This window comes from Lagenorhynchus albirostris, chromosome 11 (genome assembly GCF_949774975.1).
Source record: "Lagenorhynchus albirostris chromosome 11, mLagAlb1.1, whole genome shotgun sequence".
NCBI lineage: Eukaryota > Metazoa > Chordata > Mammalia > Artiodactyla > Delphinidae > Lagenorhynchus > Lagenorhynchus albirostris.
Window position 1 is genome coordinate 52,280,506 of NC_083105.1, and position 72,089 is coordinate 52,352,594.

Here is a 72,089-nt window from a genome sequence, read left to right on the forward strand (position 1 = left end):
CTATAAGGAAGGTCAGTTCCTCATTTATCATGGGGAAAGAAGCTTGGATTTTCTTCAACAGCACTGAATGCATTCTGCCACTGTTTCAGGCACCTGGGGGCTAATGTGAACAGTGTTGTACAGTTTCTATGAAAGAGAAACTGTCTATTAGCAGTTAAGGCTCTTCCAGTTGTTTAAAAAATGTCTTCACTATATCTTATGGTAATAAGCTAATTTAATCCAACAAAAACCTTAACTTTGGCATCCCTGTGGAGCTACTGAATTTGGGCTTTTAAGAACTTAGGAACTGGGTCCTCCATTCAACTTACAACTTAAGGGAGGATCAGAGAAAAATCCACCACCAAAGAAAGAGCTCCCAAGCCAGAACTGCCTGTGCTGTTCAGTGGAGAGAGAATTAAACTCACTCAGGACATCTTATTTCTGGTTCTGGCTAAGCCACTAATCTGCTGTTTGACCTGGAAAAAGTCAGGTCTCCTTTTGGGGCCTCCTCTGCTATGTGGAAGGGTAAGGCTAGATGTTCTCCAAGTTCTCTTCCAACTCTAACATTCTCTGCCTGTGATGAGACACTTCTTAACACTCTGTAATGGGGTAGTGTATTCCTGTGCACCCTGGCTCAGTGGATGATTTCACATTGATTTCAACAATCCTGCTTTCTTTGGACTAAACATTTCCCTTCTGGCTGTCATCAGCATTGCTCTAGAAAGTGTCCAAGGCTTCTGCACTGTTACCCATCCAGGACTATAAGTCTTCTACTTTCTAATCTGGGGACAGAAAGGGGAGCAAAATGGTGTTTATGAGTGTCCTGGGCTGTTAGACGAGGGATTATTCCCAAGGGATGGTTAATCAGAAGAAGATTCTCAAGACAAAGGCAAGCAGCACTTGAAACTGGACAAACGATGGACAGTGGCCTGACTACTGGTGAATGTGGAGCCTGCAGAATGACGAGAGGACCAACTCAGCTCTGCCTCAGCTTCTAGGCAGTGCCCTGGCTCTGAGCAAGTAGCAGTGAGGCTCTGGAGAGAATTTGGGGTCTCTTTCCCATGGGCCTTCTTGTCCACGTTGCTTCTCCTCTCCCACTGTTCCCTTCACTCTGAAAGCATACTTTATCTCATCTCTGGGAGCAAAAACTCTATCCGAATGTACCTCAATCTTTCCATGTAGGGCTTAGTCAGTAGCTTTTTTGAAAGCTAATGGTTGAATATTTGTTGTCTTGATTTTCTTGTGACACATGGCTAATCATTTACACAGTCTGGGAGAAGAGGGAAAACCCAGAAATTAATACTTTGAAGGGGTATCCTATCACAATTCTTTCCTACTATGTGTTTTTTGCATTATTGCCAAAGCCAAGAAAATTACTAAATAATCCATCTCTATTAGTGATCAGACACATTTGATTGACTAAATATTGATTTAGACCACAAAATAATTATTTTTCAGGGAAACTAATTGTAGAAAAACTTTGAATATGAAAATCACATATGTAACTTTTTTTTTTTTTTTTTTTTTTTTTGCGGTACGCGGGCCTCTCACTGTTGTGGCCTCTCCTGTTGCGGAGCACAGGCTCCGGACGTGCAGGCCCAGCGGCCATGGCTCACGGGCCCAGACGCTCCGCGGCATGTGGGATCTTCCCGGACCGGGGCATGAAACCGTGTCTCCTGCCTTGGCAGGCGGACTCTCAACCACTGTGCCACCAGGGAAGCCCACATATGTAACTTCTGAAGAATAAAAAGGATCACCAAAAGGACCACCACACACAGCCAGTTCTCAGGTTGGGTTCAAGATTCTGGACTCTCTGGCCACCTTTATAACACAAGAATTGCCATTGAGCACTCCCACTAAGAGTGAAGTCATAGTAATTAGCTCTACCATTATATATACAGGGGTTTTGAGGTCAAAGAGCTGAGTTTAAATCCCAACTCTGCACTCCTGGACCTTGGGGAGTTACTTAACATCTTTAAGTTTTGGTCAAAACAAGGGTATAACCTATCTCATAGGGTTGTTAGATTTAAATGAAAAGATGTTGATAAAGCACATAGCATGGCATGTGGAAGTAGTAAGGATGCAGTACTTATTATTATTAAAATACTAGCAAAGCTGGCTGAGAACTTAGAGATTTATAAGTACTACCCTTATTTTTTGGACCAATTTGGGGAATAGCTACTATACTCAGCCCCTAATCCATACATTACTGAAGAACAGATTCATTTCACTATTAAACTGAAAATTCAATTTTATATTAGCAGGAGTGTGATTTAATTAAGTGACTATTTCTACTGCTTACCACCAAGGACCACTGACTCTAACTGACATTCTCAATGCAAGAGCTATGTGGGAAATATTCTTCCCACGAGTGGACAGAAATCTTTTCAGTCCTGTAAACTTTTTTTTCACCTTAGATTTAAATAGTTAATTACTAACTAATCAAACAGACATAGCCATTCTGTCCTTATAGAGTTCCTAATTGATTCACAGGTACTGTTAGAATAAATATATGAAGAGTTTCTTCATTTTACTGAAATATAGATAACCTAGAAACTATGTAAAGAGGGAAAAGCTTGAAGTCCCTATAATTGCTAACATATTTTACTTATTTCCATACTGACTCTCCCTCACTGGTAGTACCACTTTTCATACTGTACAGAGATGCTTGAGAGTATGGTATTAAATGTGCTATAAGGCAGTTGATAAAAGTGGTCACAGCTTGTTGACTGGTAATATGCTCCAGCTAGCGGCATTATATTTTTTCTGAGGTTAGAAGCACTTGTTTTATATTTAATGTTTTTGTATAGTAGAGACATTAGGTGATAAATGTGGAAGAGAAGCTGGAAATTTCTTGAAGAAATGAATTTGATGGGAATTTTTGAGCAACCTTTAATAGTGTTAACTCACTGTCTGATTTCTCTTTGTTCATTGTATTTACTTCTAAAATGCAATACTGACTTGTAAGGTCCACTTGGATTTGGCTCTCTGTAGGAGGGCGACAGTCAGCAATTTTTCATCCCATCAGACCAAGCACTCTGTGTCTGTATATCTGTCTTTTGGATCTGAAGCTTTTCACATTTAGGGGAAGGCAGCATGCCTCTGGCTGAAAATCTGGGTGGTGTAACTTTGTGACCAAAAGAGTCCAGACGCTAAGTCAGAAAGACCTTGTTTTGATTCTTACCTGCCTACTTACTTGTCATCAGACTTTTGGCAGGTTATGTTAACTCAGAACTTCCATTTTATCAATCATATGTTAATGAAAGCCTATCTTAAGGGTTTTGTGAATATTCATTCACTTATATATAAATAAATAGTTCTATGGCCAGTAAATACAGAGACAAACCATATGGCATTGCCATTTTCAAGTTCAAAATTGTCAATATCTGTAATTTCATATGGTTCAAACAAATAAAATCCCCTCAATAAATGGTAGCAATTATCCTAACAGAAACACTAACTTGCTTTAAGAACTTATACTTTAAATACACATCATTAATTCTAATTTCCCAGATAGCATGGCACTTTGTCATAATGTGGCTTATTCTTGCACAGATTTGGGTGAACCTTAAATCATATAGTTCAATTACAAATTATTGAGTGGGCATAATATAATTAAACATTCTCAAATGTAATTTAAAATTTTCTTCCTTGCCTTCCCCCAAAATAAAGAAATCTGTTCTTCCACCAGTCTCCTCCTCCTCAGTGAATTGTACTTCATTCACGCTACTACTCAAAAGAGACAGTTGGGAGACCTCTGTGTTTTCTCCATTCTCTTCATTCTCCAAACGCAATCCGTCAACAGTGCTTATTGGAAATTCCTTCAAAATATATGAGTAATCTACTGACTTCCCATAGTTATTACTACTCATGTCCAAACCTCCATCACCTACTACAATAAACTATTTAGTCACCCTGCTTTCACCCTTGACCCCTACAATCGTTTCTCAAAAAGGAGAGTGGACTATTCTTTTGAACAAGGAAATCAATACAACTGATGACTTAAAACCTTCCCTTTTCTTCCCATTACCCAAGATGAAATCCAAAGTCCTTACCATGGCTTTCAGGGACCTTCATGACCTGGCCTCTGACTACCTCTGTGACCTAATCCAATCACTCTTCTCACTCGCTGCTCCCTAAACAAACCGGCTTTTGTGGTTTTCCTTCAAATCTCCAAGTTGTTCAAGCCCTGGACATTTGACTAGCAAATGCTTTTCCCCCACAACTTCAAATGTCACTTCAGGGCTTCCCTGGTGGCGCAGTGGTTGAGAGTCCGCCTGCCGATGCAGGGGACACGGGCGCATGCCGCAGAGCGGCTGGGCCTGTGAGCCATGGCCGCTGAGCCCGCGCTTCCGGAGCCTGTCCTCCGCAACGGGAGAGGTCACAACAGTGAGAGGTCCACATACCGCAAAAAAAAAAAAAAAGAAAAATCACTTCAAAGAGGGCTTCTCTGATCACTCCCAAGTAGCATCCCACCCACCTACATCACCTTATAGTGTATTTGTTACGTATTCTTTGCAATGTAACAATTTAAGAATGTAAGCTCTATGAGGGTCTGGCCCTCATTTGTCTTATTGAGTACTCTATCCCAACGCCTGGAATAGTGCCTGGCGCAAAGTGCCTCTTCTGTGTTGGGTGAAGGATGTGCTAAAGAAACATGCAGAAGGAGCCCACAGACAGGAGCACCAGCTCCAGTCGCCACATCACAGCAGACTCATGAAAGACCCCAAGTGAGACCTGTAGAAGAACTGCCCAGCCAATCCATAGAATTGTGAGATACAGTAAAGGGTTGGATTTTTTTCAGCATCACCGAGGTATAATTGACAAATAAAATTGTAAGATATTTAAAGTATACAATGTGATGATTTGGGGCTTCCCTGGTGGCGCAGTGGTTGAGAGTCTGCCCGCCGATGCAGGGGACTGGGGTTCGTGCCCCGGTACGGGAAGATCCCACATGCCGCGGAGCGGCTGGGCCCGTGAGCCATGGCCTCTGAGCCTGCGCGTCCGGAGCCTGTGCTCTGCAACGGGAGAGGCCACAACAGTGAGAGGCCCGCGTACCGCAAAACAAACAAACAAACAAAAACAATGTGATGATTTGATATTCTTATACTCTGTTAAAGGATTCCCCCCCTCAAGTAAATCCATCCCTCACATCACATATTTATCTTTTTTTTTGGGGGGGGGACCATTTAAGTTCAACTCTCTGAGCAAATTTCAATTATATAATACAGTGTTATCAACTATGGTCACCATGTTATACATTAGATCCTCAGACCTTATTCACCTTATAATTGAAAGTCTGTACCCTTCAAAGTTTGGAGAAGTACCAACCTCTTCCTATTTCCCCTACCCCACAGCCCCTGGCAACTACTTTCTATTCTCTGTTTCTATGAGCTTGACTTTTTAAGAAATAAAGTGTTGTTTTAAGCCTCTAAGTTTTGGAGTGGTTTATTATGTAGCAACAGATAAAACAAGAACACTTTCATTTATTTTAAATAAAATTTTACAACATTATATCAATGTTAAGGTAATTCCAAATTAAATAATTCACCACAATCAGGCACTTGAACCAGCATAAGTATTTTACTTGTCTATATGTTCTTCTAGCTTTTTTCTACATTGTTAAAATCATATAAATTTTCCCTTTTGTCACTTTAAATGGATTCGATAGCATCTACAGAGTTCTCCCAGTCTCTTTAAAATGGGATTTATATCTGTATAGACACAACAGGGTCCACACTGTCACTGTCCCTTACTGGGAAGGGGCCTTTGGAATCACACAGCGCAAATAACGGCTGAGCACTTAAGTGCTGATAGTGTATGATGAACACCAAGCAGACTCAGCTTGCTTCTGCCCTCAACCCTTCCGCTTTCAGTCGGTCCCTAGTTACAAAGGGAAAGTTACAAAGATCGGAAGAGATAAGGCTTTGAAGGTGTATTCATTACATATCTGAGAAAGTTCTGGGTTTGGAGAAACCATGGGGCAAAGGGTTTTCTTCCATTATTTTTCTGGTCTTCTTTTCTTTCTTGTTGTCTTCTACTTGGAAGGTGACTTTGACCCTGAAGAACTAAGAGGGGCTACAGATGGGACAAAAGAAAAGGAAGCAAGATTAATATTTGCCCCAAGATTCTGAGAGGCAAAGAAACCTTTAAGTTTCCTTCTAGGTGGTCCACTCCTTTGAAGATCCCAGGAGGGGTGTAGGATTTCAGGGCGTAAGTTGTCGCCTATAAATAAAGATGATGGATTTGATCAAGGCACTAACCCCCTCCTCTTTCTACTTTTGGTGGTGATGGGGACAGAGTAGTTAGTGGTGGTGGCAGTGATGATAGATATGGTGATTTGTATGTTTTGCCAGCAAGGAGGTCAGTGGAGGAGGGTAGAGGGTGTAGATAAAGTGGCATAGGGCCACTGTGGGTTTTTGTGGGCTATCCTGCAATAGTGGCCATTATTTATAACACTGTTGCTACAGGGAAATTATTCTGTCTTCTGCACAGCTGACTGACAAATGAATTTGGAAAGGACACATTTATAAAGGAAGTATTCTACTTCTAGTAGCAACTATAACCACCAGGGGGCATAATTGGACTAGGAAGACGGAAAGAAAAGCAAAACTTTGCTCTAGGAGTATTGATTCTTAAACTTCTAAAATTCCTGCTGACCTTCAAAATTAAATTAATTCTTGTTGTCAGGTGTCTTTAATATGTACTAACATAAATCTAGGTGTGAGAAAGCTCCATATGCTCTTAAAAGATCAACACAAATATATAATTTAAAAGTTTACAAAATTAAATGCAAATTAATATCATTAACATAATGCGTGATATTTTGCTCAAACTCTATCTCCTCTGCCAAATGAAGACAGTAGAATGTACCACACAGGCTCTTGAGTTCAGTATGCTGCTATCACATTTCACTCTTCTCTTTCAGAACTACTACACATCTTTATGTACAGGCCATGCTGACATCTGACTGTCCCTTAGCTTGTACATTTCACTATGTATGAAGTCTGTTTCTGTTCTCTTTTTTGGCCAAGGACAATTAAAGTTCTCCCACTCAGGGACAAACAATGGATCAACATAGACAACGCAAACATGGGCATTTTGTTGAAATGAAAACAAAACTTTAGGTTTCCTAAGAAACCCCACAGACTTTCAAGCTGAAATCTAGACCCCAATTTGAGAGGCTCTGCTACAGAGGATAAGGGGCTCAAAATGTTGTCAGTATGATGACTTGTCCTCACGATTTCCCTGGGTGGTTTATGCCTTTATATCCCCAGCACCCTCTGCTTTATTTTCAATAGTGTCCTCATTTGGATGATAAAGTAATAAGGTTATATCTGCTTAGAAACCAGTCCCAGCATGGAGTTTTAAGATCAGGAAAGACCTGTGCCTTAGCAGTGGGAGTTAGGAAACAAAAGTTAAAGCCACTTACAGAAGCTTCTTAGGTTTCTTTGAGAAGCATATCTAGTCCAATATGAGTCAAGCTTTGGGGGTTAAACCCAAACTTTTGACATGTTCTGATCTTCTTTTTTGAAGAAGAGGCCTCAGGGATTCCCCTGACTCCCCATATTCCCAAAACACCACCTCAAAACACAGGCTATATAAGAAAGGAAATACATAAAGTGAAAGATTTCATCACAATGAGGATGCTCTGATATTTGAGAGCATATAAGGTCATTTTAGGTTAAGAGAAGCGAAACTTCTGAAAGGGCCACATTTACTCAGAAAAGCTGGAAGACAGGACAGCAGTTTTGTAACTGTATGACATAATTTGGCTAATATCATGCTTTGGGCTTGCTACACAACAAAATGATTCCTTGCTGCCAAGTCTCAAGACCAAATTCAGTTGCCAATGTGACTTCAGATGGTTCAGTGTTAATAATAATGAAAAGATGCCATAAAATATGGTTTTTAAGGAGACTGAGAAATATTTCTCTAAGAATGTCCCCAAAACAGATATTTGCTGAGATTGGTCTGTTGAAGTGATACTAATGAGAGCATTCTAGCAACTTTGAGTCCTCTTTCCTTCAGATGATGAATATTATTAGCATTATTTCATATTTACCAAGTCCCAACCGGGGCAACTTGTCATAATGGACGGTGAAGGGAGAGGGAAAAAAGCACCACCCGTCCCTGGCATATGTGCCGAGGACACTCAATGTGCGGACAATGTCTTAAACGTGGTCTGCCGTTTAGGAGGTTTCATATGATTTCCAAGGATCTCACTGTGCCAGAGAGAATTCAATTCAACTCAGTAAGCATCTCTTCGGAGCTAGTTGGATACTTAGGGTATACAAAAATAAATAAAACTGGGTTCTTGTTCTAATAAGCTAAATTCTCTAAGCTGAATTATTTGAGTAGAACCTACAAAATTTTTGCCATATCATCTGTATTTTTATTTACTCCATATTTTCCTAACATCATTATTTATTCAATACTTTTCTAGTATCTCTACCTACTTTAGCCATGTCTTAAAGAATATCTTGGGAAATCATGCAGTTGATGTTCCGGATATATATTTTTAAATACTTGTGTTTACCCTCTCTAACTTCTTCTCAATTTTGCCGTGAACCTAAAACTGCTTTAAAAAATGAAGTGAGAGTAGCATCGACTTATATACACTACCGCATGTAAAACAGATAGCTAGTGGGAAGCAGCAACATAGCACAGGGAGATCAGCTCGGTGCTTTGAGATGAACTAGAGGGGTAGGATAGGGAGGGTGGGAGGGAGGCTCAAGAGGGAGGGGATATGGGGACAGATGTATGCACATGGCTGATTCACTTTGGTGTACAACAGAAACTAACACAGCATTGTGAAGCAATTATATTCCAATAAAGATGTATTAAAAAAAATACTTGTGTTTACATATTTCTCTTTTTTTTACATATTTCTAATAGAGTGCACTTAAAAATGTGCATTGAAAAATAAACACAATTAAAAAAATTTTAATTGTGGGACTTCCCTGGTGGTCCAGTGGTTAAGACATTGCCTTCCAATGCAGGGGGTGCGGGTTCGGCCCCTGGTCAGGGAGCTAAGATTCCACATGCCTTAGGGCCAAAAAAAAAAAAAAACCCAAAACATAAAACAGAAGCAATATTGTAACAAATTCAGTAAAGATTAAAAAAAATTTTTTTTAATTAATTAATTTATTTTTGGCTGCGTTGGGTCTTAGTTGCTGCTCACGGGCTTTCTCTAGTTGCGGCTAGTGGGGGCTACTCCTCTTTGCGGTGCGGGGGCTTCTCATTGCGGTGGCTTCTCTTGTTGCGGAGCACGGGCTCTAGGCGCGCGGGCTTCAGTAGTTGTGGCTCGTGCGCTCTAGAGCCCAGGCTCAGTAGTTGTGGCGCACGGGCTTAGTTGCTCCGCAGCATGTGGGATCTTCCCGGACCAGGGCTTGAACCCGTGTCCCCTACATTGGCAGGCGGGTTCTTAACCACTGCGCCACCAGGGAAGCCCTAAAAAAATTTTTTTAAATCTCTTTTCCTTGGACTAACTAAAACCATCTTTGTACTACTCTATGGGAATGATAATAATAAGGAATACTTAAAATATTTTACAAGGGTAGAATAAGTCAGATGATAGAGGTATAAAGAAAGGGTTACGGGAAATCACAGAAAGAAGAGTTTAATTCTGTTTGGGTCCATCAAGGAGGCCTAACTTAGAAGATGTTGTATTTGAGGAGGTTTTAAAAATATCTAAGCATGTAATATTTTTTTCAAACTAAAGAACATGGCAAAATGGTAAGATTTGACAAAGCTTGGTGGTGAGTGCACAGATATTCCTATATTATGCTCTTCTCTGTATGCTTGAAATATTTCATGATAACAATAATAAAATGTGTCTAAGGTTTGGAGAAGAGAAAAGCATTCCAAGCAGAAAAGAAAGTATGAGTGAAAGCACAGAATCCTGAAATTCAGGCTAGGTGTCTTCGATAGAAGGTGAGCACCGGAAGATTAGGATGTGGCAGATCATGCAGGACCTTGGCTAAGTAGTCCTGAATAAGAGGTCTGGGGCGGGGGTGTGGGAAATCCCTGGAGGTTTCTGATGAACAATATATAACCAGAGCAGTAGATTAGGAATGGAACTCTGGGAGAGAACTGCAAGAAGGGGAGAGCCCAGATTTGGAAGGATCTTATAATAATGATTTGAGTGACAATACTGTAGTCTCCCTAAGCTCCATAACATGCTGATTTGCTCCCTCGTTCTGCCCACTTGCATCCTGTTTTTATTTTTAAAAAATCCATTTCTAGGACTTCCCTGGTGGCACAGTGGTTAAGAATCCACCTGCCAATGCAGGGGACACAGGTTCGAGCCCTGGTCCGGGAAGATCCCACATGCCACAGAGCAACTAAGCCCATGCGCCACAACTACTGAGCCTGCGCTCTAGAGCCTGTGAGCCACAACTATTGAGCCCGCGTGCCACAACTAGGGGAGGCCGTGCACTAGAGCCCATGCTCCGCAACAACAGAAGCCACTGCAGTGAGAAGCCCACGCATTGCAAAGAACAGTAGCCCCCACTCGCCGCAACTAGAGAAAGCCTGTGTGCAGCAATGAAGACCAAGTGCAGCCAAAAAAAATAAAAAAATCCATTTCTATTGGGTAGTCATATTTCCTCCTTCCTACCCTAGATCCTTTGCAGTCTCGTCCAACTATATTATAGACAAGGGTCTGCTAAACTTTTCCTGTAAATGGCCAGATAGTAAATATTTTAGGCCTTGCAGGCCATACAGTCTCTGTTGCAACTATTCAACTCTGTTGTAGGGAGAAAAGCAGCCACAGACAATACATAATGAATGGGTGTGGCTGTGTTCCCCTAAAACTTTATTTATAGACCCTGAAATTGAAATTTCAGATAAGTACCCTTCTTTTGAATTTTTCAACATTAAAAACGTAAAAACCATTCTTAGTTTTCAGGCTGTATAAAAATAGGCTGCAGATTACAGAAATGCAAAACAAAACCATAATGAGATACCATTCCTCACCCCCTGATGGCTGTAATCAAAAAGACAAATAATAACAAGTGTTGGCGAGAACATGGAGAAATTGGAACCCTCTTACATTACTGTGGGAATGTAAAATGTCACAGTAGCCTTGGAAAACCCTTTGGCAGTTTCTCAAATGGCTAAGCATAGAGTTACATATGATCCAGCAATTCCACTCCTAGGTATATACCCAAGAGAAATGAAAATATATGTCCACACAAAACATAATACACAAATGCTCATGGCAGCATTATTCATCATAACCAAAATGTGGAAACAGTGATACAATGGATCATTTGGCAGTAAAAAAGAATGAAGTGTTACTGTGCTCAACCTGGATAAATCCTGAAAATATGCTAAGTGAAGGAAGCCAGTCACAAAAGACCACCTACTGTATGATTCCACTTATAAGAAATGTCCAGAATAGGCAGATCTATAGACAAAAAGTAGATTAGTGGTTACCTAGGGCTGGGCGCGTTTTGGAGACAGGGGGATTAACTTGCTCATGAGTGACAGTTTTTTGGGGGGTGTGATGAAAATGTTATAAAAGTGACTGGGGTGATGATAGCACAACTCAATAAATATACCAGACAACCACTGAACTGTACACTTTAAAAGGGTAACTGTATGGTATGTAAATTATATCTCAATAAAGCTGTTAAAAAATAAATAATGGGCTGCAGGCTAACTGGTCACGCAGGTGGCAGTTTGCCAGCTTCTGCTGTAGGCACCAAATGAACTGGCTCCTTTCAGAAGCTTACTAGTAGATTCAGCTATTTAAACTTGGAAAATGCAATTTAGAAGAGCTGCAAGATAACTGTAGTCAGACAGGCCTTTGTTCTTGGGTGTTGCTGGTGAGGGGATCTGTACGTCTCATAGATGTACAATCTAAGCAATGATGAATTCCTGTTTGTAATTAAAGCCAGGAATTCAGCCCCCATACTCAGATATACTCAGACTCACAGTAGTTTCCAGCAGTGAGGTCTTGCAGAGCCACTAGGCTGCAAGGACCTTCACTTTGTCCCAGCCAAGCTTCCCAGGCAAGCAATCATTTTGTCCATCTTTCTTCTTCTAGACCAGCTGGCTGGTTACCTCAGATTCCTCAACTTCCCATGATTAAAAAACAAAGCTTTGGGGACTTCCCTGGTGGCGCAGTGGTTAAGAATCCACCTCCCAATGCAGGCGACATGGGTTCGAGCCCTGGTCTGGGAAGATCCCACATGCCGTGGAGCAACTAAGCCCCTGCGCCACAACTACTGAAGCCCGGGTGCCTAGAGCCCGTGCTCTGCAACAAGAAAGCCCGTGCAGCACAACAACGAAGACCCAATGCAGCCAAAAATAAATTTAAAAAAAAAAAGCTTTATCTCATTGCCTCTTTGGAGAGGTAATGCAAGGGGGTGATGGTAAAACTTAACCTAAATTTTTCTTCTTGTAATCAGTCTTGGCCAAGGCAAGACTACCTCCAGTAGACTACAAGCTCCATGAAGTCAGGGCCTTATATGATTTGTTTATGACTGTATCTCCTTACCTAGCCCAGGATCTGGCTGATCATAGATGCTCAACAGATGTTTTCAATAAGAAACAGATGTTTTGAAAAACATCAATTACGACAGGAAGACTATGAAATTACCTTAAAAATGTAAAAGTAGTTTATGACCAATATTATGATATAAATTAGAATAAAGAGAATGAAAAGAAGGACAGAAATATGATTAGAAAAGTAGGAAAGGAGATGGGGAGAGAGTGTTAAAGAGAGAGGACACAGAGTCACCATTATAAGCAAGAGAAGGAGCATGGTAAAAAGAGAATTTTATTTAAAATAAAAACTGGTGAGGGTTTGACTGAAGGAGCATTTATTTTGGGAATAATCCTTTTAGGAGACTTGGTGAGTTGTAAGCCAGGACTGCTACCCATACACTGGTCAGAATAAAGACCATCCCAAATTTTGAAAAGGACAGTTTTGTCCACCACTTCATACCTTTTGTCTTAAATCCTTAGAATCTCCTGAATGAGATATTACATACGTTCCCCAGGAGGACTAGAAGTTTTAGGAAATAAAGCACATAGCAGTGTTTTTGCTTTTAAGAGGGAAGCTTTTCAGTTCACTTCCAGCCTTAATTCTTAGATAATTTGTGCCTCATCTCCTCTCTCTTTAGGCTTTGCATGTGGTGATAGCTAATTTTTAAAAATTGGAAGAGAATCTTTGGTTTTATCATTAAGTGTCAAGAAGAGGTCATGTGTAGAAAAAAATGTTTAATAAGATGCAGAAAGCACAGCCCCAAGGGTCTCCATGAAGACCTTTGCCTTACATGTAAATGGATAAATGGATGGAAATGCCACCTTTTAGTAACGTGGGTGAGAACGACAGGAATGAGTGATCAGAGGAGTTAAGAATTCAATGATACATAAATACTTAAGAAAAAATACTCAAACGACCTTCTCCGAGGAACACAAGATATGAATTTTAATGATGTCACTAAAAGACCCAAACAAGTCCATGATCATTTAAAACACAAAGGGAGGATCCCTTTGTCTTAATGAGTGTTCCAATCTCCTAGAATTAACTAGAAAGAACATGTTGACAAAGATACAACTCCAATCTATTTGGGAGTTTAAATAGTGTCGATTTATGAGAACATTTATATTTTATTAAGAAAAATGATTAAAAAAATTTGCTGGGGTTCATAGTACAGCATTAGTAAAATTGAATACCATAATTATTTCAACAACTAATTATTATCAACTATGTGCTAGTCACTGTAAAGATTAATAAGACCCAGTGTGCCTATCTTCAAGAAGCTTACTATACAGCAAGCTTATAGTAAGTTAACTACAGAAATAATTATATGATAAAGTAGTTGATAATAAATGAACAGGAGGTACAGAGCTTTATGAGTTACAAGGCAAAAAGGCTTGTATATTATTGAGATAATCAGTAAAATTTTTCATGAAGGAAGTAGCATTTGAGATGAGGCTTGGAAAACAGCAACTTTTTCATAGTCTGAGAGATGAGCATTCCAGATAGTGGGTACAGAAACAGCAAAGGTACAGAAGTGGGAAAGCAGGAGAGATTTTTAGGAAACTCAACAGCTATTTTGCCAAAGTGTAAACTATATGTTTTGGGGACGGGGCAGTAGAAAATACCACAACTGGACAGTTATGTAGGAGTCCAATTGTGGGGAGCTTTTCAAATTCATTCCCTCACTCATTCAACATTCACTGAGCCCCCGTGCCTGCCACTGTGCTGAACACAGCAGCAAAAAAATAGATAGGAGACGTGAGTACTGTAACCACATCAGCTGTGTCTCCACAGACGTTCACAACTAGAGGCCTAAACATTCTTTTCATAAAACGAAGTCACACTATTTGTCTGCTCCCTAAATTTCATATTGAATTAGTCAAGCTTATTAACGGCCATGACCTGAGTCCAGGCGATTGCTGTCTCACAGGGGTTCGAAAGTAATTTTGAGGAAGAGAGAAACACATTTGCAACCAATTATACTTTCCAGTTACACTCTAATTTCAAGGAACTAGGTCAAATTCCTTAGCAGGTTCGGAAGGATTTAACCTGTTCCTTTCTGGGAACAGTGACCTCTGCAGCTTGTTCCTTAAGAGGCTGGTGCCACTCAGTTTGTCCCAGTGGGGTGATATCATGATGATAATCACACCCCAGTAGCTGATCCACCAGACTGGCCAAATTTGGGATTTATCAAGGTACTGCTAAAGAATTCTAAGGACAAATTCTTGCAGCTGTTTTCAGCCTTGAACATGACTGGAATATCAATCTATAAGCTGGAGGTGGCACATGTTGGAGATTTATTGAAACTACAGGAACCCAGATTTTACTGTGGCAAATTTGGGCACCCTGGCTATTAAAATAAAGAGGCTATGCCTACGTTTAAACCTTTTAAAAAAGAAATGTGAAATAACCAAACATTAAAAATAGAAATGAAAGTCATTGAAATGCAGAGAAATTATATAGATGACAAATTGAAATGTAAAAATGTATTCACGAAAAGGCTACGATAAAAGATTATCATTCACTCAAGGTGTTATAATACGGAGGCTTCCCAGGCTGAGTGTTAATTGAATATAAGGTGGGGGGAGGGGCCTAAAAAGCTTTCTCAGTTTGAAGTTCAAATCTGTGGAACTCCCTGTCCTCCCGGCTTTAACTCAGACCTGACATTACTCACTTGAGGAACTGCTGTCAAGCTTGTCTTTGCATCCAGGCAGAAAACAGCACTGCAAGTCTACAAAAAGCCTCTGGGCCTTGAGTGGCCTCACTGATGAAAGTTAATTTACTAGTCTACTTGCCACTTACATGTTAGTCTTCTAATAAGATAGTGTTTCTCCGAGTACCTAATCTCTGTCCTTTCACCCCCTCAACCTGAAATCCATGTTGGCCCAGCCCAGTCAGGAAAATGGCCTAGTTTTGATCCCCTAGATAATTATATGAGTCTTTTTTCTTTTTGGCTCTGTTGCGTGGCTTATGGGATCTAAGTTCCCCGACCAGGGACTGAACCTGGCAGTGAAAGCACAGAGTCCTAACCACTGGACCAACAGGGAATTCCCAGGGGTCATTTTTTAAACCAGATTTCTGCTGGGTGACTCTCTCTACAGCTTAGAAAGGAAGACATAGCAGAAATATTTATTCAATTCAGTCAATCAGTATATATGTTTTAGTGCCTAATATATTCCTAGCACTGTGCATGATGCTACTAGGGAGAGAAGTGTCAGAGGCTAACAGTCAGAGATATAGGATCAACACAAATAAAGAAGGTATAAGACAGTACTCCTTTGTATGGACTGTGCTAAGAAGGCACCCTGTCCAACTGCCTTGCTACCACGGTGACAGTTACTAAGAAATGCACAGATCCACATACGTTACAGAGTTCTGTTTTGTTGTTATTGTTTTTAAATATGCAGTTTCTCCACTGAGATGAATGGTTCTTAATATCAGTCTCCAATTTTCTCTATGAACTCTGTATTCAAGTCCTTAAAGAGCATGTCGACCAATCCATGCAGACCCTGCACAATTTGGGGGTTTTCCTGTTGCTTGGGGATCAGGCTTTAACCCTTCATGTGTAGTGTGGAATAACCACAAGTGTTCCAGGCATCTAAGTTTACCTGACTCTAATACACAGGTATGATTTCCCAAGGATACCCCAAGGTTAAGAAGGAATTCTTTTTTTTTGCAATAATAACTAAAGATGTTTATTATAGCATTATTTATACCATATTTTATCCAACTATAAGAAGGAATTCTTGATCATCCCTAAATTCCTGCTTTTTAGTGGCTGCTATCTCCTCTTTGCCCCACCTCATCCTAGCTGTGACCACTGTCCCCTCCTCATTTATTCCCCAAGCACCATTACATACAAGTGGTTCTTTATAAAAGACTTTGACTGAAAGTCTGCGAATTATAAGAGTAAGTAGTATTCTATATCACAGGATAGGAAATATAAGTATCCAAAAGTTCTATGGCCATATTCAACACAGGGAATTTCTCCCTATATTTTCCTCTCAGGCTCTGCCTGCTGCCACTTTACTCAGATTTCCTTCTCCTTCATCTCTTTTCTGAGTTCTGCAGGTCCAAATCGCTGTCATTTCATTACTCCAAGCAATGTAATTCTCATAGTCAAACCGTCCCCCATATAGACTAACTCACAATCCCCAAAGGCCCATCTTTTTTTTTTCTCTCCTCAAACAAAATCTCCATTTACCCCAGAGGTGGATTTTGCTGTTCCCCTGGAATATAAAATAGCAGCTAAACATAACTGTTTTTAAAAGGTACTTATTTTCTTTCCCTGCTTACACACTTTTTGGCTGAATTCTTCCGTTTACTCTGTACTCATGGTAACTTTTTTCTTGAGACTGTCTGAACTACAGATGTAAAGTCAAAGTGTCAGAAACATTATGCATCGTGCATAGGTCATTCATATGTTTAGAGACAAGTTTAGTTCCTTTTTGTTCTTTTTAAAATTCATTTTCTAAAAAAGTGATTCCTCAAAGATTGAGAAAAACTATGGAATGATTTGTGATTTTCTGATTGCCCTATAGGAGATACATAGGGAGCAGAATAAAAACTGGCCCCCTGTAGAAAACTCCCTACTCTATCTGGCATTATCCACAGGCCAAGACCCCTTTATATGCATGCAACACAATTTTCATAAAAGAAACCTTTTCACATTCAGTCACAGGAGTAGACGCTTGGGCGGTGACCACAGCTCTGCTTTAAGGATAAGAATCTTAACTTTGACTACAGAAATGTTTCCGGAAGTGCTGAGTACTGATTTCTTGGAGGCAGCCCTCAATTACATTTGAATGTCATCCCCAAAAGAAAGTAACATATGACAGTAAGTACAGCCTCTTGTGAAGATGGATATTTCCCCTTAGAAAGATCTCAATCTTTCTATCTATATATACACCCCTGGACTAGGTACCATGGAAGATGTGAGAAAACAATAAAACAAAATTGAAATCCCATAGGAGCTTAGAATTCAGAGGGTGAGAAAAGTTTCACTATACAGAAGTAATAATTATTGAATGAAAAACAAAGTAGAATTTATTCACAGAGTTCTGGAATTTTAGAACTAGAAGTATTTTAAAGATTATTCACTGATATACAGAGGAGAAAACTGGAGCCCAGAAGGGTTACCTGAGGTCACACAGTGCATTAGTGGCAGAGCCAGGAAGAGACCACAGATATCAAGAGCTTTGTCTACTTTACCACACTGTAACAACTATTAAGCATCAATTCTATGCAAGGAAATATACAGCTTGAGATAGTAAATGCAAAATGCCTAGCACAATGTGTGGGACCATCAGCTGTCATCATTATCATAATCATCATCACAATTATAATGGTTAAGAGTACAAATTTTATGTGCAGAAGACCTAAATAGATATTTCTCCAAAGAAGACATATAGATGGCCAAGAGGCACATGAAAAGATGCTCAACATGGCTAATTATTACAGAAATGCAAATCAAAACTACAATGAGGTATCATCTCACACCAGTCAGAACGGCTATCATTTAAAAAGTCTACAAATAACAAATGCTGGAGAGGGTGTGGAGAAAAGAGAACCCTCCTGTTGGTGGGAATGTAAATTGGTGCAGCCACTGTGGAAAACAGTATGGAGGTTCCTCAAAAAACTAAAAATAGAGTTGCCATATGATCCTGCAATCCCATTCCTGGGCATATATCCAGAGAAAACTGTAATTCAAAATGATACATGGACCCCAATGTTCATTACAGCACTATTTACAATAGCCAAGACATGGAAGCAACCTAAGTATCCATTGACAGATGAATAGATAAAGAAGGTGTGGTACATATATACTGTGGAATACTACTCAGCCATAAAAAAGAATGAAATAATGCCATTTGCAGCAACATGGATGGAACCAGAGATTATCACACTAAATGAAGTCAGAAAGAGAAAGACAAATACCATATGATATCACTTACATGTGGAATCTAAAATACAACACAAATGAACTTATCTACAAAACAGAAACAGACTCACAAACATAGAGAAAAGACTTGTGGTTGCCAAGGGGGAGGGGGCTGGGGGAGGGATAGATTGGGAGTTTAGGATTAGCAGATGCAAACTAGTATATACAGAATGGATAAACAACAAGGTCCTACTGTGTAGCACAGGAAACTATATTCAGTATCCTGTGATAAACCATAATGAAAAAGAATGCATATATATGTATAACTTAATCACTTTGCTGTAGAGTAGAAATTAACACAACATTGTAAATCAACTATACTTCAATAAAATTAAGTTTTTTAGTACAAATTTTGGTATTGGAACTGGAGGGTTGCAGTTCTACCACTTATTGTGTAACTGTAGATGAGCTACTTATCTTCTCCAAACCCTAGCTTCTTCATCTATAGAATGGGAATAAAAATAATATCTACCTAATAGGATGGTTATGAGGATTATATATACTTCTCACTTGAGTATGTTCAAACATTAGCTGTTCCATTTATTAACCTATATAGGTATACAGAGAGACAGACAAAGATACACACATACAGAGTATTGGTGGAACTTCTCTTTGCTCTGCCAAAAAGAAAGCCAAAAAGTTAACACTTTTTTAGCTTTTACTATATAGATATCAGTACACAAAAGTATGGAGCAAAGAAAATAGGAAAAGAAATGCTATTTGGGATATTACAATATAGAAACTGCTTACTATTCTCAACAAATATACACCAAGTTTCTGTTTTCAAGGAGCTTGTAACCTAGTGGAGGAAGAAACCAGGCTGTTACGATATGGAGTGATATACACGTTGCAAAGCCAGAGTTAAGAGCTGTGAAAGCTCACAAAAGGGCATCCTATTCAGTAAGAGTGGAGGCAGAGAAGTGAGTCTCAGAGAAGTTTTCTCAAATAAAGGAATAAAGAGCTGGCCAAAGATGAGAAGAGTTGGAAAGTGCCTAAAGCTACAATCCAGGTGGGTCCTCAGGATCCATGCCAAACCCCTAGTGTGCCTTCTTACACTGCAGGTGTTAAAGAAGGAAAAACCACACCTCCCCCATCTCCCTGCAGTTAGGGTTCTGCTCCTGCCAATTAGAAGGTGGATCACAGGCTGAAGCCACCTGCTTTGTTTCTGCTGGCGAACTCAGCTGTGAACACGTTGGGCTTTTCTGCTACATTATTTCAGTGTCTAGGTACTAACTTCACAGGCGTTGAGAGGTAGTCACAGGAGCAGCAGTGGCTTCCTGATCCTTGGATTAACAGCTACAGTGGTATGTCTTTGAACTCAACAGTTCCAATGGAGTCCCCTGATTCCCCGTCTCTCTGATTATTGCAGAGGTAGCAGCTACCCTGGTAAACCAGCCCAGCAGTCTTGTCCTAGTAATCATTCCTGGAGGCCCCACTTTATCCCTTCACCCTTTCCAATAACTTTGTAAGCTCCTGATTCCCCGAATTAAATCCTTCTTGCTTAAAATGATGTGAATGGTTCCCATTGCTTGAATCGAATACACCAAAAGAATATAAAAATGCAAAATGTGCCATGAATAATATTATTTGCAGGGGTCAGCAAATAATGGGCTGAACATGGGTGTGTAAATATCTCTTTGAGATCCTTTCTTTTGGATATATACCTAGAAGAGGGATTACTGGATCATACGGTATTTCTGTTTTTAGTTTTTTGAGGAACCACCATAGTTTTCCATAGGGGCTGCACCATTTTATGTTCTTACCAACAGGGGACAAGGGTTCCAATTTCTCCACATCCTCGCCAACAACTGTGATTTTCTGTTTTGTTTTTTTGATGGTAGCCATTCTAATGAGCATGAGTGATATGTCACTGTGGTCTTGATTTGCATTTTCCTAATCATTAGTGATGCTGAGCATCTTTTTATATGCTTTTTGGCCATTTGTATACCTTCTTTGCCCATTTTAAAATTGGATTCTATTTGTTGTTGTTGTTGAATTGTAAGAGTTCCTTACATATTCTGAATATTATCCCCTTATCAGACACATGATTTCCTTGGGTTGCTTTTTCACTCTGTTGCTTCTGCCAGTCCAGTTTTAGTCCATGCTCACGAATGGAAGTCTAGTCTGGAGCAACTTGCTGGCAGTCTGGCCAGATCTGGAGCCATCTTCCATCCTAAAGACACCAGTGGGAATAAGCCAGAGCATCCCTATCTTGGACACTTCAGGTCTTAGCTACTCTGATTCCCTGTGATATCGAAAAGTATCTCCATGCTTTACTTTGAACCAGAACAAGCCAACCTAAGGTTTCTGGGGCTGCCAAATTAGAAGGAGCCTCAAGACCGGGTATGGGAGTCATGGAGGTAGACTCACCAGATTCAGGTTTTCCACTGTCAAGTACCTGCCACTAGAAAGCTGAAATCAAACACAATTTTCACATCTGTTTTGTAATTTAGCGCTGCTCCTTTTACTTCAAAGAGTAGTTCAGTTCATCTTCTTTGATTCTCTCTGTTTATCCTGAGGGGATAAAATATCCCAACCCTAGAGACCTTAACGATTTCCAGTAGAATACATAGAGAGTTAATGCATGACTTAGTCTAAAATACAACCCAGTTCACACAGTACTTGCTCCAAAAAATCCTTGCTGATTCTGTATTAGTGGGTATGAACTCCAAGGCATGCTACATTTGCTAAAATATCCTATTTGAAGAGAGACGATTCTGATTTATAGAAGGTCTATTTCCTTTTCTAACTACTACTGCCTTTTGGAAGACTTTAGGAAGCCTTAATGTGCATTATTTTTATGGTCCCCACAAGAAAAGGAAAATGGGATGGTTAACAGAGCTGCATTAGGTCAAGAAGAAGAAACACTGGAAATGAAAGATCCTAATTCTCTTCTTCCCTGACTTTTATGTTAAGTTGTTGCTATTCAAGGGCCTACATTCAAGTGTTTATCACTGCATTACCTTTAATCATGAGTATCAGGGATAGTGACATTTATAAATGATTTCAGCTGTAAGTAACAGAAAACCCAAACATAAGTAGGTTAAAAAAATAGTTTTTTCCTCATCATAACAAGAAATCCAGAGATAGGCAGTTGCTGGCACTGGTTTAAATGTTCAGCGATCTCAAGGCTAAAAGTCGTTCATTTTCTCAACTTTTCGCTCATGGATGAGCTCCAGACATCCTATTCTTTACAAAGTAGAGAGAACAGAGAAGAGATGATACCAGTTCTGGCTGTGCCATTTTATTTGGAAGGCATAAGGTTTCCTGGAACTTCCCCCTCAACCTCAGAAATCTTCAGCTTACTTCTCGAAGGCTGAAACACCACTCCCAGGTGTAAGCAAGGCTAAGAAAACAAAATACATGGGAATATTTGGTTTTCCCACCCCAGAAGCAGGCAAGTGAGAGGGAAGTTGGCAATGAGTGTTGGTCTGCCAAGTTTTAGGGTTTGCCACAGTGAAAACCAAGAAACACCAAAATATTCAAGAATGCACGACTGACTAAGTGTAACGTGCCATATGAATCCCAGGTAGCTGTTAAAAATTGTGGTACAGAAAAATACTTAGTGGCATCATGCAAAATTATTCATAAAATGTTATCAACTAAAAAATTAACATATAAAACAATAGATGAGAAAACATCAAATTTGTTGGGGTGACCTAAGTTTAGATAGATTTTTAAAAATAAATTTATTTATTTATTCATTTATTTATTTATGGCTGGGTTGGGTCTTCCTTGCTGCACGCGGGCTTTCTCTAGTTGCGGCGGGTGGGGGCTACTCTTCATTGTGGTGTGCGGGCTCTAGGCACGCGGGCTTCAGTAGTTGTGGCATGCAGGCTCAGTAGTTGTGGCTCGTGGGCTCTAGAGCGCAGGCTCAGTAGTTGTGGCACATGGCCTTAGTTGCTCCGTGGCAGGTGGGATCTTCCCGGACCAGGGCTTGAACCTGTGTCGCCTGCATTGGCAGGCAGATTCTTAACCACTGAGCCACCAGGGAAGCCCTAGATAGATTTTTAGAAGTTAAATATATATATGCAAAAAGAAAAAAACTGGAACTTATACTCTGAAAATGTTGACTTAGGTTGGGTTTTCCAGGAAACAGACTCTGAGGCAGAGATTTGCTTGCAGCTGGTTTAGTGGAGAGTGCTCTGAGGAGCAGCACCTGTTGTGGGGGCAGGACTGGGCAGAGGGAGAAGGTGAACTGCAGGGCAGATGCCACAGAGGCTTTAATTGGTTCCATTGGAAGTTCTGAAGCTGAAGTCCCAGACTGTCCCAACCGAGGGACTGTGCCTTGTACCTCCACAAGTGACCAGTCGTGGGATTTGGACTGTCCCCAGGGAGGGGATATAACCTAGCGTGAGGCAGTTTCCTTCACAGAGGCAATTTTGGAGAAGAATTCAACTGTGAGTCATCAACAGCCAACATTCTTGGCAGCTGTATCTTGAGATCCGGGCAGCACACCGCAGCGTCCACCAGAAATGTCAACAGTGATTATCTCTGGGTTTGGGGATTAAGGTTGGTTTTCTCTCTTTTTAAAAATATTTTCCAAATTTTCCATAACGAATATAACATTGTTCTAAGCATTAAATGAGTTAATTCATAGAAAGCAGTTAGCACAGTTCCTGGAATTTATTAAACACTCAATAAATTTAGCTATAATTATTTTGTATTTATATATATATGTATATACGTGTTCATGTAACATTTTAAAGGGAAAACATAAATATGGATATTGTCAAGAAGAACGTATGAAATAGGATTAAAATAATAACAGAACTTGCTGTTCCTTTTGGCTTATTATTTTTTAAAATATTGATTTATTTATTTGGCTGCACTGGGTCTTAGCTGCAGCATGAGGGATCTTTGTTGCTGTGTGCGGGATCTTCGTTGCAGTGTGCGGGATCTTTAGTTGCGGCATGCGGGATCCTTAGTTGGGGCATGCAGGATCTAGTTCGCTGACCAGGGATCGAACCTGGGCGCCCCACACTGGGAGCTTGGAGTTTCAACTGCTGGACCACCAGGGAAGCCCCTGGCTTATTATTCTTTTAATCTGTGAAATTCTTTCTTATGACATTGTTTCGTTCCGGCATGTCCAATAGAACTTTATGTAATGACAGAAATTTCAGGGACTTCCGTGGCAGTCCAGTGGTTAACACCCCACGCTCCCAATGCAGGGGGCATGGGTTCGACCCCTGGTCAGGGAACTAAGATTCTGTATGCCGCACGGTCAGTGTCTGTGCTGCCCAATATGGTAGCCATTAGGCACAGGTGGCCGCTAGGCACTGGAAATGTAGTAGAGCAAATGAAAAGCCAAGTTTTAAATTTTATTTAGTTCCAATTCATTCAAATGTAAATAGCCACATATTGTTAGTGGCTACCATATTGGACAACGCAGCTCTATACCAATATTAGGCAATGGTTATGTAGAGAATAGACCTAAAATATTCTTTCTCTAAGTTTGGATTCGTTCCTCAACTCACTACCCTGTATAATCTCCTACTTGTGATTTCAAAATCACATTTTATTTACATGTGTAGAAAAACAAAATGCAAAGAGTTAATTAAGTGTACAAAAAAGGATTGTTGGTGATGGTGGTGGTCAGACTTTTAAAATATACAACAGGGAAAGTAATTTAGTTGAAAGGTGCTAAAGAGCTACATAATGTATTGCTAATTGTATGGTATCTTTTAGTAAATAATCCAAAGAGAAAATGAAAGAGGTTGTTCCATATCATATATCTGGTTCCTCTTCGTAAGCTAAAAGAGGCTTCTCACCAAAATCATACTTTTCAACCATACTGTCCATATAAAAAGGGAGATAACTGCAGAAACAATTTGAAAATGCCTAAATAACAATGTGGAAGTCTCTTACCTCTTAGATGGGAGGCATATGTATATGGTAGGAGACATATGTATATGGGGATAACTCACTAACAGCAGCCAAGTTTGTGGAAAAAAGAGACACAGATCTTGGTTTGCATCTCACCCTGCGAGTTAATGGCTGTGCTACTTTGAACAAATTACTTAACTTCTCCATAATCAAATGGTGACAGCTACACCTGCCTTGAAGATGAGTTGAAAGATTAGTGATATGTAAAGCACCTGGCATATAGTAAGTGCTAAATCAATGACAGTTTTATTATGATGTTAGTATAATGTGAAGAAAACAGATCAGCAAAAAGGAAGTAAGCCCAAATACTTAAAAACTGGGGTAGGAATTAACTGGAATAATCATTAAATTGTAAAATTATTTTTGGTATATTTTGTTTTATGTGTATTTCAACCACACATTTAGTCAACTGTTTATCAAATGAATGAAAAAAATGTATGCTTGAATAAATGAATGAATAAATGCCTTGCCTGTTTTTAATATCATTTTGCCTCCCAAATGGGTTGTTATCACTAAAATGGTTTTGTCACTGGCATTGTCACTAGGGATATTTTCAAAGACTCTGTAAAGAGCGGTATCAAATCAATGGTCTTTTCTAGACTTAACAGGAGGGATTAGGGCTGATATTAAGAAACAACTTCCTGAGCAATATTACTAATGGAGCAGTTAAGAGCTTCCATCCTTAGATATTTTTAAGAAGACAGATAATACTCCATGCTGGAAATGTCATCATCTTCTGTGGTAGTTAGCTTCCAGGGTAGCCTCCATTGAACCTTACTTCCTAAGTCAATCAAGGATGGTCCTGAATATGGCTGAGGTGATGTGTGACTTCCAAGGCTATGTCGTAAAAAGCACTGCAGCTTCGGCTCCGGTTGATCAGATTGATCACATATTCCATGATAAGCCAGTAGCCATGCTGTGAGGAGGACACTCAAGCCATCCCACGGAGAGGCCCATGTGGCCAACAGCCTGTGCCAATCCACTGGACATGTAAGAGAGCCACCTTGAAAGCAGACTCTCCAGCTTCAAACAAGTCTTCAGATGACCACAGCCCTAGCCAACATCTGACTGCAACCTTATGAAACACTGAAACAGAAATGCCCAGTTGAGCCACTCTTGAATTCCTGACTCACAGAAATTGTGAGAGGGAATATATGACTTTTATTGTTTTAAGTCACTAAGTTTTGGGGTTATTTGATATGCAGCCAACATATCATCAATGGCAAACATTTATTGCTACTGTCCAAAATGTCCTGCTAATGGGCTGAACCAGATGACCATTTTTTTTTTGAACCAGATAACCATTTAAGGTAACTTCTATCTTTGTAACATCAACCTTTTAACAGCTTATCATGTAATGAACTCAGTATCTTTTCCCTATAAAATTCCTATGAGACAAGGAGAATCAGCCAATCAAATATTTAACAAACATCCATTAAGTCTGTGGAATTAAAGAACATCAGCTAAAATTGGAGTCAGGACACACCTGTAGGGAGAGCTCTCACAGCTGTGCATCATCAATTACTCCAAATTGCAAGAGACATACCCCTACATCTCTCCCACAGGAAGGTACTGCCTACTTTACTATCCAGAAGGAAGAAGAAAACCATCTTTCTGGCCAACCACAGCCCAGCCAATCAGAGACTGTAGCACCCTGGCCAATGAGAAGCCTCTATACTTTGGACTGCCAGCTTCCTCCGGTGAACTCTAGTTATGATAGCCCCTACCAAGGCCCCCCTTTTCCCTATAAAAGCAAGCTCCCCTTCCATGTTCTCTGGATTTGCCTGTGGTCCACCACAGTTCCCATAACCTGAATTGCAATTCCTCTGGCTATTCCCAAATAAAGTTGTTTTCCTGGTAAAATAACTGGCTACTATTAAAGATGATAAATTCAAGGTATTACTCTAGGTGCTCTGCTGATTAAAAGGTATGATGATGCTAATGATAAAAATAACAATAATAGTAACAATAATAAGTATTACTAATATTTATTAAGCATCTACTTTAGACACTGTGCATATACTCTCATTTAACCTTAATATACATGGCCAAATGTTTTCCAGGAAGGTCATACCAAATTACACGCCCATCTGCAGTGTATAAGAACAGAGTCACTGTATGTTTACCAGCACTTAAAAACAATTTTTTTTAATCTGATAGGTGAAAAATACAATAGTTTAATCTGCATTTCTATGATTACTAGGTCTTGACATGTTAAGCACATCAAACCTTTATCTGACATACATTACAAATATTTTCCCCCCAGGTTGGTATTGCGTTTTTTGAAATTTTTACAGTCAAGCCAATCTCTTCCTTTGTAATTTCTTCCAATTCTTTTGTAATTAGGTTCTTCTCTATTTCTAGATCAATTAAATTTTCACTTGTATTTCTTTCTAGTTTACATTTTTTTGTTTTTGACTTTGAGTTTACACAGTAATTTACTTTGTTAGACTTTTGTTTTCTTCTCTATTCTCTTTTTTTTTTAAGTGGAGTATAGTTGCTTTACATGGCTGTGTCAGTTTTATGTGTTTTGTTTTTTTTTTTTTTTTTTTTTTTTGCAGTACGCGGGCCTCTCACTGTTGTGGCCTCTCCCGTTGCGGAGCACAGGCTCCGGATGCGCAGGCTCAGTGGCCGTGGCTCACGGGCCCAGCCGCTCCACGGCATGTGGGATCTTCCTAGACTGGGGCACGAACCCGTGTGCCCTGCATCGGCAGGCGGACTCTCAACCACTGTGCCACCAGGGAAGACCTATGTTTTGTTTTTTACACATGTAATTATTTTTTGTTGCAGGATACAGGGCAAAAGTCTTTTTTCCCCCATAATCATGTCTCCTTCACTTATAAATTGAATAAGTTTTCCTTTCCCCACTGATTTATGATGCCACCTTTACTATCTAAGGAATTCTTATATTACTGGAGCATGTTTACAGTCTTTATAATCCTCTTTCACTGTCTGTCGGTTTTGGTGCTACTACTGCACTTTTTTGATTACTTACATCTACTCATTCACTAAGGACCACCACATTCTCTTCCAGGAAGCTTCCCTGATTCTCCCAAAGAGATACCATTGCTGCCTCCTTTTTCACCTTTATAACATATAAAATTTCACCTTTACATATAAAGTTTCACAGTTAACAAAGTTGATCTTACCCAATTATATTCTTGAGAGCAAGCAACAGGTATATTATATATTCATTAAAATCAAATTATGGGATTTGCATTAAAAGGTAACGATGGCAGAACCGATCTTGTTTGACAAAAAAATGAAAACAGGCAATTCCCTCATTTGTCTAACAAAAATCATTGTGCCATCCATGATGAAAAAATTATAAAGGTGAATGAAACCTAGATTGTGCTTTAGGGAGTTCACTTAGTAGGGGAAAGACAGATGAAAATATACGTGTTTAAATACACTATGACTAAAGTGTATAAAATAAAAATAACAAAGAGAAAGGTAAAAACTAAGTGAGCAGTGGGGTAGTGTTTCAAGCAGTGGACATACCTATGAGCTGGGTTTATGGTGTTTCTTAAATGTTTGAGGATTTGTAATTAATCTGAATGACAAAGTACATCAATTCAGATTCTTTAGCAGAAGTTGCATTAACGTAGCCTTCATTCTGATGTTTTAAGGAAGTCTAATATAGTGTGGGTAGTACGGCCAAGCCTAGGAGCAGCTCTGGTCGGAAGCCCTTTCGTTAGCACGAACCCGAGATGACTAGAACCTGACAGAGGCGTGAATTAACCCACCACGGGTGAAAATCAGACATGGGGGTGAGAGATAAACCTTTACCCACCTGAGGCTTCTACTCTATAAACCACTTACTGGAGTTGGTTTAAAAGCAATGAGGACTACAGACTCCTTGTTGTGAGAGTCAGCACAGTTGCAGGCCCAAGGCTCATCTCGCCGCGCGCCTCAGGCCCCAGCCGAGCCCCGGCCAGATGTTAGGACAAGAACCACTGACGTCACGGAAACGTGACGTCACCAGCACTGACGCAGTCTAACAGGGAGGGGCCTCTCAGCTCACCTCAGAACGCCGTCAGCTCCACGGAGCAGCGAGCGGGCCGCCTCGCGCTCTGCCCTGAGGGTCCGAATAGTCAGAGCTGCGGGAACCGAAGCGCCGGAGTCGCTCAGGAGCTAAGGAGCGGCCATCCGTCTCCCGCCTTGACCCTTAACCGCGTCCTCTCTAAGGCCCAGGCGCGGTCCAGGCGGCCGCGCGCTCACGAGCCCGCCGCTTGCGGCGGTCACGCGCACGCACGCTCGTGCGCCCGTTCCCTGAGAACCCGGAAGTGCGAGGGAGAGGCGAGCCACGTGGGTGGAGCTGGAGCGCAGCTCGCATGGGGGAGTCTATCCCGCTGGCAGCCCCGGTCCCGGTGGAACAGGCGGTGCTGGAGACGTTCTTCTCTCACCTGGGTATCTTCTCTTACGACAAGGCCAAGGACAATGTGGAGAAGGAACGAGAGGCCAACAAGAGCGCGGGGGGCAGCTGGCTGTCGCTGCTGGCGGCCTTGGCCCACCTGGCCGCGGCAGAGAAGGTCTATCACAGCCTCACCTACCTGGGGCAGAAACTAGGTACCTCCGCCCCGCCCCCCGTGCCCCTTGAGGAAGGAAAGGGAGTATATTCCCCCATCGGCAATGGCTTGGGTTCCCTGTCTCTGTCACTCTTAGCCGCAGGCTCAGCTCCGCACTCCCAGGTCTCCTCCCACCGATCCCGTCCTTCCCTCGGCTTCCACAAACCCCGCCCACCGGCCTCCGCGGCAGATAGATTGGCCGTCCGGGTGGATGTTGTTTGCAGGGCTGTGCTTCAAACCGATGGCAGTATCCATTTTGCTCATGCATGGATTGGTGCCATAAATGAGAAGTTAAACTCTATGTCCTCGCTCTCTAACCAGTGACACTGCGGCGAGAGGAGCAAAACTTGGCAATACAACCTAGTTAGAATTCATGAACACTATTGTCTGGCTTCTTAAGGCCCCGGAGAGTTACAGATGGAGTCCTACCCCCTCTTCGTAGACCCACAATAAATATCTAATGAATGAAGAGAAAAATGAATGCTGGACAGGAAAGGCAAGAAATATGCCTAACACTAACAAGAGGGGCCTTACAGGGAAAATGGTAAACACTCTTATCATCCCATGATAAATCTTGCCCCTGAAAATAAGATGCAGGAGCTGATTAAGCTGATTTTCACTAGTAGAAACAATTAGTATGAGTAAATCAGAAGGAAATAATATATGTGAAAGCCAAGGGCTATACATACGAAGTATTACTACTTAAAATTACCAATATTATGAATCCCAGAGCTTTTAGAGTTGTTTTAGTACTTTGGCGTATTTTAGACACTTTAATATCAGAGGCACAGGGTCTGGTATGAATGAAGGACACATAACAGTATAAAATAGAAGTGTACAATTGAGTGCAGATTCCAGTTTGAGTTTCTCCCCCCCCCCAGTTTCCTTATATTGCCTGAAGGTGACCATGTACATCTTGCTTTCAGTAAACACTCAAGAGGCAGGGCTTTCTGAGATCTTAACTGTGCTTTAGCTTTTCAAACAATAACTTGTTATTTAGTGTGTTGACTTATTGGCAACAACTAGTCAGGTAGTTTCACCTTGTGTAATTTTTCCTCCCTTTCTTACAGTGGCACTTCTCAGAAATTTACAATTGCTCTTGCAGTGTTATAATTCCCCTTTCTACAGATTGGCAAATTGTGTGCATGCAGTTGTGCGGGTAGGTGACAGAGCCTATACCAGAATACCTACCTTTGAACTGTCAGATTGTGTTTGTATCCAAATGATTTATAAAAATTGTAGATGTAGTATAATTTACAGTTATATATTAAATAATTTACATATTATTATGTATATATGAAAATGGGGAGGATTCTGCCTGTAAAATTGAAGGTGGGTAATTTTCTTGCAGTTTTAGTGTTTTTAGATTCCCCCGCCTCATGAAGAATGGTGATTGATCCCAGTGCCATGTTTTTATGTTTTTTTCTTTTAGTTAACCTATGAGGATTTGATAACCTGTGGCCTCACTCCCCAGAAAAATATATATGTAATACAATTTTGCATGTAATCTGAAAGGGTTCACTTGGATTTCCTAAAGTCTATGTATAGACCTCAGTTAAGAAATCTACTCTAGTTTAAGTTGTATGTGCCTGGTTTTAGGTGCCTGGCTGTGCCTAAGAACATGCACAAGCCCATCACTGTCTCTGACTTGGGTTCTCTGAAGTGGCTCTTATTATGTAAAGCGATTAGTTCTGCACAGACCCCAGCTTGCATGGGTGAGCCTGAGGGCTGTGCTTTGAAATTGATCCACAGAGCAATTTACACTGTGAAACATGCTCAGGCGCTGTTTAGGCTCCCAGCTGATCTGTCACTTCGGTGTAAATGTTCTGAAAATGGCATGTTTAATGTCACATAGCTTACTCTCGTGTACAGTAAATGTAGGTTCCAGATGTAAATTTTTAGCTTTGCAATTACCTTACCGTTTTTTGATACTGGAATATCAAACGTGTGATATCAACGTGCTTACAATATGACTTCATGATTATTGAGTTGACTCTCCATTTTCTTAAAAACTTGGGAAAATTTTTATGTTGCTACTTAAAACAGTCCCATGTTCGTCAACTACTTTGCTATTTAGAACATTTATATGGTTTTCTTTAAAAAGCAAAACAAAAAGTTTATGTGTATTTTTTAAACATGTAGAAAGCACAGTTTTAAAAAGTGAGTCTTTTTGACTTCACTTTTGTGACTGGTGTTTATTGGAGACCTTGGCAGTGAATCCTGATTATAGATGCAAGTGTGAGACTTTAGACAAAGAACAGACCTGACAGGGAGCCTTCTGTTCCTGTCTTGGCTCAGATGAAAAACTTTGGGGTCAACCCTTATCTTGGAGCCCTCTGTTTACTTTGAGGGGAGAATATATCTATTTGGGGAAAGATCAGTGATTAAAGTATGCTGACTCAATACCTGCAGAGGACTTTAGAAGGTCATACTTTTCTCCCCTTTGTTTCATTGCTGGAGAGTTTCCTCAACATCTGGTGGCTGGAAGATACCATGGTAGAAAATGACTTAACTTGAGAACTGATGTTTAAAGAGTATCATTAGCAAGAAGTTGTGGAATAAAATATTCAATTAGAAGTGCAAAACTTTAATATACTCATTGCTTGAAATTTCATGATGTGAGATAGACTGTTGAAATCTTGAAAAATAATGAGCATTCATAAAACGAGACTTCCATGGAAACAATTCAAAATAATCATATTTTGTAAATTCAAAAAGCTGAGACAAGAAGTCGGGTGTCTCTGATTCCTTATTTCCCAGCATGAAGGAAGGCCACTCCCCATTGGATATTCCTAACTAGGGTAGTCACCAAGTAGGCTTGTGCTCCTGAGAGCTTTGAGAAGAGAGACATGTTTAAAACAAATGCGTTGGTGGTCTCTCCCTTCCTTAAAGTGTCAGGTAACTTGGTTTCACATAGTAGTAATGGATGTTTATTGATAAGCTTTAAAAGGTATTCTTTATATTTATATGGTGTTTCCACACCCCCAGGTAAGGGTAATCTAATGAAGGAAGGTATCCCTTTTTCACTCAGAGTTAAAATTTTCACCAAGTTCACCTTGTTTAACAGCAGAAGTGAGTACACAGTTAAGGTCACCTAGCTATCTATCAAATAGCTAGCTATTCTTTTTACAGTACTTGAAGCTCCCAATTTACCACAGAGTTGCAGAAGCCCAACTCTGTAGTACTGAGAGCTTCTTTTATCGGTTATAAACGGAAGGGGAAGGGATTAGCAGTATTGATTACGTGCTTTGCTCCAGGTGTGTTACATACCAAATGTTATTTCATTGTGTCTTTTTAGTTTCATGTTAAAACAACAACTAAGGCTCAAAGTGGCTAAGGTTAAGTCCCGTGCACATCACACAGCTTGTAAATTTGGAAGCTGGGATTTGGAACCAAGTCTTTCAGACTTCCAGAGCTTTTAAATTTTACTTGGTACTCTTGCTACCTTCGTAACCTAAGAGATTTTGTCTTAGACCTGGGCGCAGAGGTCCATTTATTTCATACCATCACTTTACAAAATCTGCAAAGCTAGACTTAATATGGGTGGAGAGGAAAGGCAAACCTTCCAGGATACAGTCCTGTATGGGATGTTGGTGTCAGGGTCAATCCACCTTCACCATATGGTTTTTGCTGCTATTAGTAGGAGAAATGATGTGAATGCTAGTCAGTCTGGGCAGTATATTGGAGAAAACACTTTTTCAGTATCAGCAGTTTGCCTGTGAAATCAGTAGTAGTAGGGTGACCAACCCTATAGGTTTGCCCGGAGTTGAGGGGGTTTTCAGGACATGGGACTAAGGGTTTCCTGAGAAGCTAGACTTTCAGTACTAAAACCTGGAAAGTCATGGGTAAACTGGGACAAGGTGGTTGCCATAGTGGTAAGGGATATAAGATTCATTTCTTGAAATACAAACTGGTCAATGAATTGTGAAATGTTTCATTCATTAAGAGGACATTTTACAAATGCCTTGATAAGTAATTGATACTCCTAATTGGTATGTTTAGAATAGTAACTCATTCATTAAAGCATTCTATGACTATCAACAAAATTTAAAATGTCATTCATCTCTGAGAGTTTTATATATTCCTAAGAATTACTGTTATAAACCCGCCCTGTTTCTTTTTGTTCTCCTAATGTTTTACCTCTGACCTTTGGTGGGGTACAGAATTGCTTAAGAAAACATCTATGAAACTGGCCCCATAATTATTAGAAGCATAGTTGATCATGTATTAATACAGAAGTAAAGAAATAATGTCTATGCCATTTGAACCTTTTTGGTTGTTGAAAAGAATGTATGTGGCCTTACTTTTTGGCTGATTTCCTTTGGAACCCCTGAGTTACAACATGAGTTACAGCAGCAGTTATTTATAATTGCTTCCTACTGTTTTTGTTTTTTTTTTCTATTTTCTTTTCTTTCTTTATTTTTGGCTGCTTTGGGTCTTCATTGCTGTGCATGGGCTTTCTCTAGTTGCGGCGAGCTGGGGCTATTCTTCGATGCGGTGTGCGGGCTTCTCATTGCAGTGGCTTCTCTTGTTGCGGAGTATGGGCTCTAGGCGCGTGGGCTTCAGTAGTTGTGGCCCGCGGGCTCTAGAGCGCAGGCTCAGTAGCTGTGGCACACGGGCTTAGTTGGTCCGCGGCATGTGGCATCTTCCTGGACCAGGGATCAAACCCATGTTCCCTGCATTAGCAGGCGTATTCTTAACCACTGTGCAACCAGAGAAGTCCCACTTTCTATTCTTAATAATTCACAATATGGTGCTTATTATGACAAAGACTGTACTGTCAACCTTGTTAAGAGCACTAAGAGTCCCTTTGTTCCCCTGGGATCCCAGTAGTCTGTGTTTTCCATTTTCTCATAACAGCTTGAAAGGAAAACGCAACTCCAAAGCAGAAATAAAATTTTCTGATTTACCAGGAATAACAACAGTGTTTCATAATTGGGTGTTCTCTTTTGTTTTAAATATCTTTATGTGGAAGGAGGACTTTTTAGATCCAGGTTGATGTCACTTGCAAGGTTAATCATCCCCTGAATTAGATCTGAATCCTCATTGAAGTGGGCTGGGGGAATATTGGTGCATGAATAAGGAAATTTTTTTTGAATTTTATTTGTTTTTTTATATAGCAGGTTCTTATTAGTTATCCATTTTATACATATTGTGTATATATGTCAATCCCAATCTCCCAATTCATCACACCACCCCCCGCCACTTTCCTCCCTTGGTGTCCATACGTTTGTTCTCTACATCTGTGACTCAATTTCTGCCCTGCAAACCGGTTCATCTGTACCATTTTTCTAGGTTCCACATATATGCGTTAATATACGATATTTGTTTTTCTCTTTCTGACTTACGTCACTCTGTATGACAGTCTCTAGATCCATCCACATCTCTACAAATGACCCAGTTTTGTTTCTTTTTATGGCTGAGTAATATTCCATCATATATATGTACCACATCTTCTTTATCCATTCGTCTGTCGATGGGCATTTAGGTTGCTTCCATGTCCTGGCTATTGTAAGTAGTGCTGCAATGAACCTTGGGGTGCATGTATGTTTTTGAATTATGGTTTTCTCTGGGTATATGCCCAGTAGTGGGATTGCTGGGTCATATGGTAATTCTATTTTCAGTTTTTTAAGGAACCTCCATACTGTTCTCCATAGTGGCTGTATCAGTTTACATTCCCACCAGCAGTGCAAGAGGGTTCCCTTTTCTCCACACCCTCTCCAGCATTCGTTGTTTGTAGATTTTCTGATGATGCCCATTCTAACTGGTGTGAGGTGATACCTCACGTTAGTTTTGATTTGCATTTCTCTAATAATTAGTGATGTTGAGCAGCTTTTCATGTGCTTCTTGCCCATCTGTATGTCTTCTTTGGAGAAATGTCTATTTAGGTCTTCTGCCCATTTTTGGATTGGGTTGTTTGTTTTTTTAGTATTGAGCTGCGTGAGCTGTTTATATATTTTGGAGATTAATCCTTTGTCCATTGATTCATTTGCAAATATTTTCTCCCATTCTGAGGGTTGTCTTTTCATCTTGTTTGTAGTTTCCTTTGCTTTGCAAAAGGTTTTAAGTTTCATTAGGTCCCATTTGTTATTTTTGTTTTTATTTCCATTACTCTAGGAGCTGGATCAAAGCAGATCTTACTGTGATTTATGTCAAAGAGTGTTCTTCCTATGTTTTCCTCTAAAAGTTTTATAGTGTCCGGTCTTACATTTAGTTCTCAGATCCATTTTGAGTTTATTATTTATTTATTTTGCAGTATGCGGGCCTCTCACTGCTGTGGCCTCCCCCACTGTGGAGCACAGGTTCTGGACGCGCAGGCTCAGCGGCCATGGCTCATGGGCCCAGCCGCTTCGCGGCATGTGGGATCCTCCCAGACCGGGGCACGAACCCGTGTCCCCTGCATCGGCAGGCGTTCCCTCAACCACTGCACCACCAGGGAAGCCCTGAGTTTATTTTTGTGTATGGTGTTAGGGAGTGTTCTAATTTCATTCTTTTACATGTAGCTGTCCAGTTTTCCCAGCACCACTTATTGAGGAGACTGTCATTTCTCCATTGTATATCCTTGCCTCCTTTGTCATAGATTAGTTGACCATAGGTGCATGGATTTATCTCTGGGCTTTCTATCCTGTTCCATTGATCTATATTTCTGTTTTTGTGCCAGTACCATATTGGCTTGATTACTGTAGCTTTGTAATATAGTCTGAAGTTAGGGAGTCTGATTCCTCCAGCTCCGTTTTTTTCCCCTCAAGACCGCTTTAGCTTTTTGGGGTCTTTTGTGTCTCCATACAAATTTTAAGAATTTTTCTTGTAGTGCTGTAAAAAATGCCATTGGTAAGTTGATAAGGATTGCATTGATCTGTAGATTGCTTTGGGTAGTATAGTCATTTTCACAATATTGATTCTTCCAATCCAAGAACATGGTATATCTCTCCATCTGTTTGTATAATCTTTAATTTCTTTTATCAGTGTCTTATAGTTTTCTGCATACAGGTCTTTTGTCTCCCTAGGTAGGTTTATTCCTAGGTATTTTATTCTTTTTGTTGCAGTGGTAAATGGGAGTGTTTCCTTAATTTCTCTTTCAGATTTTTCATCATTAGTATATAGGAATGCAAGAGATTTCTGTGCATTAATTTTGTATCCTGCAACTTTACAAAATTCATTGATTAGCTCGAGTAGCTTTCTGGTGGCATCTTTAGAATTCTCTATATATAGTATCATGTCATCTGCAAACAGTGACAGTTTTACTTCTTCTTTTCTGATTTGCATTACTTTTATTTCTTTTTCTTCTCTGAATGCCATGGCCAGGACTTCCAAAACTATGTTGAATAACAGTGGCAAGAGTGGGCATCCTTGTCTTCTTCCTGATCTTAGAGGAAATGCTTTCAGTTTTTCACCATTGAGAATGATGTTTACTGTGGGTTTGTCATATATGGCCTTTATTATGTTGAGGTAGGTTCCCTCTATGCCCACTTTCTGGAGAGTTTTTATCATAAATCGGTGTTGAATTTTGTCCAAAGCTTTTTCTGCATCTATTGAGATGATCATATGGTTTTTATTCTTCAGTTTGTTAATATGGTGTATCACATTGATTGATTTGCATATATCGAAGAATCCTTGCATCCTTGGGATAAATCCCACTTGATCATGGTTTATGATCCTTTTAATGTGTTGTTGGATTCTGTTTGCTAGTATTTTATTGAGGATTTTTACGTCTATATTCATCAGTGATATTGGTCTGTAATTTTCTCTTTTTGTAGTATCTTTGTCTAGTTTTGATATCAGGGTGATGGTGGCCTCATAGAATGAGTTTGGGAGAATTCCTTCCTCTGCAATGTTTTGGAAGAGTTTGAGAAGGATGGGTGTTAGCTCTTCTCTAAATGTTTGATAGAATTCGCCTGTGAAGCCATCTGGTCCTGGATTTTTGTTTGTTGGAAGATTTTTAATCACAGTTTCAATTTCATTTTTAATCACAGTTTCAATTTCATTACTTGTGATTGGTCTGTTCATATTTTCTATTTCTTCCTGGTTCAGTCTTGGAAGGTTATACCTTTCTAAGAATTTGTCCATTTCTTCCAGGTTGTCCATTTTATTGGCATAGAGTTTCTTGTAGTAGTCTCTTAGGATGCTTTGTATTTCTGCAGTGTCTGTTGTAACTTCTCCATTTTCATTTCTAATTTTATTGATTTGAGTCCTCTCCCTCTTTTTCTTGATGAGTCTGGCCAGTGGTTTATCAATTTTATTTATCTTCTTAAAGAACCAGCTTTTAGTTTTATTGATCTTTTTTTTTTTTTTTCAAATAACATCCTACAGCTTCGCTTGGGTTGTTATTCTTTTTAAATTTATTTATTTTTGCTGTGTTGGGTCTTCGTTTCTGTGCGAGGGCTTTCTCTAGTTGTGGTAAGCGGGGGCCACTCTTCATCGCAGTGCGCGGGCTTCTCACTATCGTGGGCTCTCTTGTTGTCGAGCACAGGCTCCAGACGCGCAGGCTCAGTAGTTGTGGCTCACGGGCCCAGTTGCTCCGCGGCATGTGGGATCTTCCCAGACCAGGGCTCGAACCCATTTCCCCTGCAGTGGCAGGCGGATTCTCAACCACTGCGCCACCAGGGAAGCCCAGTTTTATTGATCTTTGCTATTGTTTTCTTTGTTTCTATTTCATTTATTGCTGCTCTGATCTTTATGATTTCTTTCCTTCTACTAACTTTGGGTTTTGTTTGTTCTTCTTTGTCCAGTTCCTTTAGGTGTAAGGTTAGATTGTTTATTTCAGATGTTTCTTGTTTCTTGAGGTAGGATTGTATTGCTATAAACTTCCCTCTTAGAACTGCTTTTGCTGCATCCCATAGGTTTTGGATTGTCATGTTTTCATTGTCATTTGTCTCTAGGTATTTTTTCATTTTGTCTTTGATTTCTTCAGTGATCTCTTTGTTATTCAGTAACATATCATTTAGCTTCCATGTGTTTGTGTTTTTTACGTTTTTTTCCCTGTAATTGATTTCTAATCTCATAGCGTTGGGGTCAGAAAAGATGCTTGATATGATTTCAATTTTCTTAAATTTACTGAGGCTTGATTTGTGACCCAAGATGTGATCTATCCTGGAGCATGTTCCGTGCGCACTTGAGAAGAAAGTGTAGTCTGCTATATTTGGATGGAATGTCCTTTAAATATCAATTAAGTCTATTTGGTCTGTTGTGTCATTTACAGCTTGTGTTTCCCTTATTAATTTTCTGTTTGGATGATCTGTCCGTTGGTGTAAGTGAGGTGTTAAAGTCCCCCACTATTATTCTGTTACTGTCCATTTCCTCTTTCATAGCTGTTAGCAGTTGCCTTATGTATTGAGGTGCTCCTATGTTGGATGCATATATATTTATAATTGTTATATCTTCTTCTTGGTTTGATCCCTTGATCATTATGTAGTGTCCTTCCTTGCCTCTTGTAACATTCTTTAATTTAAAGTCTATTTTATCCGATGTGAGTATTGCTACTCCAGCTTTCTTTTGATTTCCATTTGCATGGAATATTTTTTTCCATCCCCTCAGTTTCAGTCTGTATGTGTCCCTAGGTGTGAAGTGGTTCTCTTGTAGACAGCATATATATGGGTCTTGTTTTTGTATCCATTCAGCGAACCTGTGTCTGTTGGTTGGACAGGCTCCAACCAAATGGTTAATCCATTCATGTTTAAGGTAATTGTTGAAATGTATGTTCCTATGACCATTTTCTTAATTGTTTTGGGTTTGTTTTTGTAGCTCCTTTTCTTCTCTTGTGTTTCCTACTTAGAGAAGTTCTTTTAGCATTTATTGTAGAGCTGGTTTGGTGGTACTGAATTCTCTTAGCTTTTGATTGTCTGTAAAGCTTTTGATTTCTCTGTTGAATCTGAATGAGATCCTTGCCGGGTAGAGTAATCTTGGTTGTAGGTTCTTCCCTTTCATCACTTTAAGTATATCATGCCACTCCCTTCTGGCTTGTAAAGTTTCTGCTGAGAAATCAGCTGTTAACCTTATGGGAGTTCAGTTGTGTGTTATTTGTCGTTTTCCCCTTGCTGCTTTCAGTAATTTTTCTTTGTCTTTAATTTTTGCCAATTTGATTACTCTGTGTCTTGGTGTGTTTCTCCTTGGGTTTATCCTGTATGGGACTCCCTGCCCTTCCCAGACTTGGGTGGCTATTTCCTTTCCCATGTTAGGGAAGTTTTCGACTATAATCTCTTCAAATATTTTCTCGGGTTGTTTCTTTCTCTCTCCTGCTTCTGGGACCCCTATAATGCAAATGTTGTTACACTTAATGTTGTCCCAGAGGTCTCTTAGGCTGTCTTCATTTCTTTTCATTCTTTCGTCTTTAGCCTGTTCCGTAGCACTGAATTCCACCATTCTGTCTTCCAGGTCACTTATCTGTTCTTCTGCCTCAGTTGTTCTGCTATTGATTCCTTCTAGTGTATTTTTCATTTCAGTTATTGTATTGTTCATCTCTGTTTGTTTGTTCTTTAATTCCTCTAGGTCTTTGTTAAACATTTCTTGCATCTTCTCGATCTTTGCCTCCATTCTTTTCCAAGGTCCTGGATCATCTTCACTATCATTATTCTGAATTCTTTTTTCTGGAAGGTTGCCTATCTGTACTTCATTTAGTTGTTTTTCTAGGGTTTTATCTTGTTCCTTCATCTGATACATAGCCCTCTGCTTTTTCATCTTGTCTATCTTTCTGTGAATGTGGTTTTTGTTCCACAGGCTGCAGGATTGTAGTTCTTGTAGTAGTTCTTCTGCTCTCTGCCCTCTGGTGGATGAGGCTATCTGGGAGGGACTGGTGGTGAGTAGGCTGGGTGTTGCTCTGGTGGGTAGAACTCAGTAAAACTTTAATCCGCTTGTCTGCTGATGGGTGGGGCTGGGTTCCCTCCCTGTTTGTTGTTTGGCCTGAGGCAACCCAACACTGGAGCCTATCCGGGCTCTTTGGTGGGGCTAATGGTGGACTTTGGGAGTGCTCACCCCAAGGAGTACTTACCAGAACTTCTGCTGCCAGTGTCCTTGTCCTCACGGTGAGACACAGCCACCCCCACCTCTGCAGGAGACCCTCCAACACTAACAGGTAGGTGTGGTTAAGTCTCCTACGGGGTCACTGCTCCGTCCCCTGGGTCCCGATGCGCACACTACTTTGTGTGTGCCCTCCAAGAGTGAAGGCTCTGTTTCCTCAGTCCTGTCGAAGTCCTGCAATCAAATCCCACCAGCTTTCAAAGTCTGATTCTCTAGGAATTCCTCCTCCCGTTGCCAGATCCCCAGGTTGGGAAGCCTGACGTGGGGCTCAGAACCTTCACTCCAGTGGGTGGACTTCTGTGGTATGTGTTCTCCAGTTTGTGAGTCACCCACCCAGCGGTTATGGGGTTTGATTTTATTGTGATTGCGCTCCTCCTACCATCTCACTGTGGCTTCTCCTTTGTCTTTGGATGTGGGGTATCTTTTTTGGTGAGTTCCAGTGTCTTCCTGTCGATGATTGTTCAGCAGTTAATTGTGATTCTGGTGCTCTCACAAGAGGGAGTGAGAGCATATCCTTCTAGTCCACCATCTTGAACCAATCTCCTGGGTAAGGAAATTATACACAGGTCCACCACTACACTGAGTTGTACCAGCATTAATTTACTCTACAGTGAAATTATGAATCACAAGATATTTAAATCCAAATCATAGAAGTCAGAGAACATGGTAGATGAAAACTCATTGAGCTCAGCAGTTTAGATTCTTTCCTTTTAGATGCTGAGAGGTGTTTTGTACTTGCAGTTTCTCTACCTTACCTGTCATGTGTTTATGTCATTTGTCTACCAGGGGGCCAGTCGTTCTTCAGCAGGAAGGACTCCATCCGCACCATCTACACTTCCCTGCATAATGAGCTAAAGAAGGTGGTGACTGGCCGTGGTGCCCTAGGGGGGACTGCACCTCACGTGGAAGAGCTCCTTTCCCACCTGTCCGAGCAGCTCTGCTTCTTTGTTCAGGCTCGGATGGAGATCGCAGACTTCTATGAGAAGATGTACACCCTCAGCACACAGAAGTTCATCAATGCCGAAGAGCTCGTTGGCCTTTTAGACACCATCCTCAAGAAATACAGTTCCAGGTCAGTGTAGGGGAGGAGGGAGGGAGGAGTGTGGCAGCCTCACAATCCCACACAGAGTCTCCGTCTTCCCCACACCCCTGCGGAAATCTGTGATGGAATAACTGTGAAGGAGAAATAGTTGTATTACATTTTATACACGTTAATTAATCAACAGGTATGCATTAGACATCTTCTTTGGGCTTAGTTAACACCATACTGGATGGATGCTTCTCTGAGCAGTAGCAAAAGGTCGAAAATGAAGTAATCCTTAAAAGTTGTATTGTAACTGGTTTTTCTGCTTATGAAAGAATTCACACAACAACAAAAGAATTGTATATCACATAGTGTAACTTCTTAATAAACCACTATTCAAATAAATGTCCCTTTCAAAGTCATCACCTTGGTGAGTTATCCACTTGATTCCTCTGATGGAGCCATTACTTAACATATGTAGGGAACTCCGTTATAATTGCTTTCAGCACCTGTTGCATAGTTTTGATTTTGTCTTAAACTTCTTTGGTGGAGGCAGGCATCTGTGCTTTAGAGCAGGGCATGTTTTTTTGGTAGTCAAAAAGATATTTGTAGCCAGTTTAATTTTTTTTAAAAAGATGTTGATCAACTGGAAAAAATTTTTTGAAGGAAATTGCTGCTTATAAAGTGAGACTCGTTATAATGTATTGCTCACTGCCTGGCCCAAAAAGCAGTTCCAAAAGAATTTGAGTAGTGTTGTGAACATCATTGACTGTGAATGACTCAGTTTTATTTTTGGGTCCTTGGAGCCTGGCTTAGAGCCTTGCACATAATAGGTGCTCAGTAATTTTATGATGAATTAAATGGAAAGTGATGCTAATCATTAGAGAAATGCAAATCAAAACTGCAATGAGGTATCACCTCACACCAGTCAGAATGGCCATCATCAAAAAATCTACAAACAATAAATGCTGGAGAGGGTGTGCAGAAAAGGGAACCCTCTTGCACTGTTGGTGGGAATGTAAATTGATACAGCCACTATGGAGAACAGTATGGAGGTTCCTTAGAAAACTAAAAATAGAACTCCCATATGACCCAGCAATCCCACTACTGGGCATATACCCTGAGAAAACCATAGTTCAAAAAGAGTCATGTACCAAAATGTTCACTGCAGCTCTATTTACAATAACCCAGAGATGGAAACAACCTAAGTGTCCATCGACAGATGAATGGATAAAGAAGATGTGGCACATATATACAATGGAATATTACTCAGCCATAAAAAGAAATGAAATTGAGTTATTTGTAGTGAGGTGGAAGGACCTAGAGTCTGTCATACAAAGTGAAGTAAGTCAGAAAGAGAAAAACAGATACTGTATGCTAACACATGTATATGGAATCTAAAAAAAAAAGGAAAAAAAAAAGGTCCCATCCTGCCTAAAGGCAGGATGGGAATAAAGATGCAGACCTACTAGAGGATGGACTTGAGGACACAGGGATGGGGAAGGGTAAGCTGGGACGAAGTGAGAGAGTGGCATGGACATATATACACTACCAAATGTAAAATAGATAGCTAGTGGGAAGCAGCCGCATAGCACAGGGAGATCAGCTCGGTGCTTTGTGGCCACCTAGAGGGGTGGGATAGGGAGGGTGGGAGGGAGATGCAAGAGGGAAGAGATATGGGGATGTGTGTATATGATAGCTGATTCACTTTGTTATACAGCAGAAACTAACACACCATTGTAAAGCAATTATACTGCAATAAAGATGTTAACAACAAAAAAACCCAAAAAGAGTCATGTACCACAATGTTCATTGTAACACTGTTTACAATAATCAGGACATGGAAGCAACCTAAGTGTCCATCGACAGATGAATGGATAAAGAAGATGTGGCACATATATACAATGGAGTATTACTCAGCCATAAAACGAAACGAAATTGAGTTATTTGTAGTGAGGTGGATGGACCTAGAGTCTGTCGTACAGAGTGAAGTAAGTCAGAAGGAGAAAAACAAATACTGTATGCTAACACATATGTATGGAATCTAAAAAAACAAATAGTTCTGATGAACCTAGGGCAGGACAGGAATAATGACACAGATGTAGAGAATGGACTCGAGGACACAGGGAGGAAGAAGGGTAAGCTGGGACGAAGTGAGAGAGTAACATTTACATGTATACACTACCAAATGTAAAATAGATGGCTAGTGGGAAGCAGCTGCGTAGCACAAGGAGATCAGCTCGGTGCTTTATGACCACCTAGCGGGTGGGAGGGAGACACAAGAGGGAGGAGATATGGGGACATATGTATATGTATAGCTGATTCACTTTGTTATACAGCAGAAACTAACACAACATTGTAAAGCAATTAAACTCCAATAAAGACGTTTAAAAAAATTAAAATAAATAAATGGAAAGTGATGACTTTGAAAGATACCACTCCTTTGGGTATATGAGTTCAGATATGTTTGCTTAAAAAAAAAGGCAGATATATTCATTTATATTCCCAAATTAAGCCTACTACTCATCTGATTAATGGACTGGGGGAAGTAGGCTAATGGAGAGATTAAAAGAGACTTCACAGAGGGAGGTGGAATCTGAGAAGACTTTTAAGGGTGGGTAGGATTTTGAAAGAAAAGGCAGGTAGAAAGCATAGGTTCTTCCATATCTGTGACTCCACATCCAGAGATTCAAAGTATTGAATATACTACCTACTAAAATATGTTACCTCCTAAAATATATTACATACATTTTGTAATATATTTTACATGTGTATATAAGTGGACCTGTGCAGTTCAAACCCATGTATGTCATTCAAGGGTCAGCTGTATTCTAAATTTTTATTTATTTTTAGTAGGTAGTATATTAACATGGCTCAAAATTTATGAAGTACAAAAAAATGCAGTAGTGAAAAGTCTACCTTCTGCCCCTGTTCCTTAGCTACTTAATTTCTTTCCTAGGAGTCAATGAATGTTAACAAGTTCTGTCATTCTCAAGAGATAGTTTATGCATATAAATACACACATTTCCTTTTTTTAAACAAATTTTACATGTTTACAGATTTTTTTTAATCTTTGGAAAGTTTCTTTTATTTCTCCCTCAAATCTGATTAGTATATGTTTTCTTTCAATAAAATAATTTTTTTTAAACCAAAAACTACAGTACAATTGGAGCTGTGATTCTCAAGAGGAAGAGATCTTATGTGGTGATTCCCAAATGCTAACGTGAAAGTGTTTTGCTGAACCATTTTGGGAGCTTAAGAAAAATACCGTTACCTGAGCCCTTCTTCTTTCCCAAGAGAGTAACATTCAGTGATTTGGGGTTGGGTGCCTAGAAACCTGTCTGTTTTAAAAGTTCCCTGTAATACTGATACATAAGTCTGCAAGAAAAATTGGATAAATAAGGAAAAGATGCCAACATTAGGATATACTGGTTATTGAACCTTACCAATGTGTGTGCAAGTACCTGTGTGTATGTTGTGTCATAGTAAAGAATGGTTATTACTATATAATTGTTTTTATTTTATTAGATTTGTGACCTATCATCTTTGAACCTTCTTTGAAACATCCCACTTCTCAGAGGCCTGGGAATTTCTTCCATTGCAGTAGCAAAAGCCCAGGTTTCATTCTTGAAGATCTTAGGGCAGTACTTAGCAGTACCCCTTATCCTGCTGAGTGGATACTGATGGAGCTGGCTGTAAATCACATATGGTCAATAGGTGTTTTCAGCTATTGTCTCCATCCTCCACCAGTGCTACCTTTGTCTACTTAATAGGGAATTAATGATCACAGACACATCCTAGCCTAAAAATTATCTACAGTAGAGGCTTTGGGTTAATTTGAACAACATAAATTCTTTAGAATTTCTGAAAAGTTGAAATTCTGTATACTATATTCATTTTCTTTGGGAAGTGAAATTATTTTAGATATAAATTAACATGATTTGCCCTTTGCTTTCAGAGATGAAGGAGATTCATATTTTGTTTTTCTCCTCTGGAAGCCAGGTGTGCTCAGAGTAGAATGGTGTTAAAGGTTTCCTCTTTTGGCAAACTTATTACATTATTAAGCAAATGTAAATTGGTTAAGAATCACAGTCATTTGTGATGCTGCATTTCAAATTGAATAATTAACATTAATCATTTGAGTTTTCATTGTGTGCCCTTTAGAAGAAAAAACATGGATTAACTCATGCAGGGTCAGGGTGTCTACTATTCCTTGAATACTTTTGAGGAGAAGTAGAACTTGGGTTTTTATTTCCAAGGAATTATCAGTGGAACATTTTTTGATTCAGTAGAATTTGTTTTGAATTTATTTACCTGTTTTGTACAGTGGACATAAAAGAAAATTCTGGCTTATCTTTCTATTTCATGGTTAAAACAATTATAAATGCAATTTAATATATACTCTCCTAAATCAAGAACTTTTAATTGAAGTATAGTTGATACACAGTATTATATAAGTTTCAGGTGTACCGTATAGTGATTCACAATTTTTAAATGTTATACTCCATTTATAGCTATTATGAAATATTGGCTGTATTCCCTGTGTTGTATCATATATCCCTTTTTTTTTTTTTTTGGCCATGCTGCGCAGCACACAGGATCCTAGTTCCTTGACCAGGGATCAAACCCATGCCCCCTGCAGTAGAAGCACAGAGTCTTAACCACTGGACTGCCAGGGAAGTCCCATATATCCTTGTAGCTTATTTTAAATATAATAGTTTGTACCTCTTAATCCTCTCCCCCTATATTGCCCCTCCCCCTTCCCTCTCCCCACTGGAAACCACTAGCTTTACAACATGATTTTTAAGAAATAATTCTTTTAGAGAAGTCAGCAATTATTCATTCTAGACAGCTTTTAAAAATCCATCTGGTGTGGCAATAATATTCTATTAAATGATTTTTATTCTTTAATCATAATTTTATAGCTAGGATTTAAAGAGCATTTTTTTAAAAACTGAGTTACATAAATTTCTGTTTGCATTTTAGGAAGCACATTTTTTTTGATCTGAATGCTTCAAATGACAGAATTCTCACCAAGGGCAGAACAGTGATTTATTTAGTCTTTATGCCCTTTTTCCTTCAAAAAAAAAGATTCATGATGATAAGACTGTTAATGAAACAGTTAGTTGCATGTGTGTAGTTCAACAAGGTTAACTGTTGCCCACTGAAAATTTCGTAAGCAAAACCAGCAATAGTACGATTTCTGTAGGACGCGTTCTACTCTAGGTATTTGACTCGCCTAGATCTTAACAGTGGAGACTCAAGGGTTTCTGTGATCTTGCCCCAGCCCAACTTTTCAAATTACCTAAGGCCCATCAAATGCCTTAAATTGCACTAAAACTCCTAGTAAAAAGGAAGCAGCTTCAAAGAGAAAACTTTGAGGATTTTAAGCAGAAGCCAAAAAAAACAGTCCATAATCTAATGTATTCCCCATAAGGAAATTTGCCATTTCCTACCTTGGTTCCTGTTACTTAGTTTGCTTAGAATGTCCTCCAATTTGTAGGGGAGGAAAAAATATCTTTTTCCTTTACTCTTCTAAGTATCTCAGCTGAGGGCCCTTTAACAAAAGACAGATTAACAAGAGAAAAGCATACAAATGTATTTTAATATAGGTTTTATGTGGCATGGAGCCTTCTAAGGAAATGAAGACCCAAAGAAGTTGTTAAACCTGTGTTTTTATGCTAGATGTGATGAAGAGTGAGAGTTGTGGGAAAATGTGCTAGGATGAAAAAAGGTATGAGCTAAATGTACTAAACTGGGGGAAACAGCAAGGCCCGTTCAGATTTCTCTCTGTGACCTTATGTCTTTGGAGATAAGGATGCTCATTTCCTCAGGGTACAGGGAGGGAAACCTCTTACATGAGGGTTTTATGATCTGCTTCAGGAGAGGGTCAGAAAGTCCCTCCTGCATATGTCATTTCTCAATGTTACCTGCATATGTCATTTGTCAAATTCATTCAGCTTAAAATAGTCAATATACCAAGATGCCATATTTTGGGGTAGCGTGTTCTGAACCTCGTCAAGTTCTATCATGTGTCAATTAGCTGTTGCCACAATTATTTTGTATAACAGACTACCCCCAAAATCACACTTTCGGGCTTGCAGGTCAATTGGGAGTTGTCTGACGTAGGCTGGGCTTAACTGGGTAGCTCTGCTGAACACTGTTGGTCTCATTGGGCTTGGCTTATTGCTGTGAGTTTTGGGCTTAGTCAGCTACACGTGTGTTCGTTCTGAGCCCAAGGTTAGAGGGGAAGCAGCTACCCGGTGATGACGCCCAAGTGCCAAAGAACAAGCCCCATCAAGCTCATTTCAAGCCTTTGCTTGCATCAGATCTGTTAACATCCCTTTGGCCAAAGCAAGTCACATAGCCCGATCCATGGTCCAGGGGTGGGAAAGTACACTCTACCTCTGGTGGGAGAGGCCGCAAAATCACACAGCAAAGGGTGTGGAATCAGGGGTGGTTAAGAACTGGGGCCAGAAATTTAAGCTCTCATCTTCATGTGGCTAAATCCTACCTGTTCTTTAAGCTTTATGACTCAGTTGAAATCCTGTCTCCTCTATGACCTGCACAATCTTTCAACCAAAAGGAATTGCTCCTTTTTCTAAACTGTTAGTTGATTTGTACCCCTCGTAAGAGATGTATTACTTCCTGCTTATAGCCATTATAAATACCTCCTACCAGGGGAGGTCCTGTAGGGCAAACCTTTGTCTAATTCATCTTTATATCTTCAATGTAATTATATCTAAAAACTAGTAAAGTGATTGTTTTAAATGAGATTATGGATTTTTTAAGTGTGGTGAAATATACATAACATTTACTTCTTTAACCATTTTTAAGTGTAAGTTTTTGTGTGTTTTTTTGGGTTTTTTTGATTTTTTAAAATTTTATTGTTTTGTTGTAATAAAACATAATATAAAATTTATCACCTTAACCATTGTAAGTGTACAGTTGAGTGGCATTAAGTACATTCACAATGTTGTGCAACCATCACCACCATCCATTTCCAGAATTTTTTTTAATCATCCAAACAGAAACTCTGTACCCATTCAGCAATAACGGCCTATTCTCCCCTCAGCTTCTGGTAACCTCCATTCTAATTTCTGTCCCTGTGAAATTGCCTCTTCGGTGTCTCTCATACAAGTGGAATCACGTGACATCAGTCCTCTTGTGTCAGGCTGATTTCACTTAGCATAATGTTTCCAAGGTTCGTCCATGTTGTAGCATGCATCAGTACTTTGTGTTTTTTTTTAATGGCTGCATAACGTTTTGTTGCTTAAGTGTACAGTTTTGTGACATTCATATATTCACATTGTACTACAGTTTTATTTTTAATTGGTCTTCTGCCTTCTCACATGCATGGGACCTGCATACTTCTTTTGGAAGGAACTCCTTGATGGGGATTTGTGAAGGAGGGAGTGCGTGCTGGAGCTCCCTTCCTCTCTCTCTCTTTTTCTGTCTTTCTTTTTGGCTTTTTTTGGAGCAGATGTTCTCTGCAAATAGTTGTCAATTTATTCTGTATTCAGGCTCTTTCAAGCTGTATGTTTTTGGATTACAACAATTTAACAGATCCCACTACGGGGTGAGATGTGAATAGGTATGAGGCACAGAGTGGGAATGGGAAAATGATACAACATAATGCTAATCTCAGGGTCTTGGCAGAATAACATTAGCATGAATTTTTAGCTCTTCTTACGGATGAAAAGTAGCTTGGGCATTCACATTCATCCTAATAAATGTTGAACATTTAAACACTTTTCCGTATATGTATACAGAAGAGCTTGTGCAGAATTCTTTCTAGAGGTTTGTACAGAGAAGAGAATTCATATTCTTTCAAGAGAACATTGGATATAAATGATGATTTCCAGCTGGAAGCAGAAACATCACTTTGAGTATTGTTATTTGTGGTAGAATGAAACCATTTTCCTCTTATTTACAGTCTTACTGTGTTCATAGCTCCTTGGCAGATTTTCGTGATATCCATGATTGTAGAATCTGGTGATACTTAAGGCTCATTAAGTGTCAAGTTGCCTAAAGGCTAAGGTGGTAGGAGCATTTCTCAGAATGCAAAGATTCTGAGACATGCTATAGTGTGTGTGTGTGTGTGTGTGTGTGTGTGTGTGTGAGATAGGCTTTCTTTTTCTTTTTTTACAAATTTATTTATTTTTGGCTATGCTGGGTCCTTGCCACTGCGTGGGCCCTCTCCAGCTGTGACGAGTGGGGCGCCACTCCTCACTGCAGTGCGCGGGCCTCCCATCGTGGCGCCTCCCCCCACCGCCGAGCAGGGGCTCCAGGTGCACGGGCCTCAGTAGTTGTGGCTCCCGGGCTCCAGGGCGCAGGCTCATTAGCTGTGGCGCACGGGCTCAGCCGCTCCGCAGCATGTGGGATCCTCCCAAACCAGGGCTTGAACCCATGTCTCCCGCATTGGCAGCCGGACCCCCAACCACTGTGCCACCAGGGAAGTCCCATGTTAGGCTTTCTTAACGTTTACTTCAAAGCATGTAATGTTTGAAGAGTCCAAATTAGTTAATTAATTGAGTACATGAGCTAGAGGATTTGAGATCTGGTTTATCTTTCTGATTCTTTGAGTGTATTATTAGACTACACCTCCCACCCATGTTTTAGCTTCCGTATCTTGAAGGATGTTGATTGTAAAATACCAGTAATAGAAAAAAAAATGTGTTATTGTTATGTGACTAGCTACATCCTATTTATCACATGATAATCAGTTTCTATCATATAATATCCAACCTAGTTTGGGCTCTCTTAATCATAATCCCATTTGTTTAAATAGATTTTTTAAAACTCTAGATATACTTGTGATGATTTTTTTTCCGAATTGTTTAATTGATAACCAGGATTTTCCTCTTCAACCAGGGCCAAAACAGATGTGTAAGAATCTTCTGTCTCATTGACAGTGAAGCAATTAAATTACATGGGCTCAGGCCTGTAAATCATCTCCCATGGTGCCTGGGGCATATGATATGCTTGGGAAATGCTAGATCTGGCCCACACCTTCAAAATGGGATCACTTGCTAAGATAATTCCTGAAACCTCTGCAGATGCTTTGGAACTTGAGGAAGAGTGTAAGGGCTTCATGTAGGCTCCTTGAGAAGGAGGTGCATCAGGCCAGGCAGACACTGAAACTCCCTGGGCATTTCTCAGAAGAAAAAGATGAGCAAGAAAGTTCTAAGTGGTCCATACAGAAAGGACTCTCCTCATCCAGTCCTTTGCCACACTTGATATTAGCCAAAAGGCTGAGAAGCGATAACCATTCCATCTCATTGTTACAGAACTTCATTTAGGTCATAAACAACAGAGTCAATGAGGCAGAAACTAGGATTCAAGTCTTAACATAGTTACCACATTTACCGAGTTTCTACTACGTGCTGCGTGTTTGAGAGATGCAGTGAAGGAAGAACGCAGCTTTTACTTCCCCTCAGAAGGGGCTCAAAGCAAGGGTGACCCTGTGTCCCAGTTTGTGTGATAAGTTATACGATTAAGCTACAAAGGGAAGACAGGTATTAAGAAACTAGAGGATATAATTAGAGGGCCTGACCTAGTCTGGGGGAGGACAAAGAAGACATTTTGAAGGAAGTGACTCTGAAGAGGAGACCTGAAGTAGAAGTGTTGATGGAAAAGGCTCAGGCTGTTACTGGCCTCAGGGTCTTTGCACGTGCCCGTTATCCCCTCTGCCGGGGAGAGAGGACCTTCCCACAGCCTGTCCCCCTCCCCCTCAATTTACTAGACAAGTGAAGTAAAAAATGTTTTACAAACAGCAGGTAGCAGTCCATGAGTCATAAAATTAAGTTAGTCAGTAGAAATCTAATTAAAATATATATATTGGGCTTCCCTGGTGGCGCAGTGGTTGAGAGTCTGCCTGCCGATGCAGGGGACACGGGTTCGTGCCCCGGTCCGGGAAGATCCCACATGCCCCGGAGCAGCTGGGCCCGTGAGCCATGGCCGCTGAGCCTGCGGGTCCGGAGCCTGTGCTCTGCCAACGGGAGAGGCCACAACAGTGAGAGGCCCGCGTACCGCAAAAAAAAAAAAAAAAAAAAAAATATATATATATATATAGTTAAATATCAAGAGTACATTGTACATAGTAAGGGTAAATGTGAAATTTTAAAACCTTTTATCTATCGATGTATGCACTTCACCACAATATAAAGTATTTCTTACTGTAGATCATGGTCAAAATTTTTTTTAAAAATTTTGTCTAGAACAAATAGAAATGAAATCATGCTATTACCCTAACCTTCTCTGGTATACCATTGCATTTCTAGTTATTTAATGTATGGAGAAAGTGAGAAGAATGAGAATGTGGCTCAAGCTGAGGAGGGACCAGGTTTTTCGAGGCCTCGTAAGCCTTTTTAAGGATTTTAGATTTTATCCTGAGATAAATGGAAAGTGGTTGAAGTATAAGATTTTTTAAATTTAGCCACGATTTTTTTTTTTTTTTTTTTTTGCGGTACGCGGGCCTCTCACTGTTGTGGCCTCTCCCGTTGCGGAGCACAGGCTCCGGACGCGCAGGCTCAGCGGCCATGGCTCACGGGCCCAGCTGCTCCGCAGCATGTGGGATCTTCCCGGACCGGGGCACGAACCCGTGTCCCCTGCATCGGCAGGCGGACTCTCAACCACTGTGCCACCAGGGAAGCCCCACGATTTTGTTTTTAACTGTGATTAAATATGAAGGGAATTTGAGAACTAGAAGTAAGGGCTTTCTGATAAATGTTCTATTCCTTTATTTTTTGGCTGTTTTGTTGCTGTGTGCGGGCTTTCTTTAGTTGGGGCGAGCCGGGGCTACTCTTTGTTGTGGGGCGTGGGCTTCTCACTGCGGTGGCTTCTTTTGTTGTGGAGCACGGGCTGTAAGCACGTGGGCTTCAGTAGTTGTGGCACGCAGGCTCAGTAGTTCTGGCTCTTGGGCTCTAGAGCACAGGCTCAGTAGTTGTGGTGCACGGGCTTAGTTGCTCCGCGGCATGTGGGATCTTCCCGGACCAGGGCTCGAACCTGTGTCCCCTGCATTGGCAGGTGGATTCTTAACTACTGTGCCACCAGGGAAGCCCTATTCCTTTAATAAACATTTATGGATTGTATACTGTTTCAGTTGGTTTATAGTCTCTACTCTCATCTGCAAAATAGGTTTTGTAATACCTTTTGGAGTTACTGTGAACATTAAATAAGTTGATATGTGTTATGTACACATTTAAGAGATGTTTTAGTGACCTTTTATTTGCCTCTTTAGGACCACACCCTGAAAATAGGTTGCCTTGTTTTGTCATACAATTCCCAGAATAAATAAAATAAGTTAAGAAAGACCTATAGTGGGAATTCTCTGGTGGTCCAGTGGCTAAGACTCGGTGCTTTCACTGCCGTGGGCCCGGGTTTGAACACTGGTCAGGGAACTAAGATCCCACGAGCCATGAGGCGTGGCCAAAAACAAACAAACAAAACAAAACAAAACACCTTGGGGTTTTTTGTAAGCTGTAAGAAAGACTTACAGCTAATTCAGTTTCTCTGTATTTGAACAGAAGGTAGTGGCTATTCTCATTTTTTGTTTTTTTTTTAATGTCAGGCTATTTCCACAGGAGATTATGGTGCTGACATAATTCTGAGATGGCGAAGTTATATCAGAATGACCTTTTAAATAAATCAACATGGAATCTTTCCATCTTTCCTTCCCCCGCCCCCAAACATAGTATTAGTCTGACCACACTGTGTTTTTTTGAGGATAGAAAGTGTCACTGTGGGGTCACATTTCCACTCATTTCTGTTAATTCCCCTTCCCCCTTTAGATTTCACCACCCCATCCTCAGTCCTCTGGAAAGCAGTTTCCAGCTGGAGGTCGACGTACTGAGTCATCTCCTGAAGGCCCAGGCTCAGGTCTCCGAGTGGAAGTTCCTCCCGTCTTTGGTTAACTTACACAGCGCTCACACCAAGCTGCAGACTTGGGGCCAGATCTTTGAAAAGCAACGGGAGACCAAGAAACATCTGTTTGGAGGGCAGTCCCAGAAGGCCATTCAGCCCCCACACCTTTTCCTTTGGCTGCTGAAACTCAAAAACATGCTTCTTGCCAAATTTAGCTTCTACTTTCACGAGGCACTGAGCCGACAAACGACTGCTTCAGAAATGAAAACGCTGACTGCAAAAGCCAACCCAGACCTCTTTGGAAAGATTTCCAGCTTCATCAGGAAATACGACGCTGCCAACGTGTCCTTAATCTTTGACAACCAAGGTTCCGAGAGCTTTCAGGGTCATGGCTACCACCACCCCCATTCCTACAGAGAGGCCCCAAAGGGCGTGGATCAGTATCCAGCCGTGGTATCTCTGCCCAGCGACAGGCCTGTCCTGCACTGGCCCAATGTCATCATGATCATGACTGACCGCACGTCCGACCTGAACAGCTTGGAGAAAGTGGTCCACTTCTATGATGACAAAGTTCAGAGCACCTACTTCCTTACCCGCCCAGAACCCCACTTTACCATTGTTGTCATTTTCGAGTCAAAGAAATCTGAAAGAGACTCCCACTTTATTTCCTTCCTTAGTGAGATCTCACTTGCCCTTAAGAACCCCAAGGTTTTTGCTAGTCTGAAACCTGGATCCAAAGGTTAGCAGGTGATTTGTGTGAAAGGCTTTCAAGACTGGAAATTGTGTTCTTAATTGCTCTAACGATCTACAGTGGTCTGTGATTAGAGTTTCCATCCACCTGTGCTGCTTTCAGATCTAAATTAAAGACACATTCTCCCTAATTGTGTTGCACCCTTTATAAGCAGTTAAGGCCAGCTCAGTTACATATCCAAAGAGTAAGCGAGGTGGACGTGGCTGCCGGTCTCCGTGGTACAGCAAGGTATTTTCGGCGTTTTCTCCTGTATTTCATGTAGATTAATATTTATTGGCCTTTGATTTTTCTTTCTAGATGTTTTATATTATTCTAAACGTTGTGTTTCAGTGCAATTTCAAATGCCCTCTCCTTTCTCCCTCTTTCTGGATGAGTAATTGGGATACGATATTAAACGGCTTTTTTAGAATCAAGGACTGTTTTCTAGCTCATAAATTAGCAAATTAACATGAAACTAAGTTTTGTGATCAACAAATTAATATTTTTGATGCCAAAATTAGGGTCTTGGTGAGAAATTTCTATCAGTTTGTGAAATTGTAGGTGAATCAGAGTGGTAGCCTAGCATTTGTTTTTTAACAATTCCGAAGATACTCATGGCAACTTTAATAGCAGTGGTTTCTTTTGAGGTGATCTACACACCTAGCTTCGTTTGCTTTTCCCCTTATAAAGTTTCAATTTTTCACTCTGTTTTAAAGTTAGCGTAATCCATTAAGTGGGGTTTCTTCCTTCTTCAAAGTATAATCTGCTTGGCTCTCTATCACCTTTCTGCTGAAATGTATGTTCATGTTTGGCTCTATTCCCTGTTTATTTTTAGGCTGAAAAATCAGGCCGTCTTGGTTTTTCAGCCACTTTTATGCAACTTAGCCTACTTTTATAAAATCAAAATGGAGGTCTTGATACCTTTTACTTGTTAAAAATCAATTGTGCATTCAAAAGACCTCTTCGTAGTTGAGTCATCAACCCCGCAATTAAGCACATCTGAACTTGGGTTTCATGCCTGTCTCCTCCACGTTATTTTTAGAAGCAGTGATACATCTTAACACATGCTTCCTTAACACTTTCCTTCAGTAGGTGTTCATGGGGAAGGAGATAGGTCAGTAAAGCCAAAATGGGCTGTGGAGACCTTCACTTCTAGGTTATTGATTCAGAATAAAAATAAGCCACAAAGACTAATTGAGTTGTAACTATCTGATAGTTCCTTCAAAGCTTGTGTGCAGTGTAATGATCAGAGCAGTCCTGTTTTTCATGATTGCACGGAGCCACTGTTTTTACTGGGTGGCCATAGCAGGCAAGCTGGCAGCATTGGCAGAGACCGGAGAGCCCCTTTGAGCCCATGTAGGAGGCCTGCCCACCTCAGCCTGGACTTCCTGGTGGAAGAGCCCACTGGCCTATTTTCTGGGGAGAACATGTGTTTTTCTTTTCTTTTTTTCCTTTTTTTTTTTTTAAAGTCATATGATTTGTAAAAAGCCAGTTTGCTTTAAATAGAAAGTAGTATTTACCTCTGCATTTTATTCACTCAGGTTCGATGAAAATCTGGACCGATTTTACAACATAGAACTTACATAAAAAATTGAAAACAATTGGAACTAAAAAGTCAAGTCATTTTTCCTCCCTTTTGTGTTTTGCTGAGAAGCTGAAAAATATTCCTTGGTGTTCATGTATTTTTCCCTAGGTAAAACCACCATTAGCCTTAATGATATGGTCTCCTGTACCTAAAAGAAATATGCTTCAGTGGAACGTGGAGGCGAGTGTAAATAAAACATATATACGATATTTAAATAATTAGCCCTCGCCTAGAACATATTTGAATTGTATATTTATTTTTAAACATACTTTGGTTCAAGCCAAGAAACAAAGTCATTTTACTCTGAGATTTGTCCTTTAAAATCAGTAATGGGGCTTCCCTGGTGGCTCAGTGGTTGAGAGTCTGCCTGCCGATGCAGGGGACACGGTTCGTGCCCCGGTCCGGGAAGATCCCACATGCCGCGGAGCGGCTGGGCCCGTGAGCCATGGCTGCTGAGCCTGCGCGTCTGGAGCCTGTCCTCCGCAACGGGAGAGGCCACAATAGTGAGAGGCCCACGTACCAAAAAAAAAAAAAAAAAAAAAAAAAATCAGTAATGAAATGATCTATAAAGTCTGTGCTTTGCTAATTGGAAGAGTACATCCTCATATTTTCTGCAGACTGCTTGCTTTGAAATATATTTCTAAACCACAACTTGATCGATGTTTATGGGTAACCAGGAGTGTAGTGAACACTTATTTGTTTGCCAACAAGGCCATCAAGGAGTGTTCATTTCAGGATGCTGTTTGGACACTGGGTGAATTTTACGACTTTGTCCTTTGGGTCCAACCTGGTGTCTGACTATGTCATTTTAGGGAGTGTGTGACAATAAAGCTGAATTCTTAACTGAGGAGCCAATACCCTTTATATAATTGCTTTGTATGTTTGGACATACTGGAGAAAATTTACTTTCAAGAAAGAAAATAGTTGGTATTTTCAACCTCGCTCCCAGTAGTCAGTCAGGTGATCGTCAAAATAAGTTCACCCTTTGATCTAACAGCAAACTTGCAATTTTCTTTGGCAAGTCAGCCTCTGAGCTTGACTTCCTTATCTGTAAAATGGGGATAAGGAAATGTGGGCTTTTTCAAAGGATGTGTAAGAATGGAGTGACATCACGCATGTAAAAAAAAAAAAACTTTGCAAACTTACTTGAGTTTGAATGTTTAAATAAAAGATGGACCACTCTTTCTTTAAACTCAGCACCTCTCCTGTTCTTGTCTTTCTCTTCAGATTGGTGAGAAACCTGTGCTTAGTCGTTAACTTTGAACGGTACTTAAAGAACTAGTTTAGCAGAGGAGGCAGATAAATGTCTAACCAACCCACCCACTCTACTTATTTTAGAATCTTTGTGGGTCTTCGTTCCCAAACTTTTATGATTGATGGTAGCATCATTTCACTTCTTCTGTTTTCCTACTGATATTTTTTTTGTCTGATTGCTCTATCAATTACTGAGAGGGGTGTATTAAAATCTCCAGTTGCGACTGTGGATTTCTTTATTTGTCAGTTTTTTGCATTTTGTATGTTGAAGCCCTTTTATTAGGCCCATATACATTTATAGTTTTTCTGTCTTTCTCATGTATTAACCATTTTATCATTATGAAGTTTCCCACTTTATTTCCATTACTACTCCTTGCTTTGAAGTCCTTTTTGCCTCATTTTTTTTTTTTTTGCGGTACGCGGGCCTGTCACTGCCGTGGCCTCGCCCGTTGTGGAGCACAGGCTCCGGACGCACAGGCTCAGCGGCCATGGCTCACGGGCCCAGCCGCTCCGCGGCATGTGGGATCTTCCCAGACCAGGGCACGAACCTGTGTCCCCTGCATCGGCAGGCGGACTCTCAACCACTGCGCCACCAGGGAAGCCCTTGCCTCATATTTTTATGACCATTCCAGCTTGCTTATGTTTCCTGTTTGCATGGCATGTCGTTTTCCATCCTCTCACTTTTCATTTATTTGTATCTTTGTTTTTAAACTGTCTGTAGTGAGAACTAAAGAGAGAAGACTGATTAAAAAGAGCAGTTACCAACTCTGTGCTCGCCAATCTGACAATCTCTGCCTTTTGATTGAAATGTTTAGTTCATTTCTCCTATGAAGTTTTCACAGGGTTTTGCTGATGGTATCCTCAAACCATCATTTAACATGTTTTCTATTCTCTTTTTTCCCCTTTATATTGGGAGTTAGATCAAGATGTTTGGTCAGATTCAATATTGTATTTTCTTCCCTCCCTCCCTCCCTCCTTCCCTTCCTTCCTTCCTTCCTTTTTGGTAGCAAGTGTTGTGTGTTTTATTAGGCAGCTAATACCTGGCATTACTAAATCGGTTTTATCACTAGAGGTTACAAAACGGTGATATTCTAATTATATCATTCCATTTTCATTTATTAGACAGAAACATTCTACAAAGAGGAACTTCACCTCCAATTGTTCGGTTACCTTGAAGAACAGTTCATATAGGAATGGCTGGATAAATGCTTTATTCTTTTGCCAGTTTTTAAAATAATGAGTTAGTTGTATAGTATCTTCCAGAGACACTGGGGAGTTTTTAAAGAAATGTATAAGAATTTATAAGGATTTCTGCCTTCTCCGAACTCTTAGGTTTAACCCCAAATTTGAAACAAAGCAGCCATTTTTTCCCCTTATCATAGACACTTTTATATAAATATTATGACCTTCCCTTATTTCTTCCTCATGGTTGATTTTCTCTCTCGATTACTGTTAACTCTTTTCCTCTACTTTTTTCCCTCCCTCCCTCCCTTCTTTAACTTCCAGTACCTTCCCGCAATTCCACTTTAGCCACTGAAATTTTTCCCATGCCTTAGGGAGCCAGGACATACCCCAGTGGTCTCTGACCCAATTTTGGAAAGCAGCATCTGAAAGTATTTATTTTGATTGTTTTTACAACTTGTAAGTTTTTTTTTCAGGCAGTTGCAAAGGAATCCATAGAGGGGAAGAGTTCAGTATTGACACTAATGGGGTGACCACAAAAAGCCCAACCATTTCATGAGCACACAAGACATTTAGCCAACTACAGCCAAGCAGTGCTGTATGTATCTAGTAGATTATTCGACAAGAAAAGCTACTCAACTAAAATCTTTCCGAACGTATTTTTACTATAATATTTTTACTATTAAGTAGATCATTCTTAGTCTATTTTCAATAATTCATCTGTATAAAAACATTACATTAACTTCTGGTTTTGTTTTTCCTTGAAGTAAACGTTTAAGAAAGTAGATTCTTTTTTTTCCCCATCTAAGTGAGAAAGAAAAAACATACCATGTGACTTCCCAAGAAAGCCCTGTAGGTAGAGTTTAGCAATTCCCCCTCTACTTTTTCTACCAATGCAATTATTTCATGGCCTTTTGCCTGAATAATTCTAAGCTGCTTCTCTAGAGGAAATGAGTCAGAAGAAATAGGCTTGACGTGCACTTCTGCCTTTGGAGACTTCTCTTAATATCTTGTAAATCCATGAGGCTTCATTAAATGCAAGTATTTTGACTTGTCTGCATATTTTTTCAATCTGCTTTTGATAATAAAATCTGTTTCTGGGATACTTTAAATTTAAAACCCTATGGTATGTGTAAAATATCAATGCTAGAAATTGGAGAGCTGCAAGTGGGTTCTGCTTTCTGTAGCCCCCACATAATGTCAGCACCTGGGGCCAGGATTCTGGGTGGTGGTAGAACTCAGGGAGGGGCATGAGGCAACTGTGTTGAGGTACATTCTGAAAGAGGAGTGCTTAGCTGTGCAGTGACAACAGCAGGAGCATATAGGATGGCACGTGACATTGATCTCGCAGAGGAATATAGTCATTGGGACTTTGGCTAACTTTGTCCCTAGGGGGCTTTTGCAGGTCTTAAAAAACTGTAGAGTAATTCCAAAATTCAGTTAAATTTGAAAATCTGATGTCTCATTTGATCTGAGATTTATAAGGACTCAGCTGATCAAACCTCTAGATTAGGTCTAGACTCATTTCATTTTTGGTGTGTCAAGGTCTGGCAGCTGTAGGACACCCCTTTACTCCAGAGCCGTCCTGGTTTCAGTCACTCCAGGCTAGGCCAATAGAGCAATCGATCCCTAAAGCAGAAGCAGGTAGAGGATATGAATGACACCTTTCTAGTATTCAATATGTATTCATTTAACAACTATTAAACATCAGCTATGCCAAGGATGGTGTTACAACAGTCAACCATGGCACACATGGGGCCTGCTCGGTTACTGCTGGTAGTGAGCTGAGCCCGCTCCGACCACCCAGGCAGGCCAAGAGCTGAGGGGGTCGTAAGCAGGAAGGCAATGAGTAGTCTTCAAACTTGGTTTACTCGTATACCTCCCTACCAATTTTAGAAAAACCATGATACCTTGATGGATTTTTTTTTAATCCAGAATCCTCATCATTACATTTAAATGTCTCAAATGATGCACTTTATCATGCATGGTAGATACTGACGTTTAAAATAAAATGTTAATTGTTCTTTTAAATGTATCCAGTGAAATATTGGTATAATAGAGACTTGATAGCTACCATTTTCCATGTTTAAAAATATCTTAATAAGCTTTGTAACAGTTGGAAATATTATATTGCTCCCTGAACTCCGTTCTACTTCTCCCATAGAATCTTATTCTAATATGATTTTTCCTTAAAAGTCTTATTGATCACCCTATTAAATACTTCTCAGCATATTATATATAAATGTTCTTTCTGTTACCATAAGGCTCTGAGTCTAATGACCAACTGACTTACATAAGAGAAATTTTATTTGAACATTTTATTTGAAATATCTCTTTCAAGGAAATGAGTAGGTACTGTGTTTATGGTGACTTGGTTAATGAAATAGATTGTCTAAATGTTCCTTTGATAGGCAGAGATCTTTACACCCTTCAGTAATACCTCATGTTAAGAATTGTGAAGGGTCTGATAGTTTACAAGTTACCCTGCCATAGTTTCATGGATGCTGGCAGAACACAGGAGAAATTACAGCAGTAGCTGTAGCCGGAATATCACCATTTTTTTGCACTGGTTTTCTGGGCCCCAGTTCCCGCAGGGCCAATGTGGATGGGCCCAGATGGATGCCTGCTCATGCAATAGGTTGCATTTCAGGACAGAATTCTGACCTTAGGAAACCCAAGTCTTTTTAATGGTCAATAAGCATGACTTCCGCTTGCCCAAGTGAGACATTGTTATTCTGGACAGTAAATGTATTAGTTTCCTAGGGCTGCCTTTACATAGTACCAAAAATCAGGTGGTTTAAAACAACAGAAATTTATTGTCTCTCAGTTCTGAAGGCTAGATGTCTGAAATCAAGATGGTGGCAGGGCTGTCTTCCCTCTGAAACCTGTAGGGGAATCCTTCCTTGCCTTCCTAGCTTCTGGTGGTTTGCTAGCAGTCTCTAGTATTCCTTAGCTTATAGCTGCACAACTCCAGTTTCTTCCTTCATCATCACATGGCATTCTCTGTGTCTCTGTCTTCACATAGCTGTCTTCTTATAAGGACACCAGTCATGTAGGACTAGGGGCCCGCCCTACTCCAGTATGACTTCATCTTAACTAATTACATCTGCAACAACGCTGTTTCCAAATAAAGTCACATCCCGAGGTACTGGGGATAAGGACTTCAAAATCGTTTTGTGGGGAGGGACATAATTCAACCCATAAGAGTAAACATGTCTGCTTTTTAGATAAAGGGAGCATTCTGTGTTCCAAGGATACTCACCAGGACACAAACATCCTTGAAAGATAGTCCAGAATTAAGAGCAGTTAGTGCCTCTCTCTCAAGAGCTACAGAAACATGAAAAACTCATGGAAAATCTTCTCATGTACCACGTAAACTTATGGGTGAGAAGTGAGTTTGCTTTTACATAGGAGAAGAGCAGTTATTAAAGGAGAAACTAGAAAGAAGCACCTTCATCTCTGTGAAGGTGCCTTATGATAGGTTATTTGGTGAAAAGAGTTTATACAGAAGTTGAGGATCTGAAATTGATTTCCTGGAAATGACCCCTATCCTCATATCTCTCGGGAAATATTCACATACCCCACGTGGTAGAGTCCCAGTCTGCAGATCACTATTATAAGAGATGTGGAGGTGTATCTGGGCTGTGAGTAGCCACAACCAGTACAACTTTAAAGTGTTCTTGGTGTTGTAATGCCTCCTTCCATTTTCCTGAACTTTGAGAGATGCCTTTCCTAAAGGTTGCAGCTGGGTTGAGCAGTGTCATCAGAGAATTAAAAGACGAGTCTCTGCATTTGCTTAGGGAGAAGCAGATCAGGAGTGGGCAGCAGTAGCTGGAGGGAGATTGACTCCAGAAATTGTAAGAGGTGGTTTGCAGCAGAGCAGTGGATGACCTGTGCAGATACAGCATGGATTGATGAGGGGCAGACCTGTGGCTGAGGCCACAGACACCCGGGGTGGGGTCCTGATTCCCAGAAACAGCAAGGAAAGGAATTTATCAAGACCCTGGAATTCCTGCAGTTAAGCAGGATGGAATGTTGAGGTTTTCTTAAAATGGGTATTAACAGGGCTTCCCTGGTGGCGCAGTGGTTGGGAGTCCACCTACCGATGTAGGGGACGCGGGTTCGTGCCCCGGTCCGGGAGGATCCCACGTGCCGCGGAGCGGCTGGGCCCGTGAGCCATGGCCGCTGAGCCTGCGCGTCCGGAGCCTGTGCTCCGCAGCAGGAGAGGTCGCAGCGGGAGAGGTCGCAGCGGTGAGAGGCCCGCGTACCGCAAAAAAAAAAAAAAAAAGGTATTAATATATCCATGCGACCTCATTTAACACTCCTGTTGACATAGTCTGGGTGTGCCAGTTAAGCTTTCTGACCCAACTGTATATGGCTAAATCGATGTGGAATCATACAATTCCTCAGTAAATCATTAATGCAGACACAGTGACTTATCTGCATAATTTTTTCAACTGTGCTTTTCAATAACAAGGCCAGTTTCTGAGACATGTGTTTGTAACCATCTGGCTTAGCAAGTACAGTTGTCCTTGGAAAGCTTGAGAAGATGATTCTTTACATATTTTTTTCAACATTAGTTTTAAAACCAGCACAAATCTCCAGGAGCAATAATGTTTCATTTTATCAAAGTTGAGTCTCTGCGGTCTTGCTTCTTTTTAAAGGGATGGATGATATTGAGGGAAAAAAAGTTTCATGTCTGTGTCCTCAGGGAATTAACTTCCAAGGAAATAGGACCTACAGCAAAGATACCCAGCTTCAAAAAAAATTGTACTGATTGTCAAACTGCAACTACCTGCAAGTGAGACTTGTAACAATATAGAAAAATTGTCAACCAATTAGCTGCCAATAATAAACTCCTTCTTGGGGAAAGTATTAAATGCTTGGAAGAAATAATACTACTTTGAGAAGATTGGAGTAGAATTGGTCTGGTTACCTGCAGGGTTTTCCTTTTGCTTCCATGGAGGAAGAACTGGGACGGACCAGGGAGGGGAGAAAAAGGATTGCCCTGCCTCAAAGAATCAAATACACCCTGAGATGCGCCACTGCAGAGCAGCAAAAAAATGCCTAAGGGGAGGTCTTTCAGGGTGTTCGTTGAGAGGTGGCACTGTGATCCTTTCTTTACCTTATGAAAAGTTCAGTAACTTGAGTAGATTTTTTGAGGGGTTAGGAAGGAAAAGGACTTCCAAGGAAGGAAAAAGAACATGGGACATCTGAGTTACATGTTAGTCTGGGCAATATTTTCTTTTTTTCCTCCTTCTGTTCCTTAAGTTGTAGGAAAAAAGGAACAGCAAGTTGTCCTTTCCTTAACAACAAAGGTTTTTTAATTGTATATCTGATCAGGGCTTGCTGACTCATCAGATGGTGACTTACACCTGTCATCCATATATATTGATTACATAGGAAGGCGATAATGGCAAAAAAGGCAAAATATAATCAGTCTCATTTTCCAGCTTTATTGAGGTATATTTGACAAAAAGTATGTTTATTAAGCTTCCTGCGAACACTGTGTTCCACACATGACCTCACAAAGGTAGTTCGCTTTAATGAAGGAAAAAACCCCAACTATTTTCAAGGTTTTTATTTCCCTATTCCATTCTGCGTGCCTAACTTTTTTTTTTTTTTTTTTTTTTGCGATACGTGGGCCTCTCACTGCTGTGGCCTCTCCCGTTGCGGAGCACAGGCTCCGGATGCGCAGGCTCAGCGGCCATGGCTCACGGGCCCAGCCGCTCCGCGGCATGTGGGATCCTCCCGGACTGGGGCACGAACCCGTGTCCCCTGCATTGGCAGGCGGACTCTCAACCACTGCACCACCAGGGAAGCCCCCTAACTCTTAAATTTCCTAATATGTTTGATCCTTCTGCTTATTTGTTATCACTTCATATACAGTACATTGAAAGCACCTTTTGTCTTCATTACCTGGAGTTAAATGTTTAGTGAGTATCAAAAAATGTGTGCTATTAGTCAATTCTGTAGGTTCCTAATAACGTTGGTATTATGGATTTTGAGGAGTTTTTGGAGCTGGTAGGTTTCTCTTATATTTGGGGGGAATCTCTTTGGTGTCTGAACTCTCTAGAAAGGCTCTATCAAACGCAGCATAATTGCAAAATCTTTCATTTGGCAGCAAGAAGACTGGGAATGAAAGTAACTTGGAACTAGCCAGTAGAGGGCAACAGCTCCTGAGCTGAGGCTTTTGTTTCTGTCCTGGCACAATCAGTGCAGTGTGGATTCTTTGGACAGTGGAAAGCTGAGCAGTGCAGGTGTTATTACAAAAATGACCATTTTTAGTGATAAAAGTTGGGGCTTTAATGACTGCTCTTGTAGAGACAGGTATTCAGGCAAGGTTTGGTTTAAGAGATGAGTCAGAAACTCTAGTGTCATCTTCATTGAATTTTGACCAAGAAATTCCAAACTCTTTTCTCATCTGGTGACTGTGCGGTGAGCATCTACTGACTCAGAACCATTCACCAATGACTGGAATCTTGCTGCTGCATCGTTACTGAGACTTTTTTGGTTTGTTCCGAGACTTGTGCCTCCTCCCAAAATCATCGGATGAGAGGGCTTCCCTTGCTTGGAGTGCTTAGAAGGATGACTAGGGAGTACTTCTTAGCATTTTTGGAGGGGGAAAGAGGGTCACATACCCTTTGAGTTTGTATTGAAAGTACATACTTCCTCCCAGAAAAATGTCCATGACCACAAACAAAATTTGCTTTTGTAATTTTAAGGGTTCACGGAAACTCCTGTGGGTCCATGTGCCCTCAGGATAAAAATCTCTGTGGGGGAAAAGCTCTTTGAAAGACTTTGCAATTATGCTGCTTTTGATAGAGACTTTCTAGAGAGTTCAGACACCAAAGAGATCAAAAAAAAAAATTTATCTGAAACATACCAGCTCCAAATAAGTTATTCAGGAGGTGCAATATGTCTTGAAGGTTAGTACCTTTGTACTAGTACCTTAGTACCTTAAATAAATACTGAATGTTTTCACCTGGATATCCTGTAGGCAACTTAGCACTTTCCTTTCCCAAACTTGCTCTACTTGGCTTCCCTGATTTTCTTGGTATGACTTCTGTTCCAGTGACCCTCACTTTAAACGATGGGGTCATCTTTGATTCCTCTCTGTCATACTCAATGTTAAATCTTCAGAGCACTTTCACATTCAATTCCTTTTTCCATTATCATTCGCACCCTCTTCACTTTGGGCTTTTACTAGTCAAGGCTGGATTAGAAATTTAGTCTTTCACCTCTATTTCTTTGTATTCCAGTCCATCCTTCTTACCTTTACCAGGCAATTATTTTAAAACTCTGGTTTGATTGGGTTTCTCCTGCTCTGATCCTTGCCCCACTTTAAAAAACACCCTGATTTATGTAGCTCCCCAGAGCCTGCTGAAAAGAAGTTCTGATGATCAAGTTCAGCCTTTTTTCTCTTCATTGTTTTCTCACACTTCAGTCAAAATGGAATACCAGCTCTGCCCTGTATTTTCTCACCTCTTAGCCTTTGCTCAGTTTTCTTTGCCTAGACTCCTTCTAGTCTAGGAGTTCTTAACATTTTTTTGTACAATGGAATAGATCTCTTTGGCAGTCTGTGAAGCTGATGGGCACTTTCTCAGAATGTTTTTTTTTTTTTTTTTTTTTTTTGTGGTATGCGGGCCTTTCACTGCTGTGGCCTCTCCCGCTGCGGAACACAGGCTCCAGACTCGCAGGCTCAGTGGCCATAGCTCACGGGCCCAGCCGCTCCGCGGCATGTGGGATCTTCCCAGACCAGGGCACAAACCCGTCCCCTGCATCGGCAGGCGGACTCTCAACCACTGCGCCACCAGGGAAGTCCTCTCAGAATGTTTTTAATGCCTAAAATTATATACACAGAATTACAAAGGAAACCAGTTATATTAAAATACAGTTATAAAAATATCTTAATCTGTGGTATGTAGTCTTTATGCATGCATTTATAAATAATGACCTTGCATTGGTCCTAATTATTATAGTAGTTAATTGCCTACATCTGCATTGGAGGACGATACTAAATATCAGCTGGAGGTTAGTGAAAATGAAGATGTATTTCTTTCCCCAATCAAGTTCATAGACTCCACGTTCAAAGTTTTAAATCAAGATCATTGATTGTCAAACTAGAGTATGTACCAGAATCACCTGGATACGAAACAGAATGCTAAGACTCATTTCTGATTCAATAGGGCAAGGGTAGACTCTAGAATTTGCATTTCTAACAAGTTCCCAGGTGGAGGTGGTGTTACAGGCCCAGGATCTACACTTTAAAAACCTCCAATCAAGAGTAGATCATTACCTCATACTATCTTTACCTACCAAAATCCTATGCCTCCCCAAACCCGGGAGAAGTCCACCTTCTGTATTAGTTTTTCCCCTTATCACCCCATCAGAAGAGATCTCTTCCCCTCAAGGACTCTTGTCCCAATTTATTCTCTCTCGTGGCATTCAGCTTCCTACTTTGTTTTATGGTCAGCAGGGTGCAATGTGCCTGGCCCCCATCTGGAGTTCCAGGCTCCTAAACTATTCATGCTACTGGCAATGCTATGATATTTCAAACCTCCATGAAGGAATAAGTGTCTTCTTTCACTCATTAGATTAGGAGCTCCTCTACAGTATGAAACATGGCTTATAATTTGTGGGAGGGAGGAGTGAGAAAGGGAGGGAAGGAGGGAAGATCCAATGGAGAACTGCTCATTAGGGAAATTTAGCAGCATAGAAATTAGTAATGGAAGAGAACACCCATTTTATTTACTTAATACCCTTACTGAGTGCCACATGTTGAACTATCCTTCACCTTTATTTAAAAAGTTAAAACAGGGCTTCCCTGGTGGTGCAGTGATTAGGAATCTGCCTGCCAATGCAGGGGGCACAGGTTTGATCCCTGGTCCAGGAGGATCCCACATGCCATGGAACAACTAAGCCTATGCGCCACAACTACTGAGCCTGTGTGCTAGAGCCCGTGAGCCACAACTACTGGGGCTGCATGCCACAACTACTGAAACCTGCGCACTGAGAGCCCGTGCTCTGCAACAAGAGAAGCCGCTGCAACGAGAACCCTGCACACCGCAACAAGAAGTAGCCTCTGCTCTCCACAACTAGAGAAAGCCTGTGCACAGCAATGAAGACCCAACGCAGCCAAAAAAAAAAAGTTATAACAAAGTAGGTTACATACTGGGCCCTCCAACAAAAGTTCAGAAAGATGTCCATTGGCCCATGGTAATTGCATAGTATATGGCCCCATCTAGGTCACTGGTAAGAATGCTGTGTAGGTCAGAGCCCTGGTGTGGGTCTGGATTATCTACAAATGTTCCAGTGTAGTACTCTGGAGTTATTGTTGAAGATAGGATGAACCCATTGGGGCCTTTACTACACTATGGCTTATCTATACCTGGCCAAACCTCCTATCCAATGACTATTAGTGGTTTGAAGTCAGCCTGGGAGGAGACACAGAATTAGGTAAGTGATGAGTTGCAGGATTCTGACTTCATCTCTGAACTGTTTAATTCTTGGCATTCTCTTTTTTCTCCTCTCTTCCTCCCTCTATCCCTCTTCCCTTCCTTTCCCCTTTTTAATCTAGTGACCAGGATAGTGATCATATAGATTAGAGGTTGAGCTACTGGGTCTTGTAAGGTTCCTTTCAAACTGAAAATTTTGAGACTCTATAAAACAGATCCTGAGCTTCCCTGGTGGCGCAGTGGTTGAGAGTCCGCCTGCCGATGGAGGGGACACGGGTTCGTGCCCCGGTCCAGAAGGATCCCACATGCCGCGGAGCAGCTGGGCCCATGAGCCATGGCCTCTGAGCCTGCGCGTCTGGAGCCTGTGCTCCGCAATGGGAGAGGCCACAGCAGTGAGGGGCCCGCGTATCGCAAAAAAAAAAAACAAAAAACAGATCCACAAAGGGTGTACTCTCTTGCAATGAAGAAATTGAGTTTGTGGTATTGCTCGTTCCTATGCTTTGACTCTCATGCAGTTAGCGGAGACTGCCTTTGTGAAGAAGCAGCATGTTATGAGAATTCAGCTCAAGTCTTCTGTCTCTACCTTGCTGTGTTTGTAAATTGTGGAATTTTAGTTATTCTGTCACATTTAAGTAATGACTATAAAGGCAAAATAGTATTTATTAAACAGTGATGAGGATAAACATTTGCATGTAGTGCTTTTCAGTTCTAAGTGGCTTTGGAGACTGAATGTAGTCTTAATATTAGTCATTTTGCTTGTGTTATTCCGTATCTTGGGTCAGAGGGTTTCTCTTGGGTGGTAAACTCTTCCAACTGTTTAGAAGGGCTCTTTTTAGTAGTTATTGCATTTTTTCCCTATAGGGCATAATCCTAAACTTTTTCCTCATTCTTTGTGGGTGTAGTTCTCTTAAGATGTTAAGAAAGATCTGTTCTCTGTTGCTAGCTGTACATCAGTTTCTATTCTCACATATGCATTTAAAATGAATTTCTCCTCCTGTTGTGGCTACATAGAAAACTACTGTTAGGAAATCCTTTCCCATAAGGGAAACACTGAAATTTTCTGAAGGTTTAGAACAGATCTGAGAATAAAATCATGATCTTCATAGTGACATCCTGCCAGGTATTTCAGCAGATACTTTGAACCCCTACTTCCCTAAGGCAGTGAAATAACAGTGATAGCTAACGTTCCTTGAGTGCTTACTATGCAACGCATTTTATCTTAATCTCCCAACCATCATATTTGGTAGGAAACTAATAAATCCCATTTTTCAGGTAGAGAAATTGAGGCACAGAGTACTTAAGTAACTTGCCCAAAGTTATACTGCTAGTAAGGAAACAAAGCTGAGCCTGGAAACTGCCTTTATCTGACTCCACCACCTGAATTACTAAGCACTACTTTATACTGTTAAGTACTCTGGGTTACAGGGATGAGTAAGGCAGGCCTTGCCTTGAAGTTTACAATTTGAGGTCCTCAGCTCGGCTAGATGCAAATGTTCAGTGAATGTTGCCCCACGCATGCACCTCTCTCTTTGGTTATTTTCTGAATATCCTAGATGGATTTGTACAGTTCTTTGTGTATGAATAGACCCCGAGGACCATGTGGCTGGTCTTATATCCCTTTTCACCTAGTGCTGGGTATGTAGACGGTGTTCGAGAACTATTTATTGAATTTAAATCCTCTTTATTTCAATCCCAAACCAAATTCCCTTTATTATAATCTCTGACCAAAAGCAAAGAATTTTCTATGCATAGATTTAAAGTAGACTTGTATTCAATTAAGGAGCGCAGTCTGACTTAGTACATGGTTTAAAGATCTAAGGATTTATTTTTCAATAAATGCTGCAGTCTGGGTGTTGTCAGGGGTGTGCATCCCGCCAGCTGCCTCAGCCGCATCTCACTCATCCTTCCTGGGCTCTCTGTCGGCCCTGGGACAGCCCACGCTGTTCTGTGTCTTGAATGCTCTTCTTTACCTTCCACCCTATGTCACGCCCTTATCCCTTCGTCCTCCAGCCCTCATCTCAATTATCACTTCCTCCAGAAGCCTCGCTCGATCTCCTTTGGCTGAGGGGTCTTTGGTTCCTTTTCTTCAGTGCCCTGATCTCTGTTATAAATGGATGGCCGTTCATTCCTGAGCAACTCTGCTTCTCTGCCCGGTAAACTTCTGAGGCCAGGGGCTGAGCTTGTTTTTGCTAATCTTTGTGTTTCCAGTACAGTGGCTGGGATGTAATAGGCACTGCCCTGAAGTTGTGGCTCTCCCATAATTTCCATCATCCGCCACAAAATAGTTCTATTCTTGGTTGGAGTCACTTGCCATTTTCGCGATCTTATGTAAACCGTGAATGTAACTCCACACGTGCAGGGCTCCATGTCTGTTCACTTATGTATCTCAAGCATCTGGAAGAGTTCTGCCAGGTGGCAGGTGCTCTTAAGTGTTGAATTAATCAAGGCATCACGAGAAAACTTTTCATTGATCTGTGATATTCAGTTGTACATGTTCTGCAAAACCCAGTTTGGAGACAAGTCGCCTTCCTCCCTTCCCCAACTACCCACCTTTTAACTGCATTGCACTTTCAAGTTCCTCCCTTTAGAAACTTTAGTGTTGCCCACTGGTAGAAACTTTACTGTTGCCCACTGGTAGGAAAATATCAAGGAAGTTTCCCAGCAGTACACACCTAGCTGAAGCATCGCCCAGCTAGAGAGAGAGGGTAGGCTGGGGGTGGAATCCATTTCCCAAAGTATCTCTGCTTCCAAGAGCATGCTAGGAGGGCTCAGGAACACATAAGCAGCTTGCTTTGAGCAAGCACCAAGCTTCTGAATATCAGCTGGAAAATGTTTTTCTTTTAAAAACAATAGCTTTTCGAAAGGACAGCGTTTTTTAAAAACCATTTTTGCAGGCTTCCCTGGTGGCATAGTGGTTGAGAGTCCACCTGCCGATGCGGGGGACACGGGTTCGTGCCCCGGTCCGGGAAGATCCCACATGCCCCGGAGCGGCTGGGCCCGTGAGCCATGGCCACTGAGCCTGCGCATCCGGAGCCTGTGCTCCGCAACGGGAGAGGCCACAACAGTGAGAGGCCTGCGTACAGCAAAAAAAAAATAAATAAATAAAACATTTTTGCGTTGTAAATCGTAATTTATGTGCATATGTAAATGAGGGTATGGCCACATGCATGAATCTTCCCCCAGCTCTGTTATTTTACAGGAGTGTTACTCCCTATCCTCCAAGTTTCCTCGCAGTTCAGCTTGTCAGTGGCCTCGTCATACATACAAAGAAGGCAGCTTGTTGTCACCAGCGACCAACATCTGGTTTAGATGTGGCTGGCGTGCCTTGTTGCTTCAACAGAGGGGATGTCGTATTTAAACTGTGAGGCATGGTGAAGGGAGTGGCTGTCAGATATTACCACACTTGTGGAAAATGAGAAAACACATGGTCTCAAATGTAGCAGTGACATAGGGGAATATAAGTATTATACACTTCTTGAAATGGTCTCATTCCAAAAAAAACCATTTGGTTTAGAGAAACATTGGAGAAGTGAAATACACCGGAAGGCTAGAAATAGGTCAACGTGACGGCAGAGCAGTCTGTTCAGCGTTTTTGTGCAGCTCCTAATGGCTTCCGTTGGTCACCCAATCAGAGAGCTTGTCTTTAGACTAATGCTATTCAGCTGGTTACTATGGCAGTGATGGAATACTAGTTGTCATGACGATGAAATGGAAATTTAGGGGACTAATTTCTTTAGCGGAGGTGGATTCATTAAATCCTGTCTTTTCTTCTTTCCTTCAAACTTGACCATATTGTATAGTACTTGTAAGAGGGGCCATTTTCAAACTCTGCACTTACATTTCAGGATTTATATTATCTTTTCTTATTGTTAGATCACATGGCTTAAGTCTTTTCAACTCTGTGAAGAGAATAGACACGTTTCCCCCACCCCCACAGTATTTTATAGCTCATATTAAAGAATGACACTGCAGACGTTAGGTTTCTTTTTATCATCCTCAAAGTGTTTCTGCCAAACTCCACTGAATTCCTCCAAAGTTAATCTGGTATGAAATAGAATAGGGTCAAAATCAATATAATGGACTGTATATTATAAAGGATATTTTTCCCAGCTTTATTGGGGTATAATTGACATAAAAATGTACATAGTTAAGGTGTACAATGCCGTGTTTCATACACATATCCATTGTGAAATGATTACCGCAATCAAGCTAATTAACCCATCCATCATCTAGTTTGCTTTTTTGTGTGTGATGAGAACTCTTAAGATCTACTATCTTAGCAAATTTCAAGTACATAATACATTATTATTAACTATAGTCACCACACTGTACATTATATCCTCAGAACTTATATTCATCTTATAACTGAAAATTTGTACCCTTTGACCAGCATCTCCACATTTCCCTGACCCCCAGCCCATGGCAATGACCATTCTAATCTCTACTTCTGTGAGTTCAACTTTTTTTTTTTTCGGTATGCGGGTCTCTCACTGTTGTGGCCTCTCCCATTGCGGAGCACAGGCGCCGGACGCTCAGGCTCAGCGGCCATGGCCCACGGGCCTAGCCGCTCTGCGGCATGTGGGATCTTCCCGGACCAGGGCACGAACCCGTGTCCCCTGCATCGGCAGGCGGACTCTCAACCACTGCGTCACCAGGGAAGCCCAGTTCAACTTTTTTGATTCCACATAATACAAAGGAGACTATTCCTCACTGATGTGTTTATTAGAATCATACATGGAAGCGAATCCTTTTGAGAAGCAGCAGAAGCCTGGCTCTCTTCCCCTCCTGGTGATCTTGGAGGTTTCATTCCTCATTGCTTAGAGTCTGCTGTATGGGATCATCAATGGGAAATGTGTGTTGTTCACATGTTACAAAGATGTGGTTGACCTCTTTCTTGGATGCTTCCAAGGAACTAATTTAGACACTCATTTAGGGATTCTGGAGAAAGTGATAATATTAACAGTTTGGATCAATTTTGCCTTCATTAGAGAATTTAGAGAAAATACATTGGAACAAATCTGAATTCATGGACTTTTCCATTTTTCTGAAATTACTTTTGGGGTATGAACACAAACTTTCTGGAAAAAGCTTTTTGGTGTATTTTT

General features: G+C 40.7%; 1 protein-coding gene across 1 annotated transcript; it reads left to right on the plus strand.

The window, feature by feature from the left end:
- The first annotated feature begins 28,355 nt into the window (after positions 1-28,355).
- On the plus strand, positions 28,356-53,656 carry KICS2 (KICSTOR subunit 2). The gene is made up of 3 exons (XM_060165618.1): positions 28,356-28,874; positions 40,673-40,958; positions 52,703-53,656. The coding sequence occupies exons 1-3, from the start codon at positions 28,640-28,642 to the stop codon at positions 53,517-53,519; spliced, it is 1,338 nt and encodes a 445-aa protein (XP_060021601.1). The 5' UTR covers positions 28,356-28,639; the 3' UTR covers positions 53,520-53,656.
- Positions 53,657-72,089: the final 18,433 nt, after the last annotated feature.

Bases quoted from the DNA above. Each gene is read 5' to 3' on its own strand.
- KICS2 (XM_060165618.1), top strand. From the start codon at position 28,640: ATGGGGGAGTCTATCCCGCTGGCAGCCCCGGTCCCGGTGGAACAGGCG. The intron at 28,875-40,672 runs GTACCTCCGCCC...TTTGTCTACCAG, and splicing joins CTACCTGGGGCAGAAACTAG to GGGGCCAGTCGTTCTTCAGC. The intron at 40,959-52,702 runs GTCAGTGTAGGG...TTCCCCCTTTAG, and splicing joins CTCAAGAAATACAGTTCCAG to ATTTCACCACCCCATCCTCA.